Raw genomic sequence first — 72,089 nt, 5'->3', positions numbered from 1 at the left:
GTCCATATACAAAGAGTGAAAGTCACTCACCTTTATTGTTCGCTAAGCAAAACGACTTCCCCACACTCAGGAAATGATCACCAACACACTAAGCACCATTTTTCCACAACAAACAATTTATAAAACACCTTGAAAAGCAAGTAAACACATCAAAAAGATAGACAAAACAGAGCAGAAAATTATCCTACCAAAAATAGAGCGAAAAACATCGAAACAACCGAAAAACTTACCGATCTTGTAACTAAAGCTTCCTAGCATCTTTACACAACTTTTCCTCTCCTAAAAGTAATCAAGAAAAACTAAAATTAACTTCTAATCACGACTTAAACCGTCCAAATCAGCATCAACCAAAATCAATTCCCAGATTTTCGAAAAACACCAAAATCACACTTGTTTTTAATAAATTGATATCCGAACCATAATGAAATGAAAATCTGATTTAATATGATTTTAATCACTCCAAAAAAAGCTCAATTATGTCAATAAAACCTCAAAAATAAACTCATGTAAAATAGATCTTTAATTAACTCCAAAAAACCATTTTAAATCCACAAATCCTCTTTAGAAAAGATTGATAAATAAAAAACATCAATCACATAGATAATTAATCATTGAAGCAATATAAAGGAACAAGGGAGAATCATTACCTTGATGGAAAATATAAGAAAGGAAGGAATGATCATCAATGGTATTCACCAAAGAGGATTAAAGAAAAAAGCAAGATAAAATGAAGATGAACAATATTCTCTTTGAAAAGAGAATTAAGAAGAAAGAGATAGAAAATCAATAACAAAATAATTGAAAAACAATGAAAAAGGTTTTATCCATGTGAGAAAGCTTGATATAATTTTGAGACAAAAGAGGTACAATAGAAAATTGTGAAAAAGGAAACAAATGGTTCACAAAACCAAAATGAAAATTATAAAAGATTAGAAATGAATCTAGATAGGATTTTTTGAAATGGAAGAATTAAGATACAATTAATTTAGACGAGAAAACACTAATCATAAACCTTGGCAAAATATGCTTCATAGATTTTTGATTTTGTGATCTTTACATTTTTTTCACTAAAATCAAAACTTTAAAATTTTTCAATTTAGTTACCTATTAAAATTAAATTATTAAGTTCTAAAAATATAAATTAATAATTTTAAACCAATTAAACCACTTTCAAAATTATTTATTACCTAAAAAATACAAAATTATTATTTTACCGAAAATTCAAATATTAACCCGACTACCGAACCAAATCTATCGGACTCGATTTTGAGATGTTATAGATCATAAGGCAAGGTTAATGTCATTTTCATGACTTAAAATGGTAGGATTTAATATGGATCATTGGATTTAAGTTGATTTTCCAGGTTAAATATGAGCCTTTGAATGAAAAATTACAAGATCGTAATTTTAGAAATTTCAAAGGGCAAAGTTTATAAATACTAACTTATTGGTTTATTTTGTTTTACTATTGGATGAATATTTTGACATGTGGTAAGAAGATGAACATAGATTTTAAGGGCAAAATGCTCATTTGGCAGTAAAATGAGGTTTTTCAATTTTTTTAATAAGATAACAAATGGCCATAATTAAAGAACTCGAAATCTCATGAAATTTGAAGTTCTTCATTTCTCCTCCATTGCAGTGGGTTCTCTTGGTAAGGGAAAATATTTTCTTTTGATTTTTCAAGCCATTTTATTTTGGAATTTGGATGAAAGTGTAAAATAAAAAATTGATCTATATGAAATTCTCTATCATTTGGTACCATTTATTCGTGATTTTCATGCTTGAAACCTTGATTTATTAAATTTAATGGATGAAGGAGAGGTTAGGTTTTTATGTTCTAAGGCTTGATTATGATGAAGTTGTTGTTGTTGAATCATTTCCATGCTTGAAAGAAGATGAAAATAATTGAAAATGATTAAATTGATATTCAACCAAGTTAGGGTTTTTGTAGAAAATTTAAGTTAAATTAAATTTGATATGGGATTGATTGTAAATGCTTCAAAATGATTTTTGGAAGTTGAATTCATGCTTGAATCAAGCTGAAAACCATGCCCAAGTCATCATGTTAGATTCAACCAATGGGAAAATATTAGGAAAATTGTAAAAAAATTATATTAAGGATAGACATGATGAATTGAGAATTATATAAGCTTTAGAATATTGTTTGGACCAATTTTCAACAATGTAAAAGTTAGGGGGCCAAATAATATATTGTAGAAATAAGGAGTTTAAAGTGAAAATTGATTGGAAATTGATGTATCTTGTATGAATGAATTGTGGTGTGCTTGTATTTAAATTTAAATAGCCAGGGACCATTTTGAATATTATGAAAATATTACAGTTAATTTAAAAGAATTTATTTTGATGATTAAAATGTGAGATTGTAAATAGTTATGTAAATTGTTCCTTGATTTGAATATTTTGGGATTTAAAGTTGTCATTTGAAATATTATGATTGATATTAATCGTATGAAATGAAATTAGTATCAAATAAGTATTGAAAGAATTTTTGGAAATTATTATGCTAATGTGCACCTATGTTAGTAAGATTACTAACATGCACTTCAAATGTATATGTTTTGTAAATGATGTAAATGTAGACTGTGATCGAAACCGAGATTGAATCCAGTTAAAAGCTAAGGAAAAAGTTCGAGAATAAAGTGTATCGATAAGAAAGGTTTATTTGCGAAGCATACCTAGTGAGTACATTCTTACCTATATTATAATATATGATATAAGGAAGACCTGCGATGAGCTAACCTTAAATGTTTTCAAAATAATATGATTTCAATAAATTATGATATTTTCATAATGTTTTCTAAATGATATTTGAATGATTTCGGGTATGAATTGCTCAATGCACTATTATATGATAGTTTCACATAATTATCGATATTGATATTTTTGATACATGGTTCATATATGATTTTGATAAAAAAAGTGCATTGTATATACATTGAGATTGTCTGGTATACTTGACATGTCATATAGATGGAGTATTAACAGCTACATTAGGTGCATAACACGATTTATTTTGGTACTTCTGTACAAAGTTGCACTGAGTAAATAGTCGATGCGATTTTGGGCTATTGTACTTATGAGAATAGAATACATGATGCGAATGACTTTGGCATTATGATATTCCTGTGTTCTACAGTAACTTTACATCTTTTTGGCAATAAAAGTGCAATATGTTTATACTAGTTTGACTTGTGTACCCTTGCATTCTCATTTAGTTTACATTGGGCTATGATTTAAATGAATGTGAAAAGTGCAAGTTTTATTGATTTGATTGAAAGTAAATATTTCATTGAATAATCTAATATAAAATAAAGTTCCTTATATCCGAACTATTAGTTTTTAAGTTGTTGATAACCGTCATTTTGCTATCAAAATAATTCATGGCTTCTTAATAAATAAAAAAAGAAAATGTAGTATATAGAAGCATGGTCGATCCACAGGGATTGTGGTGTTTCTGATTTAATAAAACTCTTTCTTGATTTTAGAAAAAGATAGAATTCCAGATGAAGTTGAAAAGATATATTAAAATAAAAAAAATAATAATATAATAATAAATATTAATAGTAATAAATATAAAAGGGTGATTTTTTTTAAGTTGTGGTTAAAATAAAAAATAAGAATTAAATAAAAGAAAAAAATAATTAAATAAACAAATTAAAGAGATTAAGATAAAGAGAAACTTATTGTGAAAGCAGCCTCAGACTTCAGCTTCGCCTCAAATTCCTCGGATCATCGAAACAAATTTTTACTTCAAGATTCACGTAAGCTTACACGAACAATTCTTCGCTGCCAACTCGGATTGTGTCGTTTCAACAACAACTGATTCTGATCTCAGTTTCCTCTTAGCAAACAATTTTGCTAAGTGTGTTCTTGGGAAGTTGAATATGCTTCAATAAGCAATTCCTTCTTCAAACATTAACCATAACAATACCCGGACCAATGTCGAAATAGTTTTGATTTGAAAAGTAAGCTTCAGAAAACAGAGAGAAAATCCGAAGCGATTTAAGTACCTTACAATTCTCAAGTTTGGAATTGAGCCTTCGCTTTAGTCTTCAGCTTGAAAGAAAATTAGCTAAGCATAACCAAAGTCATACTTAGCATAATAGAAAAATATGCGAAAAATAGAGAGAAAGCTATAGAGGAAAAGAATATTTTATTCTCAAATGAGAGAGATATGTTTCTATGCTCACCCTTAGAGGGTATTTATAGCCTTCAAAATCCTAAAAACAAGCTAAAACATCTTAAATCCTAATTAAAACACTTAAAACTATTTAAAATAAAATACCTAAAAAATAATATAATATTCTATATCCTAATTAAAATACTAAAACCAATTTAAACTAAAATACAAAGATAAAGATAAAGATAAAATATAAAAATAATATCCTAAAACTTAATTAAAATACTAAAAAATCTATTTAAACTAAAATCCAAAGATAAAATATAATGTTTAAAATATTATCCTAAATTTGAGTTTAATCCAAATCCGAATTCCAGCCAGCTTTGATTCCGAAAATAAAAAATCTGCAGAATTGTGTTCTTTTTGTGCAATTTCCATAATCTTATGTTCTGTACAGAAAATGAATTAAAATGAGCAAATAAGCCATAAAATAAATTATTAAAGAGTAATTTAAAAGTAAAATATTAACTAAATTAAGCACTTATCAAATTCCCCCTCACTTATTCAATGCTTGTCCTCAAGCATTCTTCAATTAACATATCAAAATCATAAGTTGTCATCTTCAATTTCAATTTATTCCTCAAACTTCCAATCGAATTAAGTCATGACATTTGTCGAATTCAAGTTACAATCAAGCAAAGACATAACCAAGAAAATTTAAAGTAGGCAAGTTATGTCAATTAATTGCCAACTTCAATGAAACATGACTCAATACCTCACAAAGATTCACACATATCCGCTCAAAGTGTTTGGGGTAAATGGAACCGCTCAAACCAAAACTAACCAAATTATTACCATAGGCTTGGAATCCAATCAAGTCTCCACCACGAAAAATGAACATAATGCAATAATCAAGGGGTCTTTAAACAAGGTGTAACGGGGCTTAGGTTAGGGTAGGGAAAGGTCGAAAAGAAAGATTTAAAATATCGAAACAAGAGATCAAAATAATTAAGAACAATCCACGAATTAACATGAAGAGAAATGAAGAACAAAACAAGAAAAAAGAATATATGAAAGATAATTGAAGCGATCGATTTTTTTTCTTCCATTTCTTTCGAACAAAGGGTTTTTTTTTGTTGTTCGATACAGTGAACAACTTGTTTTTTTGAAACATTGAATTTGTTTTCTAGAACAACAATGATACAAGATCTCAAGTCTCGGTAAGGGTGTGAAAAGAGAGGAAAAAAAGGCTTCAGGTTTAATTATGAGGTGTAAAAACAAAGGGAAATAGGCTCAAATGTGGTTCACTAGTGGATATATAAATGGATAGGTTTTTTTTGGGAAAAGTGGGTTTATCCTAGGTGCCCCTATCACATTAAAACATTACATTCAACATGTAGTCTCGATATGCATTGTGATTGCAAGTTCTAGAATATCCTAATTAGTTCGGCACACACAAGTCAAACAATGAGCAAGAAAGAAAATGTATGCTCGTTAGGCTCAAATCTCACAAGAAAAGTTTATATGCATCGAGTCAAGTTCATCTCTATTGACAAAAGCATGAAATATCAATACTCAACAAAAAATTCACTAGATATATCAATCACCAATCATGCAAATTAAATTCGATAAAAAAACATGGTCATAATCCAAAAGGAAGCAAGAGTATAAAGCGAAATTCAAGACTAGCAACCAACGATTACAATATATCAACATCAGAATAACTCAATTTTAAACGATTAAACAAGTCAAGAAAAATTTGACACGTGCTTATCCTTCCCCCCTCACTTATTCTATTTTGTCCCAAAACGTATATCAAATTTAAAAACAAAGAGAGGAAAAAAAAAAGAATACTCCCCAATCAAGTGGCGATCACGGCCACGTCGAGACGAGCTGTTGTAGAGTAGACTGTCCGATGATGCACTGTTCTGTTCGAACTTTTCTGCACAGTTCGAACCAAATCTGTTTTTTTTCTGCACTGCAGTGTTTGAATATGCTGTGTATTTTTCTACACTGATCGAACCAAATCAGTTTTTTCTGCACTGTTCTGTTCGAATTTTTCTGCATAGTTTGAACCAAGTCAATTTTTCTGTACTATTTTTTTGTTAAATATTCGATCGAAATTCAGATCTGTTCAGAAAAAATAAAATTAATCAAAATAAAATAAAATAAAGTTCGCTAAAAAAAATTAAACGAAAATAAAAAAACAAAAATATAACGAAATGGGTTGCCTCCCATCAAGCGCTTTTGTTTAACGTCGTTAGCTCGACGACCTGATTTTTCAAAGCGTGGGTTCCTCTAAATTTATTTCTTCGATTAGACCAAACGGAGCATTTTCATAATATGGCTTCAATCTTTGACCATTAACTTTAAATCGTACTCCTGAGTTATCTTCAATTTCAACAGCACCGTGAGGAAATACTTGAGTAACTGTAAACGGTCCGAGCCATTTTGATTTGAGTTTTCCTGCAAAAAGTTTAAATTTGGAGTTAAATAATAAAACCTTTTGACAGACAAAAAAAGTTTTAAAAGAAATTCTACTATCGTGAAATTCTTTTGTTTTTTCTTTAAATATCCGAGCATTATCATAGGCATTTCTTTGGATTTCCTCAAGTTCTTGAATGTGTAATTTCTGAGCTTTACCAATTGTATCCATGTCCATGTTACATTGTTTAACGGCCCAATAAGCCCGATGTTCTAACTCGACCAGTAAATGGCATGGTTTACCGAAAACAAGCCGGTATGGTGACATCCCAATGAGACCTTTATAAGCAGTTCGATATGCCCAAAGTGCATCGGTTAATTTTAAATTCCAATCCTTTCGGCCCGGTTTAACAATTTTCTCAAGAATTGTTTAAATTTCTCGATTTGATACTTCTGCCTGTCCATTTGTTTATGGATGGTAAGCGGTAGTAGTTCTTTGAGTTACTCCAAATTTCTTCATTAGCGACTTGATTACTCGGTTGATGAAATGTGTTCCTCTGTCGCTTATTATAGCTCGTGGCGTGCCAAACCTGGAAAAAATATTTTTCAAAAAATTAACTGTAGTTTTAGCATCATTATTCCGAGTGGCTTTAGCTTCCACCCATTTAGAAACATAATCCACAACTAAAATAATATAAGTGTTTTCAAATGACAAAGTAAAAGGACCCATATAGTCGATTCCCCAAACATAAAAATTTTCACAAACTTGTATAGAATTAAGCGGCATTTCATTCCTACAGCTTAAATTACATGTACGTTGACATATTTCACAAGTTTTACAAAATAGATAAGAATCCCGAAAGATGTTAGGTCAATAGAAACCGTATTCAAGAATTTTATGAGCTGTACGTTTTGCCCCAAAATGACCACCGCAAGAGTAAGAATGACAAAATTATAAAATTGAGTTTACCTCACTTTCGGCAATACATCGTCGAATTACCTGATTCGAGCAGTGCTTCCATAGATAAGGATCGTCCCAAATATAGTATCGGGATTCTCGCTTAATTCGATTGATTTCAGCTCTCGTCAAATCTAATGGTAACTTACCTGTGGCCAAATAATTAACCATGTCTGCAAACCATGGAGTTATGATTTGTGCCACCATCAGTTGTTCTTCAGGAAATTCTTCTCTAAGTGGTGGTTCGGATGTGGAAAGGGGAATTTGACTCAAGTGATCTACTACCAGATTTTCGCATCCCTTTTTGTCTTTAATTTCCAAGTTAAATTTCTGTAAAAGCAGGATCCACCGGATAAGCCTTGGTTTTTCTTCCTTTTTGCTCATCAAATACTTTATAGCTGCATGATCAGAAAAAATAGTAATTTTAGTACCAAGCAAATATGATACAAATTTTTCTAAAGCAAAAATTATAGCAAAAAGTTCTTTTTCCGTTGTCGAATAATTTTTCTGAGCTGACTCCAAAGTTTGGGACGCGTAGCCTATGACATGTGGCTTTTTCCCTATTTTTTGGCCGAGAATGACTCCAACGCTAGTGTCCGATGCGCCACACATAAGTTCAAAGGGATGATTCCAATCTAGTGGCTGAACAATTGGAGTTGAAATAAGCTTTTCCTTTAATGAATCGAAAGACTCTTTGCATTTTGAATTAAAGTCAAAGTCTTGATCCTTTTGAAGTAGATTGCATAAAGGTTGTGCTATCTTCGAAAAGTCCTTAATAAACCTGTGATAAAATCTTGCATGGCCAAGAAAAAGAACTTATTTCCCTCACAGTTGTGGGGTAAGAAAGTGAGCGTATAACATTTTTTTTAGCTTTATCAATCGCAATCCCTTTTAAGGAAACAATATGACCTAAAATTAACCCTTTATCAACCATAAAATGACATTTTTCATAATTCAAAACAAGGTTATATTCTAAGCATCTTTAAAGAACATTAGTTAAATTATCAAGACATTCATTAAAAGAGTTACCATAAACCGTGAAGTCATCCATAAAGACTCTGATGCCCTTCTCCACATAGTCGGAAAATATACTTACCTGCATCTTTAGAAGGTGGCTGGTGCGTTACAAAGACCAAAGGGCATTTGTCTATATACAAATGTACCGAATGGACAAGTAAAAGTCATTTTTTCTTGATCCTCTGGCGCCATTGGGATTTGGAAAAAATATGAAAAACCATCAAGACAACAATAATGAGTTTTCTCTGCTAATCTTTCAATCATTTGATCTGTAAAAGGAATAGGAAAATGATCTTTTCGAGTAACAGAGTTCAACTTCCTGTAATCAATACAAACTCGCCATCCATTTTTAACTCTTGTTGGCACTAACTCCCCTTCTTGATTTTCGACCACTGTGACTCCCATTTTCTTGGGAACCACATGAATCGAACTTACCTAATTACTATCCGAAATTGAATAGATTACGTTAACGTCAAGGAGTTTTTGAATTTCTTTCTTTACTACTTCCATCATCAGTGGATTTAATCGACGTTATCCTTCACGTGATGGCTTTCCTCCTTCTTCGACTTTGATCTTATCCATTCAAGTCGAGGGACTTAATCCTTTAATGTCGGCAATGGTCCATCCTATGGCTTCTTTGTGAGAGCGCAATATCTCTACCAAAGGTTCCTCTTCTCATTTGGATAATTTACTTGAGATGATCACTGGTAAAGTTTCATTTTCGCCCAAAAAGACATATTTTAAATGCTCCGGTAATTGCTTCAATTCTACCTCAGGTGCCTACAAAACAGAAGGTAAAATTTTAGTTTTAGAGGAATATAAAGATAAATCAGAATTGATTGAATTAATATTTTTAATCTCCCTTTCTTAATCTTCGTGGAAAAGTTCAGGATATTAAAAAAGATCATAAGAAAAATTAGATCCTTTTCTAGTTATTTCCAAATCCCCTCCATTGGAATCCTCGAGAAACGTACCAAATTTCCTCACTCGATCCAGTTTTCCCCTGATTATTTTTGGGTTGAATGAATCATATTTCTTTGTTCAAGTGCTAGTATGATTTGATTTTCGTTTTGGTGAATTGGATTAGATCTGGTTTCTGGGATTTGAATTTGGGTTTTTTCTTTCCTTTTTGAATTATTTTCAATTATTTTTAGGTCTACACGTTATTTCCTTTATTGGGGTTTTATTGTTCTTTCTCTCGAGTTGTGATCTCAATTTAGTTATTTTTAATCTTCAGTTCTGTAGTTACTTGGTTCAAATTTTCGTGCCTTTTGCTGCTTAATTTCAGAGGATAATATTTGACTCTGCGTAGTTTAATTATTTGTCTTGTACTCTAGAATAATCCAAGTGAAGTTCATGCTAATACACTACTGGTAATTGATGGTTATCAAGGGCTTTCCTTTTATCTTCATTCTTCACCTTTAAGGCACTACTGGATCTATATTTTGCTATATTGCTCTGGGTAGGAGTTACTAGATCATTTTTTTTCCATTGTCCTATACCTCTAGTATCTTATATCATTATTTATATTTCAAATTGAGTATATCTGTTATAAATATTTATAAACTGTTTTTGCTTTTTGGGTGTTGCATTTTCGGGTCTGAGGATTTTCAGAAAGGTTTCTTCTTTGGATCTTCTTTTTCATAGTCCCCCATAGCTTCGATTATAGATGATTACTTGAGGTCATGTCATTCTTTTAGATCCCATAGGGCGTATAGGGGGAGGGCTCAACGGAGTGGTGTCAAGGAGACTAGACTTAGAGTTTGTTCGTTAAATGTAGGCACATTAAATGCTAGGCTGCTGGAGCTGACCGACGTACTTAGTAATAGGAAAATAGATTTTGCATGTATTCAGGAGACTAGGTGGAAAGGGGCTCGCGCCAGAGAGTGTAATGGGTACAAGTTGTGGTATTCAGGAGTAGATAACGCTAGAAATGGGGTGGGTATCTTGGTATCCTCTAGTCTCAAGGAAAATGTTGTTGAAGTTTGTAGATACCGGGATAGGATCATGATGATTAAGGTTATTATAGAAGCGGAAGTGGTGAATGTCCTTTCAGTGTACGCTCCACACGTTGGCCTAGGGGAGGGGGAGAAACGTTGCTTCTGGGATCAGTTAGATATTGTACTTAGGAGCATCCCGGAGGACCAAAGAGTTTTCATAGGGGGAGACTTCAATGGCCATATAGGTAGTGCAATCGACGGGTATGACGGTGTTCATGGGGGTTTCGGTTATGGTAACAGGAATGATGAGGGGCGTACGTTGCTTGATTTTGCTACTGCTCACGACTTGGTGATCACTAACTCCTTATTTAATAAAAGAGATGCGAACTTGATTACGTTTCACAGCGGGGGACATTGTACCCAAATCGACTACATCTTGGTTAGAAATCGGGAACGATGGGCTTGCATTGACTGTAAGGTGTTCCCTGAAGAGGCATGTGCTTCACAACACAAATTGTTGGTTTTGGTGTTCCGCGTACCCAACGGGCGGAGCACGCATAGGAGGGCTAAACTGGGTAAACCTAGGATCCTCTGGAAGAACTTACATGGAGCGACAACTGATGACTTTAGGAGTAAGCTTTTGTCTAATACAGGTTTTGAAACTACAAACTCAAATAACGCAGATATGTTATGGAAAAATATGGCAAACTCCATCAGAGAGGTGGGCAAAAAAACCCTTGGGTTGTCGACGGGGAAGGCCAAGGAACATAAAGAATCGTGGTGGTGGAACGACGAAGTCCAAACTAAGGTGAAGACAAAACAAACTTGCTTCAAGGAGTTTCTTCAATGCAATGACGACGAAGAAAGGTCGGGAGCTAAACAAAAATACCAGGAGGCAAAGCGGGAAGCCAAGAAAACGGTAGCTAAAGCAAAGGATAAGGCATATGAGGAAATGTACAAGAGATTAGACACTAAGGAAGGACAAAATGGCATCTTCAGACTTGCAAAATCTAGGGAGACTAGGAAAAAAGATCTAGGTAACATTAGGTTTATTAAGGACAACAATGGTGTTCTTTTAACGAAAGAACAGGATATTAAGAGGGTTTGGGGTAGTTACTTCTTTGGCTTATTTAATGACGGTGCCTCTCCATGTAGAGATAATATCGTTGTTGGGTCAGCCGACCATCATACTACGGCCAATGACTGCCCTACAAGTAGGATTGGGTTTGAGGAAGTCAAAATGACTCTTAGAAAGATGGGAAGGGAGAAAGCTGTCGGTCCTGATCAAATTCCTATCACTGTGTGGTTAGCCCTAGGAGATGAGGGAGTTAAGTGGTTGACCAACATCTTTAATATTATTTTAGAGACTGCCAAGATGCCAGAGGAGTGGAGAGAGTCTACGGTGATACCAATTTATAAAAATAAAGGAGATCCCCAACGTTGTGGTAACTACAGAGGTATTAAACTACTCAACCATACCATGAAGCTATGGGAAATGGTGATAGAGGCTAGGTTGAGACAAGTCACTAGGGTTTCGGAAAACCAATTTGGCTTTATGCCAAACAGGTCTACCACGGAGGCGATTCATCTACTTCGACGGCTTATGGAGAAATATAGGGAAAAGTCTAGAGATCTTCACATGGCGTTCATTGACCTTGAGAAGGCTTATGATAGCGTTCCTCGCGATACGATCTGGAAGACTTTGGAAACGAGACGGATACCAACTGCTTATATCCGGACGATTCGTGATATGTACTGTAGATCTACTACTTACGTCAGGACTACAGTTGGCGACACCGAGGCATTCCCGGTGGAAATCGGACTCCACCAGGGGTCGGCTCTTAGCCCTTACATCTTCGCCTTGATTATGGACGACATCTATTGTGCGACACCAGACGGTGTACCTTGGTGTATGCTTTTCGCTGACGACATTGTCTTAGTGGCTGAAACAAAATCTGAGTTGAATAGAAGACTGGCTACCTGGAAGACTGCTTTGGAAGAAAAAGGTTTAAGGATCAATATTGAAAAGACAGAGTATTTATGTTCAAACTTCAGTGGGAACCAAAATGATGAAAATGTAGAAGTATGCATAGAAGGACAAGTTCTTCCCTCAAAGGATTGTTTCAAGTACTTAGGGTCTATGATACATAAAGATGGGGGTGTAGATGATAACGTTACACACCGTATAAAGGCGGGATGGCTAAAGTGGAGGGCTGCTACTGGAGTTTTGTGTGACAAGAAGGTGCCTCTAAAACTTAAGGGAAAAATTTATAGAATGGCAATAAGACCAGCGCTGTTGTATGGATCAGAATGTTGGGCACCCAAGAAGGATCACGTAAGGAGGATAGAGGCCGCAGAAATGAGAATGCTTCGATGGACATGTGGTAGGACTCTGTGGGATATGACGACAAACTCTGCTATTAGGATGTCCTTAGGGGTGATGTATGTTTCCGAAAAAATGAGGGAGGGAAGACTACGGTGGTTTGGGCACGTCCTTAGGCGACTACCGTCGGATGCGGTCAGGAGAGTAGAGTCGATTACAGTCGACGGTGCCAGAAGGAAAGGACGACCAAGGTGGAAGTGGGATGACTGCTTGAGATATGATTTGAGGGATTTAGGCCTTACCGAAGACATGACCTATGATAGGAAATTATGGAGGCTTAAGACTAGGGTAGTCGAGTAGTGTGGGTCACATCTATAGGGTGTATCATCTTTGTCTTCTTTTAAATGCATTTGTAGTTATTTCCTTGACTTTTACTTTTTATACTTTTCTGTTATTAGTATTTATGAAAGATTAGAACTGGGCTTGCTATCGTTGTCTCATGTGTATCATTCTCATCATGTTTCCTCTGTTAATTTTAGCCGGGTCTTAGGTTTCTGTCTATATGCAGAGACTCTTTCGCAGGGGTTATTTTGCAGGGATTACTCCCCATTACAGAAGCTCATATGATATTAATGACTGCATATGAATACTGTTTAGCTATGTATTTATGTAATTATTTATACATGCATTGCATTTTATCTATATTTTTAATTTTCTGACTGCCGGAGGTCTTTCACGGAAGCTATTCTCAACCTGGCGTTGGGGGCAGCCTACTACCCTACCTCCCCCTTACCCCATACATATGGGAATTGGGTTTTGTTGTTGTTGTTGTTGTTGTAATTAAATGATCTATAATATCAACAAAATTAATTCTTTCAACATGATCATGGCTTTTCATTGCTTTGTAAACATCAAATTCATCGATCTCACCATCAAATTCCATTGCACGTTTAATTTTGAAATTACCTATTTTGCAAGGTATGGCGAATATACCTTGATCCTTCATCTTTGGCGGGAGTTTTCGTTGAAAAATTGTAGAAACATGTTATCCAAAATTTACTTTTTCGTGTCCCATTAATTTCCTCTTTGTAATGCAAAGTTATTTTAGAAATCGAGCATACCTTGGTACTTGTCGAATTACTTCAAGAAGAGGTATGTTGACTTGAACTTTTTGGAAAGCCTCTAAGATCTCCCTTTCTTCAGCTCTTTTATCATGCTTCATAAACCTTGATGGGAAGGGTGGTAGCGTGATTTCATGAGACGAAAGAGAAGAATGTGAGTCAAACGTACCTTGTATTTATAGAGGTGGCGTTTCCTCTTGTTCTTCCTGATGTGCGTCTTTTTCTGCTGGAACTTTGGGTGAGATAACTTTTCCACTTTTGAGTGTGATGGCACTAATATTCTCTCTCGGATTTAACTCTGTTTGAGAAGGTAGGTTTCCTTGTGATTCCAATTTTCCCATAGTTTGAGCTAGTCGGCTTACTTGATTATCTAACTCTTGAAGATGTGTTTCGGTTCGGTTTTGGACTTTTTCTTGGGATGCAATGAACTTTTCTTGTGAAATTGCTAACATTCCTATGAGTTCCTCCAATGATGAGTTTTGCGTTTGTTGTTGAAGAGAGGCCTTTCTGATAAGTTGGTCTCTGATTTGTCGCATAGTTAAAGTTTGGGTGGTCTCGCCATCCTGGATTGTAAGTATTGATGTATGGGTTGTATTGTCTTTGTGGAGGACCTGGAAAGTTCCCTACTACATTGATTTCTACATTGCCTCTTTCTTGTATCTGTAGGCAGCAACCCGTCAGGTGGTCTAGCTTTGTGCATATCCCACATGCTCTTGTTGCTCCAGATTTTCCTGCAACAAGTCAATTAACTACTTCAGTTAATTTATCTAACTTATTTTCAAGGGAAAATGTACTTATCTCGTGAACCCGTCGGCTGGGTTCACTCGAAAACTGTTGAGAGTTGGCTGCCATGGTTGAAATCAATTCCCTTGTTGTTGTTGGGGTCATGTTAACTAATGCTCCTCCACTGGCGGCATCCACCATTTTCATCTCCATTGGTAAAAGATCTTCATAAAAGTATTGAAGTAACGTTTGCTCACTTAATCCGTGTTGCGAACAACGTGCGCAAAACTTTTTAAATCACGCCCAATAGTCATAAAGACTTTCTTCACTCTTTTGCTGAATGGAAAGAATGCTCCTTCGTAATTTGCTTGCTTTAGCCGCTGGAAAGAACCTGTCAAGAAAAATTCAATTCATGTTAGCCCATGAATTAACTAAATTTGGAGGTAAATAAAATAACCAATCTTTAGCCAAGTCAGATAAAGAGAAAGGGAAAGCTCTCAATTTAGTTTGATCCTCGGTAACTCCCTGTGGTTTCATGCTAGTGCAAACCATGTGGAATTCTAACAAGTGTTTGTACATATCTTCAGTTGGAAAGCCGTGGAAAGTGGGAAGAAGATGAATGAGTCTTGTCTTTAATTGAAACGGAGTCCCGCCACTAGGAAAATTAATGCATAATGGCGTTTGAGTGACAGGAGTTGTGGCTAGCTCTCGGATCGTTTGTTCTTCTTCTGCCATCGGGATGTTGTATGCGTCTGCTTCAGAGTCTATCCCTGGAATTGATTCTGCTTCTGAACTTTGCTCTTGTTCTTCTTTTCTTTTTCTCTTTTCACGAAGCGTTTGTGCGTGGATTCTTCGTGCTCGTGCTTCGATCTCTGGATCTAGATCTACTAATTCACCTGAGTTACTTCTGGTCATAAATAAAAAACTAGAAAAATAATTCAGTACTTGCCGTTAGTCCCCGGCAATGGCACCAATTTGATAACCGTCATTTTGCTATCAAAATAATTACTGTCTTCTTAATAAATAAAAAGGAAAATGTAGTATAGAGAAGCAGGGTCGATCCACAGGGACTGTGGTGTTTCTGATTTAATAAAAATCTTTCTTGATTTTAGAAAAAGATAGAATTCCAGATGAAGTTAAAAAGATATATTAAAATAAAATAAAAAAAAGAAAACTAATATAATAATAAATATTAATAGTAATAAATATAAAAGGGTGATTTTTTTAAAGTTGTGGTTAAAATAAAAAATAATAATTAAATAACAGAAAAAATAATAATTAAATAAACAAATTAAAGAGATTAAGTTAAAGAGAAACTTATTGTGAAAGCAGCCTCAGACTTCAGCTTCGCCTCAAATTCCTCGGATCATCGAAACAAATTTTTACTTCAAGATTCACGTAAGCTTACAAGAACAATTCTTCGCTGCCAACTCGGATTGTGTCGTTTCAACAATAACTGATTCCGATCTTAGTTTCCTCTTAGCAAACAATTTTGCTAAGTGTGTTATCGGAAAGTTGAATACGCTTCAATAAGCAAATCCTTCTTCAAACATTAACCATAACAATATCCGGACCAATGTCGAAATAGTTTTGATTTGTAAAGTAAGCTTCAGAAAACAGAGAGAAAATCCGAATCGATTTAAGTACCTTACAATTCTCACGTTTGGAATTGAGCCTTCGCTTTAGTCTTCGGCTTGAAAGAAAATTAGCTAAGCATAACCAAAGTCATACTTAGCATAATAGAAAAGTATGCAAAAAATAGAGAAAAAGCTAGAGAGAAAAAGAATATTTTATTCTCAAATGAGAGAGATATGTTTCTATGCTCACCCTTAGAGGGTATTCATAACCTTCAAAATCCTAAAAACAAGCTAAAACATCTTAAATCCTAATTAAAACACTTAAAACAATTTAAACTAAAATACCTAAAAAATAATATAATATTCTAAATCCTAATTAAAATAATAAAACCTATTTAAACTAAAATACAAAGATAAATATAAAATATAAACATAATATCCTAAAACTTAATTAAAATACTAAAAATCTATTTAAACTAAAATACAAAGATAAAATATAATATTTAAAATATTATCCTAAATTTAAGTTTAACCCAAATCCGAATTCCAGCCAGCTTTGATTCCGAAAATAAAAAATCTGCAAAATTGTGTCCTTTTTGTGCAATTTCCATAATCTTATGTCCTGTACAGAAAATGAATTAAAATGAACACATAAGCCACAAAAATCAATGATTAAAGAGTAATTTAAAATTAAAATATTAACTAAATTAAGCACTTATCAGTTGTATTATACGAAAGTGACTTTAATAAGTCTATTTTGTATGTTCATATATTACTATATGATATTTACCGTATTATGGTTTATATGGTATTTATATATTAATATGTTTTCCTTTTTTATATGAAAATGCCTCACTAAGTATATAGTTTGCTTGTGATGGTTTCACGTATAGGTAAAGGATATCGAGTGGAGTAAGGAGCTTAGTTTGACATCATCTACTGAAGAATGTCTCCCATAATCAATATCCCATCGTTTATATGTTTTTTATTTTTCTAGTAGGCATGTATACTTATGTGTTTATCATACTCTGATATAAATATGTTTATAATTGATATGTAGTATTATATATATATGAATATATACTGACTTATAATGGATAGTACCTATAATTACTGTTTATAAAGAATGTTTTACTAGTTTTAGATAAATAGATTTTATTGGCTATTAAGATAAATTTTATTATAAAAAGTTTTTTGAAATACTTGTTATATGATATAATAGTGAACTATTATGTTGATTTCTTAAATAATTTTTATTTGAATCTTAAAATAGTATTTTTTTATTCTACACGATTAAATAGTTTTTTGTTATACTTGTTAAATTTGACGATTTTAAAGAATTTTTTTACTGATTTAGAATAAGGACTGTTCTGGTAAGTTTATAAGGCATCTCTGACTTGTATTAGGAGATGAATATGGGAAGGGGATTTTACATTTGTTGGTCCCAAAGCTATAGGTTTAGCTGGTTCTTTACCTAAAATGAGTTTGTTTTGAGTCAATAAATGTATACATGCAACTAGGATTTCATGATTACTTATACAATGCTCTTGTATGATATGATGCTCATCCTTACTATTTTATATTGATTGTATTTGTATTAGATTTGCATATGAGAGTGAACCAAGTTTTGAGATAGTTCCTATTGAAGGTCCAACAGATCGAGTTTGTAGTAAGTTTAATGTGATTATCTTCTGAAAAGTTTGAAGTGATTTTAGGTATGATTATTTATTTATCATTCTATTATGGATTCTCACTTAAAGTGGCTAGTTTTGAAAGAACTAGAAGGTTCCAATATCATAGTAGCTGATGAAAGATCAAATCCTTTGTTTAGTATGATCTTGGCAGTAACTGCTAAGAATCTACAAGGATGTTAAGCTTATCTAGCATGTATAGTGGATATTCATACCTCAAAGGATAAAGTTGGAAAGTATTCCCACTGTTTGTGAGTATCCAGATGTGTTTCTAGATAAATCACTTAGTTTAGTAACAAATAGAAAAGTAGCATTTAGAGTCAAAGTTTTACCAAGTAAAGTATCAATATCTATGGTTTCATAGAGAATGACTCTTACTAGTCTTAGGGAGAAAAAAAACAATTACAAGAGCTATTACATCGGGGTTCATAAGATCAAGTGTATAGTCTTAGGGAGCCTCAATATTATCTATAAAAATGAGGGATGTACCATCTTTTTGGATTAAAAAGTGTCAAGAAAGTTCTAAAATATTGAAGAAGATATTGATAAAAACTATTGTGTTAGTACAACCCAAATCGGGAAAAGATTAAACGAGTTGTAAATGATGTACTAAGTTAGAAGACATTCTCTACTTTAAGAGCCTTGAATGTGTAATTTTCTATGAGAAATGATGATGTATTGATTGTCAAATTAAGTTAAAACCTACCTTGTTAGATAGAACCAAATACCTTTAGTCAAAATATGAAAAATGTTTGTCAAGAGTAGAACAAACTAAGAAAGGGCAAACTGTAGAATTTCAAGTTAATATTGGTGGATGCCTATTTTATCAAGAGAGAGTTGTATTCTAGATCACGATGAATTAATGTAAGAGCTTTATACAGAGTCACAATGTAGTCATTTTGACTATGCATATGAGAGGAAATAAGATGTATCAAGACTTAAAGAGTAATACTGGTTGATTGACATGAAAAGAGCTAGAGTTGAATTGGTTTCTAAGTGTTTAACCCACCACTAGGTCAAATTAGAACATCAAGTGCCTTCAGGATTGTTACAGCCAATTTCTAATCCTCGATGAAAGTGAGAAATTTTATAATGATTTTGTATCGGGTATACCATAAAAAACCAAGTAAAAGGGATTTGATCAAGTAATTGTGGATAGATTAACTAAATTAACACATTTTATTCCAGTTTGAATTTATTATTCTATGGATAAGTGTATTGAGTCATATTTTTAGAGATATTTTTAACTTAATGGGATACTAGTATCGATTGTGTGTGATAGAGATCCGAGGATTACTACAAGATTTTCGATGTCTTTACATAAAGCTTTGTGAAATCAATTTACAATTTAGCACTGCATCCTAAAATGGATGGACAATCTGAGTAAACCATTTACATTTTGGAAGATATTCTTAGGGTATGTGTGATTGATTTCAACAAAATCATGGGAAAAATATTTGTCTTTAATTGAGGTTGTTTATTGCAATAATTATAAGTAAGTATTAAGATGGCTCCTTATGAAAGACTATATGGAAGGAAGTTTCGAACTCCTTTAAATTGGTTTGAGCTTAAGAATAATGATATTATCATTCCCGATCATATTAAAGAGGTCGCATATAAAATGAAGATTATTCAGGATAATTTTAAGATTGCAACCAATCTACAAAAGTCTTATTCAGACCTGAAAAGGAAAGAGATTGAATACCAAGTTGGTGATAAAGTATTTCTTAAAGTATCAATATGGAAAAAGGTATCGTGATTTAGATGAAAAGGGAAACTAAGCCCAAGATTTATTTGTCTGTATGACATCATGAAAAGAGTTGATCTGGTAGCTTACTAGTAACGTCACCTCCAGAAATGAATGATTAATAATGTGTTTCATGTGTCAATAATTTTAATGTATCATTCAAATCCTTCTCATATCATCACATCGGAGGAGATTGAAATTCAACTGGATTTGACATATGAGTAAGAACCGATAAAAATATTAGAGTATAGAGTCAAGGAATTGAGGAACAAGAGAATAGCTCTTGTTAAAGTTCTTTGAAGAAATCACAAAGTTGAGGAAGTTGCATGGGAAATAGTGGAAGACATGAGAAAGTATTATTCTCATCTTTTTGGATCAGGTACGTACTGAAAATTTAATGACAATTTTTCTTAAGGGGAGAGAACTGCAATACCCAAAAAGTTTGGCAAATGACCAAAGTATAAACTTAGGAAAAGTTTAAGGACTAAATTGTAATTTTCAAAAATTATATATTTTAGCCTCGTAAGTGAATAGTTTACCCAATATGAAATTTTCGTGTCACTTAGATATTTGGTATGGAGTTTGTATTAAAAACCATAAAGCGTTAAAGTTTGAGAAAAATTTAGATAATTGGATCGAATCATATATTTGAGATATTTTGAAAGATCATAAGGAAATGTTAATAATTTCATTTTATGCCTTAAAATGGTAGGATTTAATATCGATCATTGGATTTAAGTTGATTTTCTAAGTTAAATATGAACTGTTGAATGAAAAATGGTAAGATCATAATTTTGGAAATTTCCAAGGGAAAAGTTCATAGGTACTAACTTATTGGTTTATTTTTGGCTCTTGGATAAATATTTTTGACAAGTGGGAAGATGGCGAACATGAGATTTTAAGGATAAAATAGTCATATGGCATTAAAGAATTAGAAATATCATGAAATTTCAAGACTTTTGTTCATTTTCTACTCTTTTTTCGTGGGTTATCTACGTAAGGGAAAATATTTTATTTTGACTTTTTAAACCAATCTATTAGGAATTTGGATGAAAACATGAAATATAAAATCGATCTACATGAAATTCTTTATCATTTGGTAACATTTTTTCATTCTTTTCATCCCTGAAACCCAATTTTTTTTTTAAATTGGATGGATGAAGGGGAGGTTAGGTCTAAGGATGGATTATGATGAAGTTGATGTTGAATCATTTCCATGCGTGAAAAATGATGAAATCAACTGGAAATAGTTCAATTAATATTCGACCAAGTTAGGGTTTTTGTAGAAAATTTAAGTTTAATTGAATTTGATATGGAATTGATTGTAAATGTTTGGAAATGATGTTTGGAAGTTGGATTCATGCTTGAATCAAGTTGAAAACCATGCCCAGGTTATCATGTCAAATTCGGCCTAAGTGCAGAAAAATTAGGAAAAATTGTAAAATATTATATTAAGGCTAGACATGATGAATGAATGATTATATAAGAATTAGATTTTTTTGGACCAATTTGGAACTATGTAAATTTTAGGGGACCAAATCACATATAGTAGAAATAATGAATTTGAAGTGAAAATTGATGTATCTTGTTTGAATAAATTGTGGTATGCTTGAATTTAGAGTTTAATGGAAAGGGAACATTTTGAATATTATGAAAATATTAGGTTGGATTCTAAAAAAATCATTTTGATGATTAAATTGTGAGATTAGAAATAGTTATGTGAATTATTCCTTGATTTGGAAATTGAGGGATTTTGTAACACCAATTTCTTGTTTTCGTCCCCGTACACGAGTCGTGGATGTCACATAACTTTTAAAATATTTCCATGCTTAAAAATCAGTAAAAATTTTGTTTATTTAAATAAAACAATTTAATCTTATAATATTTAAAACATATATTTTCTACTAATATGTAAAATAGCTTTTAAGTCCATCACGTAATAGTTTAAGTTCAAATATAATATAAAGCTACAACCATTTATCAAATACCATACGAGAGAATGAAAATATAACTAATACATGCCAACTGGTAATATCAAATTAAACATCTAGAGATGTCATATTATTATTGATGAGGTAACCCTTGACAGTTGATATAAGCTACAATCCTTACTTCGATCCTACGCTATTACCTATGCGTGAAACAATCACACGCTAAGTATTCACGTAGTGAGGCATAATAAAGTAAGGCATTTAAAAACATAGGTGTATCGATAAAGATCAAATACAATTGAAACCATATAATATATAAACACTCAAAACTGACTTGATAAGCCAAGTTTCCGTCAAGTAACCTCCAAAATATTATTTTCATGTACATAACATACTATCAATCGATGTATTTTAAAAAATCCATTCACAACCCAATGTATGAAAAATGAGAATGCAAGGTAACCAATAAGCACCTATGTGCTACAATAACGCATAGGTACTGTGGTACACAACAACACTATAATAACCATTTTCGGAGTAGTAATGTCATACAACTACCATCCTTGCACACATGTTGTCATAATACAACAAATGTACTACTATAAAAATGAAATAATGTATTAGCAAAATTGATCGATGACCATCACACACCAAGTATGCCAATTACATACATAGTGCTACAATACAGAAAGTACTACTACATTACCGCCTTATTTATGGTATTACAATTGCACCTATTACTATCAATGTACATACAATAGACTTTAAAATCCAAATCGCAAGTTGAAAATTTATTTCAACCCATTAATAAATGATAAATTATGTGAAACACATCCATTCATTTTAGGGCAGTTCAAACCATAAAATCATTAAGAAACTCATTTTCATAAACTTTATGAAAATATCTATATATCAAAATATATTCAAAACATATTTAATAAAAACACTCGAGGTTGACTCATCTCAAGTCATCCTTATATCATATAAGTACATAATAAATTCACTCCTTGGTGTGCCTCAATATTATGCCTTACTATCGATATTCGATTATTCTTGTACTTTTCCATTGCCTTTTGCATTACTCGTATCACGAGTTTGATCACGATCTACAAAATCATCCAAACAAAGCATATACAAATATAAAATACATGTTAGTACTCCTACTAACATTTATAAAAAATAATAATACTTAAAAATACTATTATTTTTGAATTATTATAAAATTCATCTTAACTTTTCCTTTTTACTCATAATGGGCCCTTGTCATTAGTTCTTAAATTCAAAGCCCAAGTAAGCCCAATAAATTTCCAGCATTTAATTGTCATCCTAATACGTCAACAATACCATAATTATCAATTAAGCCATTAATTGTCCTAATATTTACTATTTAGTACTTAAACTTTGCCAAATTTCCAAATCGACTAATTTTCACTTTCCAACTTCAATTTCAGCCCTCAAATAGTAATTTCCAGCAATGTAAAAAAACTATTTAATAATTACACAATCAACCCATAACTTTTAAAATTGCCAAATATGTCTCTTAACTTTTGAAAAATTTAAAAATGACCCAAAAAATTTTCTAAGTCTTGTAAACCTTCCAAATATCATTTCTAAGCCATATGAAAATTTTCACAAATTTTCTCCAATATTTCATTCAAGGCCGAATGCTTTAGGGGTGTACATCTTATGAATTTCACTTCGATTCGATCATGAAATCAACCTCTATTCACCATTTTAAGACCTCTACAATCAAACCCCTTACTTAATTTCATGAAATCACATATTTATCCTAAGATTAGGGTTTGGTCGAACCTACCAATAACTTATGTAGGCACATATAGTTGATTTTAATCACTAATCATGTTTGGAAATGATTCTACAACCTCAAAAACATCTAAATCCAACATCATTTCTTTAAACCCTAAAATGAACATAAACCCTATTATTTGAGATCTTTGAACACAACCCAAAATATCATGCAATAATGGTACCGAATGATAGCATTCTTTTTGAATAGAACCATTTTCTATTCACGTCTTAATCCAAAATCCGAAAGAAAGTGCTCAAAAAATGAAAAATAGAGTTTCTATTACGTTGGTTGGGACCTCACGGCTGTGCATATGATTTTGGCTAAGTTTACATGAAATGTTTAAGTCATTTCATGTTAATTTAATCTTAATTTAAGCTTCAATTAATAAAATATTCATTTAATGTGAAATGTCCATCTTACTCTTAATGAAACTTGATATTTAGCTTAATACCAAACCAGATAACCCTTATCATCTTTCAAAAGTCAAAGATGAACAAATTATTTTAGCATTTTCAACTTTGTCGATGGCATATTCCAAAAATTTCAATCTTGCCATTTTTCATCAACGGTCCAAATTAAACATGACATTAATTTCTCAAATCCAATGGTCCATATTACTTTCCATCATTTTAACATGGGAAAATAATATTTTTAAACTTGACTTAATAACCTTCATTTTTTTCTAAATTTTTTATTCGATCCGATTTACCTAAATTTCACCAGACTTTAACACTTTATAGTTTTTAAGATAAATTCTGGATCCAAAATCCGATTTCCAAAAAAACTCACACTTAAGGTGAACTATTTATTTACAGGGTCAGATTACCTAATTTTTTTGAAAATTACTTTTTTTAGTCATTTATTTTTTCTTACTTTATAATTTTGTCACTAAATTTTAAAAATTTACATTGGTTACTAACAAAAATTTGGGGTATTACAATTCCCGCCCTCTTAAGAAAAAATCGACCTCAAATTTTAGTACGTACATTATGTGAAAAGGTGCAGATATTGTATTTTGATGTCCTCATCTCTTTCTCAGGTAGCTTTCTCGACTTTGTGATTATGCCAAAGGACTTTGACCAACGAGATTATTTTGTTACGTAGTTATTTGACTCCTCAAGCCAAATATCTCTATTGGTTATTCTTCATAAGTCAATTTTGGTTGAATATCTATTTTCTACCAGGTGATAATATGTGAAGGATCTGATCAATACTTCATGAGCATTGACACATGAAAAACATTATAGACCTTGTCCAATTCTTGGGGCAATGCTAGCTAATAAGCCACTGGTTCAACTCTCTTTAAAATCTCATAAGTTCTAATAAGTCTCAGACTCAGCTTTCCTTTGCATCCAAACAACAATATTTTCTTCCAAGGAGATACCTTGAGAAATACCTTATCACCTCTTGTTATTCAATCTTTTTTCTTTTCAAGTTTGTATAAGATTTCTATCGATGAGAAGGTATCTTCAGATTATCCTGAATAATATTCACTTTAGCTTCTAATTCTTTCATCAAGTCAGGGCCAACTAGATCTCAATCTTTTTGCTCGAACCAATTTAATGGTGTTCAACACTTTCTCCCATTTAAGGCTTTATACAGAGCCATCTTGATGCTCGATTAATAGCTGTTATTATAAGCAAATTCTGCTAAAGGAAAATACCTTTCCCATGATCCCTTGAATTTAATCACACACGCTCTTAGCATATTTTCCAATATCTGAATAGTCTACTCTTATTGACCATAATATGCGAATGAAAAGTGGTGTTGAAGTTCAGTCGGGTACCCAAGGCCTCGTGCAAGGAATTCTAAAATCTCGAAGAAAACCTTGGATCTCTATAAGATATTATCGATGCAGGCACTCCATGAAGCCAAACTATCTCCTTTATGTATAACTTAACATATTTATTCATCTAGTAATATGTCTAAACTAGAATAAAGTGAGTTGTCTTGGTCAATCTGTCAACAATCACCCATATTGAGTATTTCTTGTTGGGTGTCAAAGGTAGTCCTGCAACAAAATCCATGGTGACTCGTTCCCATTTCCATTCAAGAATCAAGATCGGTTGTAATAATCCAGAAGACACTTGATGTTCAACTTTCACCTCTTGACACGTCATGCACTTTGCCATAAATTTCGTGGTAGCTCTTTTCACATCAGGCCACCAAGAAAAGATTTGAAGTTGTAATTTAAACTATTAGGATTGATATTGATCGTATGAAAAAGATTTAGTATCAAATAAATATTGAAAGAACTTTTAGAAATTTTTATGCTAATATGCGCCTATGTTAGTAAGATTACTAACATGTATTTCAAAATGTATACATTTTGTAAATGATGTACATGTAGACCGTGACCTAAACCAAGATCAAAGTGAATTAAAAGATAAGAAAAAAGTTTGAGAATAAAGCTATCGATCATAAAGGTTTGCTAGTGAGGCATACAAAGTGGGCGCATTCTTACATATATTATTTTATATGATAAAAGGAAGGCTTGTCATGAGCCAACATTGGATGTTTGCAAAGTATATGATTTGACTACATTATGATATTTTCATAATGTTCTTCTAAATGGTATGTGAATATTTTTGGATATGAACTATCCAATGGACTGTTATATGATATTTTGACATAACTATCAATATTGATATTTTTTTATACATGGTTGATATATGATTTTAATTAAAATTCCTTTTGAATGTATATTGAGATTGTCTAGTATAGTTGGCATAACATAGAGGTATAGTATTAGCAACTACATTATGTGCACAACATGATTTTTTTATTGCTTATGTATGCAATTGCACTGTGTACATATTCGATGTTGTTTTGGATATTTTACCTTTAAGAATGGAATACATGATGTGTCTGGCTTAGGCATTATGATATTATCGATTAGTGGTACAGTGATGTTGTGTTCTATATGATATGTACATTTGTCTAGCACTAAAAGTGTAATATGTGTATACTCGTCTAACTCGTGTACCTTGCAGTATAATTTACTATACATTGGACTATGATTTAAATGAATGTGAAAAGTGAAAGTTTGATTGATTTGATTGAAAGTAAATTTTTCATCGAATACTCTGATCTAAAATAAAGTGCCTTATATATGAACTATTAATTTTTAAATTATATTATACGAAAGTGACTTTAATAAGTCTATTTTATATGCACATATATTACTATATGATATTTATCGTATTATGATTTATATGGTATTTATATATTAATATGTTTTACTTTATATATGAAAATGTTTCACTAAGTGTATACTTAATGCGTGATGGTTTCACACATAGGTAAAGGATATCAAGTGGAATAAGGAGCTTAGTTTGGTATCATTTACTAAAATCCATCTGCCAGAATTAGTATGACATATTTTAGTTTTTTATTTATTTTTAGTGGGCTTGTATACTTATATGGTTATGACACTGATAGAAATATGTTTAAAACTTATTTGTAGCATTATATAAATATACCAACTTATAACGAATAATACCTTTAATTACTAGTTATAAAGAATAGTTTAGTGGTTAATATACTAGAAAAATATATTTTAATGGCTATTAAAATAAATTTTATTTTAAGGAGTTTTTAGGCTGTTTCACATGTTATATGGTATAGTATTGAATTGTTATGTTGCTGCCTTAAAATAAATTTGATTTGAATGTTAAAATAGTAAGTTTTGATTCTACATGATTAAAGAATTTTTTGTTATACTTATTAAATTTGATGATTTAAAGAAACAAAATTTTACTGAATTTAGAATAAGAAATGCTTTGATATGTTATATCTTTGATTCATATTCGACAGATACATAAAGGAGATGTTACAACAACCTTCTTTTTAGGAGCCATAAAAGAGAAGTTTTGATGAAAATTAAGGGTCACAAATCGAAGGAAATAAAACAAAAATACTTGTTTTTATGCTTTGTGGGAAACGACTGAAGAAGATGAAATGTGAAGGGTAAAAGGTAAAGTGGAGTACATAGGGTTGGTGGTCGGTTTAAATGTAGGTAGAATTTGAAAAGAGGATAAAGATAATATCTTATCTTTTCTTTTAAATGGACGAGTGGATAAGTATAGAATGAACAACTAGGATGGTTTGGATAAATAGTAGATGACAGCTCACAAATACCTTTTTACGTTCAAGGAATTACCGCTTAGTTAGCATTCCTTTGAGCATCTGATATCACATCAACTATTCAAAACAACCATAATTGTTATGCAAAAAAATTCTATAATTTTTTGATATAGCAGATAATGTCACATCATTCTCTGTATAGAAAAAATTAAAAGAAATTATGTTGAGTCAATCGATCAGATGAATTAGCCAAGAGGGGGTGAAATGGCAATTTAAATTTTGGTGGAAGCTTTGACATAAAATAGAAATAATTTGCACATCGATTTAGAGTGGTTCGACTTTCTCAACCAAAGTCTATGTCAACTACCTTAACTATCCACACTAAGGATTTTCCACAAATTCATTAATTTGACTTTCTTTTGAGGACAAAGAGTAACCTTACAACTCCTTCAAGAATTATACCCCAAATTCTTGAGAGACTCTCTTCTCAAATAGAAAATTACAAACTTGCAAACTTAGAAGAAAAACCTCATAAGGTAAGATGTTTGAACAATTCTAGAACAAATAATGAACACTAAAAAATGAATACAATTAAGCACAAATTGTGTTCTTGAAAGAAAAATGAATATTGAATGGATGTTGGCTTGAATTGCTCAAACTTGTTGTTTAAGGATTTCTCTTTTGTTTTTCGAGCTTCTCTTGTTTATCAAGGGCTTCAAGAGATTGTTTAAATACACATTGAATGAATTCTGAACGTTGGGAAACATATTGGAGTCAATAGAGTCGTTGTGGTGTGAAATCCACTTGAAAATTATGCTGGGAGCATTTGGGTATCGATACTCCTGCATAGGGGTATCGATACTACCTGTATAAAATTAAAATATTTCGACTGTTGCAAACCAACGGTATCGATACTGTCCAGAGAGTATCGATACTACTATATGCAGTAGTATCGATACCGTCTAGTGAGTATCGATACTACCATGTAAAGTAGTATCGATACCTAACATGGTATCAGTACCCATTTTGAATTATGTTAAAAGTTGGAGTATAAAACAAAGAGGTAGTATCGGTACCATGACCATGGTATCGGTACTACTATATGTAAGGGTATCGATATTGTGTAGGGTATCGGTACTCATTTGGTATTCGATGTTTGGGGGTATCGATACTGTTAAAGGCAATATCAGTACTACCCTATTGAAATCTCAATTTTGACTTGATTATGATTCGAAATACTTTGTAAAAGTTATTTCAAAAATATTTTAAATGTAAATCTCAATTTTTCATTTTGTAAGGAGTAAAACTTGATATTTGAATATTTCGAGTAATATGTGTAATATTCGAATAATTTAATCGAATATAATATTAAAATCGAATATAAAATCCTAAAATTAATTAAAACTTTATTTGTTATATTGAAATATCAAAATGTTTTCAACAATCTCCCCCTTTTTGATATAACAAAACCTTTTAGAAATTTTAAGATTTTCTTTTGAAAAATCATTTTGAAAAATTACTCCCCCTTACTATAAGACTTTTTCCCCTTTTTGTTAAATCAAAAAGACTTTATATTTTAAACAAGATAACCTATTTTTATATATTTAGCTGCTAAGATCAAGCCAAGAGAAATGTTAGTCAACAATAATCAATATTCATATTCAATATGCAATTGGGATTGGGATTGGTAATAAGATTTCTAATATGAAACATGCATAAGTGCAATACTAAATTAAACATATCAATTAATTAAGTCCAAAAATACTAATCATTCAAAATCAAACAATAAAAACATTAAAACATAAATAACCAAATGCAGAAAATAAAAAAATGTTAAGACAATGTCTAGGTTCAAAACATAGATCAACTAAAAGAAAACTAGCAAGAGTGGTCAATCATCCATAGGAGGATCGGGAGGAGATAGATGTTCTCGTATAAAAGCCACATCTCGTGTAAGCGGATCGACCCTAGCATTGAGTTCGTTGAAGCGAGCTCGAGTTTCCCTTTGTTTCTCTAAATGTTAAGGCGTGAGTTGGGATTCTAAGGATACAAACCTCAAGTTGAATATCTCCATAAATGACTGAAAATATGAAGGCATCGCACTCTTTTTTCTAGCTGGCTCATCATCGGGTTGTATTATGGGATCGTTGACATCCCGTAATAGATCTTCAGAATCTGGAGCCAGAGCCGGAGCAGCTCGCGATGAACTAGCACCGCGATTTTTCTTCATTGAGCGAACCCAATTTTCTTTTTCTCCTGTCCATCCCGATTTACGAAGAGATTTGAGATTGATTTCGGTGCCTAAGGGGATGGCTATATCGAGATCTACCTTAAGATCGACTTTGATGAACATGTTGCTAAGTAGACAACCATAACTAAGGTTTCGACTCGTTTGGAAGGTATTTTGTTTACGGTTTCTACTAGTTCCCCAAAGAGAATTTGAGGGAGATTTATCTTCTTTTTGCTTTGGATGCAATGGATCCACTATATGTCAATAGCTCTAAATGAGGAGTATTTTCCTCCGGATGGTCTAAACCACTAAGAGATCATTAGATGAAGGAAACGCTATTGATAGTCTAAAACACTAGTGCTCTTATTGACTTGATATGGAGAAGGCACTAAATCTCTCTCATTATCTACCCCTTGCTTATCTAATCCAAAGGTTGCAACTATGTAATCCGAGTCTATGGTAATGTATTGGCCCAAGAGATAGGACCGAATACTTTCAGTGTCAGTTTAGGACTCGTTTTGTAGGCAAACGACATTGGAGTAGAATATGCATACTAGTTGTTGAAAGACAACTGCTTTACTTTAAAAAGATTATCGAATTTCCACACTTTGAGGGTATGGAGATATTTAAAGTTAATCTCTACCATAGCTTGTAAAGATGGGATACGCTTTTCTCTAATATTGTATGACTCAAAATGGTTAATGTACCTATTGTAGAGACCCCAACGGTTAGGTTCGTTAAAGCATGAATTGAGAATAGTCATTTTGGGTTCATTTGGATTGGGATTTGGAGATGGAATACGAGGTGGGTTTTATGGTTGCTTTAATCACCTAGATGAGGACCTAGGATGACGTTTATGAGACATGGACATGGTTTAAATCGAAATAAGATGGAAAACCTGCAATTTAAAAACATATGTATGCAACAATTATTCCCAAAACTAAATATGAGTCCTCAAATTCAAGGTTCTCTAACACTAGTGTCCAATGGGCAAAATGAAAAACTATTTTGAAAACGAAGTTTGAAAAATGATAATAAGTATAGTTTTCATGAAAACAATGTAATTAAATCAAAAACATCAATTAAATCACAAACAAATTTTTTTATTTTCGAAATTTCTAAAAAATTTTAAAAAAATTGTGTTTTTGATGAAATTAGTTGTAGATTCTAGTGTAAAACTATAATCTACGAAATGTCCATTCACGATTTTGATCTAAAACTAGTCCTAGATTCAAAAAATCAATAATACAGTGTTTTAGAAAAATTTACCTTGTAAAATTGGATTTGAGAGGGATGTGTTGTTGATTGCACGAAATTAATGATCTTGGAAGGATTTATAGTTGAAAAGCAGTTGAATTCTTGCTTGTAGATGTTGGATTTGAGAAATATAATGATTGGGTAGAGAAGAGGAAGTGAACAACGAGAGTGTTTATAATTTAGGGATTTTGGTAAAATGAGGTATTTTTAGGGATTTATAGCCTAAACCCGATGAGTAGTATCGGTACTCCTCGAGGAGTATTAATACTTCAAGGCATATTTCGAGTAGGTATTGATACCTATTCAATTAGTATCGGTATTGTATGATCAATATCGATACTCATTCAAGCAGTATTGATACTATGCTAGTAGTATCGATACCTAGCAAGAGTAGTATCGGTATTGGGTGACCAATATCGATACCAAATGCACAAAATGGTCAAAATATGTTCTTAAACAATTTGCATGCAAAATAAATCAACTATAGTGGTATTGGCAGCTCACATTACGAAAATTAATTATGTTCTATCAATCAAATCACACTTAAACCTAATTTGAACATATTTTTAATTTTCACTAAAGATCATAAACTCCCCCTAACTATTAGCATATAAGGCATTTAGAAATATCATTTTTAGAAGCATTTTTCCTTAATCATTAAAAGTGTTGAAAATATTTTAAACACTAAATCAAGGTAAGTTGGTTAAACCTAATTCTCTCCTAAGTGTCCAAAAGATTTCTTTATCCAAAGGTTTTGTAAAAATGTGTGCTAATTGATGCAAAGTATCTAAATATTCTAGAACTACATGTTCCTTTGTGACATGATCTCTAATGAAATAATGTCTAATTTCTATGTGCTTAGTTCTAGATTGTTGGATGAGATTTTTAGTGAGACAAATAGAACTAGTATTGTCACACTTGATAGGAATGGTACTTACTTCAAATCCATAGTCTAAAAGTTGTTTCATCCATAAAACTTGTGTGCAAAAACTATCGACTAAAATATATTCCGCTTCAGTTGTAGATATTGCAACAATATTTTACTTCTTTGAAAACCAAGAAATCAACATATCTAAAGATTCTCTTAATGGCTTGTAGATGTGATTCCTTAGGACATGATTGAAATCAACAATATCAGAGGTGTTTTTCCTATCTATTTTGAATCCTCCATAATCCAGATCTGAGAGGGCATGCAAGATAAAGCTAGAGTCTCTAGCATACCAAAGTCCTATAATAAGAGTGTCCTTAAGGTATCTAAAGATTCTCTTATTGGCTTGTAGATGTGATTCCTTAGGACATGATTGAAATCTAGCACATAAGCAAACACTAAACATAATGTCGGGTCTACTTGCAGTTAGATAAAGCAAAGAGCCAATCATAAACCTATATTGTTTAACATCTACACATTTACCTTCTTCATCTTTGTCAAGCTTTGTAGATGGGATCATAGGAGTGGCTTGGGGTTTCACATTCTCCAATCCAAACTTTTTGAGCATATCTTGAACTTACTTTGCTTGATTGATGAAGATACTATCTTTCCTTTGCTTGAATTGGAGCCCCAATAAAAATGAAAGCTCCCCATCATGCTCATCTCAAATTCACCTTGCATTAGCTTTGAAAATTCTTGGCAAAGAGCATCATTAGTAGAACCAAATATTATATAATCAACATAAATTTGAACTACTAAGAAATCTTTACCTTTTCGTTTTAGAAATGATTTAGTGTCAACCTTCCCTTTTCAAAAACCTTTTTCAATTAAAAAAATTGACAATCTTTCATACCAAGCTCTAGGAGCATGTTTTAAACCATATAATGCTTTTGTCAATTTAAAAACATGATTAGGAAATTTTGAATCTTTAAAACCAGGAGGTTGGTCCACATACATTTCTTCTTTTATAAAACCGTATAAAAATGCACTTTTAACATCTATTTGATATAATTTAAATTCATTGAAACATGCAAATGCCAACAACATTCTAATTGCTTCCATCCTAGCTACGAGAGCATATGTTTCATCAAAATCTATTCCTTCTTCTTGAGTATACCCTTGAGCAACAAGTCTAGCCTTGTTTCTTACTATGTAACCACTTTCATCTAACTTATTCCTAAACATCCATTTAGTACCTATAGTAGACTTATTACTTGGCCTTTCAAATAATGTACATACTTTACTTCTCTCAAATTGATTTAAGTCTTCTTGCATAGCCATAATCCAATTTTCATTGGTTCATGCTTATTTAACATTTTCAGGCTCTCTGAATGAGATAAATGCAACATAATTACAAATATTCCTAAGAGAAGATCGAGTAGATACCCCTTTGGATGAATCACCTAATATCTCACCATCTTTGACATAGTTGTACTCTCTTGGGTATATGACTTCCCTTTCTTCAATGGTTAGATTCTTGAAGCCATCTTGAGTTTCCTAATCCTTCACTTTTTCCTTTGAAGATGATTCTCTCACATCATTAGCATTTAATATACCTACATCATCATCAACAAAAGAATCCTTCCTCGAAAGGGGATTATCATCGAAAACAACATGGATAGACTCTTCTAGCACTAAAAATCTTTTATTAAATACATGATAAGCTTTAGAATTTAAGGAATAACACAGAAAAATTATTTTATCACTTTTAGCATAGAATTTGCCAAGATTGTCTTTACTGTTGTTTAAAACAAAACATTTACATCCAAAAGGATGAAAATAACCAATTTTAGGCTTTTTATTTTTTAAAATTTCATATGAAGTTTTCTTTAAAATAGGCCTAATCATCACTCGGTTAATTACATAAAAAACAGCATTTGTGGCTTCCGCAAAAAAATATTTTGGCAAATTGTTTTCTCAAAGCATGGTTCTAGCCATTTCCTCTAAAGTTCTATTTTTCCTCTCAACAACTCCATTTTGTTGAGGGGTTCTAGGTGCTGAAACAGTTATGGCTAATTCCATTTGAATTACAAAAATTAATAAATCTACGATTTTCAAACTCAGTACCATGATCACTCCTAACACTTGAAATGGAGTAACCTTTTTCATTTCTGATTATTTTTGAAAAAGTGATAAAATTTTCTATTGCTTCATCTTTAGTACTTAAGAATAGAACCCAAGTAAATCAAGAATAGTCATCAACCAATACAAAAGCCTATTGTTTTCCACCCAAGCTAGTTGTTCTAATTGGCCCAAAAAGATCTATGTGGATCAATTGTAATACTCTACTAGTTGATACATCATTAATGGATTTAAAGTAAGCTCTCTTATCCTTTCCTTTTGTACATGAATCATAAATTTTATCATTATCAAATTTTATTTTTGGCAAACCTCTTACAAAATTGCCTTGATAAAGTCTTTGCAAAACACTCATGCTTGTATGTCCTAGTCTTCTATGTCATAACCAACTATCATGCTCATCTTTGGCAACTAGGCATAAATTAGTCATATTGATAGAATCTAAATGCACCATGTATATGTTTCATATTCTATGACCAATAAGCATAATCCTATTAGATGCAATGTCGACAACTTTACAACTGCTAGATTCAAACAAGACATTGTATCCTCTATCACGCAATTGACTAATACATAATAGATTATGCTTTAACCCTTTCACAAATAAAACATTTTCTATACGTATGGAAGAGGTATTACCTATAGTACCTAAACCTTCAATGTAACCTTTTAAGTTATCACCAAAGGTTACTACTCCTTCATTTTTGTCGTTAAGCTTTGTAAACCGGCTCTTGTCTCCGGTCATATGTCTTGAGTATTCACTATCAAGGTACCATGAATTTGAGTTTGAATTTCGTTCCTTGAAGGAATGCTCCTTTTCCTACAAACATAGATTACTTTTTTATTTTTGGTACCCAAATTCTTTTAGGTCCATATTCATTAGTCCCTAAAAGCCTAGTCCCCTTGGGTATCCATTTGCTTAGGATATCCTTATCATTAGTAGCATTGAGTCATTCAGGAACCCATATACTCATAATGATCTTAGCATTCGAGGTTCTTTGGGGACCTCTATGATTGTAAGATTTAAAATTCTTTCTAATATAGTTGGATTTTGAACTTTCTCCTTTTTCAAAATGTTTTGATCCAACTCTATCGAAAGAAGCTTTAAGATCATCAATTTTCTTTTGATGATCATCATTAACTCTAGAAAGTAAGTTTTGCAAATAAGAATTTTTCTTTTCAAAATCTTCTATTTTGATTTGCAATTCATTAATCTTACTTTCGAGTTCATTGTTGGTCTTGGATATGAGATCTTTTTCATTTTTCAATTTTGAAGTATATTTCTTGTATTTTGAAAATAAATTCTCATAATCCGAGGCCAACTCGTACTATTCGTCTAATAACTCATAAAAAGAATAATCTTCTAAATTGAATGAGTTAGAGATTACCTGAGAATCCTCCTAAGTGGCCATTAAGAACAATTTTACTATTTCTTGTTCCTCTTCATCGGATGATTCATCATCGCTCCAAGTAGCACGTGTGCTTTATGCTTATTCTTTGAAAGACCATTCTTCAATTGTGGGCAATTGTATTTAACATGCCCAGACTTTTTGCACTCATAGGAAATGATTGGGTTCTTCTCCTTGGCCTCATTTTTGAAGCCTTCATTACGTTGAAATTTTCTTCCTCTATTTGGCTTCATTAATTTTCTGAGCCTTTTGGCAAGCAATGTCATTTCTTCATCCTCGTCATCATCAGTGTCACTCTCATTTTTTGTGGATTTGAGAGCAACACCAACGTTCTTCTTTTTCCCCATCTCCTTCTTTGCATCGTCATTCTTCTCGTGATCTACCTCATCTTGAATCATCATTTCGTGAGTGAGGAGAGAACCAATGAGCTTATCGAGAGTTAAAGACTTTAGGTCTTTAGCTTTGATAATTGAAGTCTTCTTTGAATTCTAAGCTTTTGGAAGAGAATAAATTATCTTCCTCACAAGCTTCTCATTAGGGATTATTTCTCTAAATCCCTTGACGCCATTGATAATTACAAAAAATTTATCCGTCATAGCTCTGATATCTTCATCTGGTTTCATCCTGAAATTTTCATAGCTATGATTAAGAAGACTAATTTTAGTTTCTTTTAGCTTGTCAGTTCCTTCATGTGTGACTTGAAGCTTGTCCCATATCTCCTTGGCGGTTGAACAAGATGATATTCTCCCGTATTCATCTGGTCCAAGTGCACAAAATAGAATATGGATTGCTTTTGAATTGAGTTGGCATTGTCTCGTCTCTTCAACACTCGACAAATCCATGTCTTTGGATGGTGTAGAGTAACCTTTCATCATTATGTTCCATCCTCCTATGTCACTTGCTTGAATGAAGAACTTCATCTTATTCTTCCAATAGGTGTAGTTAGATCTATAAAAGAAATAGGCTTGTTGATGGGATGAGAATCAAGAACAAAGTCGAAGTTTGATGTAGAGGATATGATTGACTTAGATAACGATTGAACTCTTCCTGGATCTTCTCAATAGGTGGTGAAACCTTTAAATTAGTCTAGTTCTGATACCAATTATTGATTCAATCGATTAGATGAATTAGCCAAGAGGGGGTGAATTGGCAATTAAAATTTTGGTGAAAGCTTTGATAGAAAATAGAAATAATTTACACAGCGATTTAAAGTGGTTAGACTTTCTCAACCAAAGTCTACGTCCACTATCTTAGCTATCCACACTAAGGATTTTCCACAAATTCTCTAATTTGTCTTTCTTTTGAGGACAAAGAGTAACCTTACAACTCCTTGAAGAATTATACCCCAAATTATTGAGAAACTCTCTTCTCAAAGAGAAAATTAAATCAATGGCATGTTGATTGTTAATTGCTTTAGCACATCAATTAATACCTTCAACAATTGGTCCTTCTTGGTATTCTTGAATCATTACAGAAATCGGGTGAAGGTCTCAACTGTTGATTTAGCATTGGGGTGGCATTTTAGGTGATAATGTTTTCGATATTACTAATGGTAATGTCCCATAATTAATGCTCTATCTTTCATGTTTTATTGTGATATTATTAGTAGATGTCTCAACATCCACTTCCAACCTTTTGCCTTTAACATTTTGCCCAGGACTCTTGTTAACTTCCTAAAAATGCTACTTTTAAGGCCTTTTCACTTAAGTTATTATTTGTTTAAAATTTTATTTTAGGCATTTTAAGATCATGTAGTTGCATATAGTTGCATTTGTGGTGGTAGTGCTATTTTATTTCTTAATGATGATGCTTGAGGGAAAGGTGCAGTTTGTCTATGATGCGCAGGAATAGAAAGCAAAAAGGATTCGTCGGGAAGTAATGCCACGACATCACATGATGCTGAAGAAGATTGAAATGCCTTGGAAATTATGGCACAGAAAATGACAAAAAGATACAGTTGTATGAGGACAGCTGGCACTGCACGTGGAATGATTGTTGTAGCCACCTTCTAGAGAACTAACGCCACCTGGAGAATTAAGTTCATGATTATGGTGTGATTCTAGGGGTATGAGGGGTATTTCACGCCTAGCAACCTAATCATTACCCCTATATTCTTTTATTATAATGACACCTAAAGGGAGAGATGAGAGAAGAGAGACGTGAAGAGGAACACGCATAGAGTAGAAAAAAAAAATCAGATTTATATTTCATTTTCCTTTTTTTTCCTTGGCTTTTCCTCCATTGATTAAGCTCCAAGGAGTGACGAACTAGGTGCCGAGAGGAGCTAGCGAGCTAAGGTGATTCGTGGTGGCCTAGGAGACCTCCTGTGGCGTGTCGAAGGATTCTTCTCACTTCCCTTTTTACTACTATTTTTTGATTTATTTGTGGGTTGTTGGAACGAGTATTTGCATGACTTTGTGTTTGGATATTTCGAACCCCACCATGAACTAACTTATTTGGTGGTGGTTAGTTTAATGGATGTTTAGACTTTATTTTGATGATATATTTGAGTTTATTTTGGTTCTTTATTTGCTTTACTTATGAATGCTTTATCATCTAGGCTTGTAAGAGGCATGAAAATGTCCATTTCTTAGATGATGTTTAGGTATTCGGGAGAAACCTAAGCTAGAAATACTTGTAAGTATTCGAGAGAACCGCACGATAAGATCCTTATAAGCAATGGGTTATAGTATTTCCAAGGGGCTTTGAACTGGTCTAGGGATATTACAACCTAATCCCTTAGATCTCGGGAGAGACTAGGATAGGATTTTAACGACTAAAAAGTGTGTTTTTATCAATAGGGTAGGATGGCTAACATCGTTGAGTGAGAGCAGATGCCTTGGCATCCTATTCTGTTAGGTTCCTTTGAGAACATTTTAGGAAAGCCCTATCCAGTAAGTAAAGACTAGATAACTTAGATATACCTGATAAATAAGTTTAGCATCCTTAGATCAATCCCTACCATTAATTCGATTTGAAGCTTGTCACGTGAGGATTATCTTCTTTTCATTTTATTTACTGTTATTTACCATCTTTCATTGCCTTGACATTACATCATTTTCAACACTAAACATCTTATCTTGCCATTACATTTCAATCTGCTACACCATCAGACCATTCATCTACATCCACCTTAATACACATTTTCATTTACCGTGACATTTGTATATATAAAGACTAACTATACATAGATAGATTAGTACTTAGCTTTGGTTAGACTTTCGTAATTTCACCCAATCCCTGTGGAGACGATACTCACTCATCACTGTATTACTTGAGCGATTGTGTATACTTGCACATTATTTGCGTATATTTTATAGTACTCACAACACACAACAAGTTTTTGGCGCCGTTGCCGGGGATTGGCAGCCTGAAGTTATTTTGTTTTGCCAGAGCATTTTATTTTGTTTTGCATTTTTATTTGTGTATAGTTTACTTTATATTTTTGTTTTATTTTTCAGGTTTATCTAGTGTATGCCTAGAAGAAATTCTGAAGAGCCTTTAGAACCGATAGAACCTGAGATTGAAAGACTCTTTAGATAAAAGAGATGAGCACAACGCGCTAGAGGAAATATGTATCAGATTGGAAACCAATGCATTGGTCAGGATGACGGAAATCAGAATGTCGCGGCATTAGGTAATGTTGAACCAGCTAGTAAGCCGCGTGTTATTCGTGATCACTTAAATTCGATGCTGGATGATCTGAATCTTGGGATTGTGGCACTCGACATTCAGGCTGCACATTTTGAGCTGAAACCAGTCATGTTCAACATGTTGAATTCCATTGGGCAGTTTGGGAGTATGCCAAATGAAGATGCCAGGCAGCACATTCATAATTTTCTAGAAGTTTATGATTTTTTTCGCTAAGAGGGAGTACATGAGGATTTTCTGAAGTTAAAGTTGTTCCCGTATTCATTGCGTGACCGAGCAAGGGCTTGGTTGAGTGTTGTACTAGCCGGTTCGATGGAATCGTGGTCTGATCTTTGTAAGAGTTTCTTATTGAGGTACAACCCACCGAACATGAATACGCAGCTAAGGAATGACATATCATCTTTTCACCAGGGCGACGACGAATCCATGTACGAGTGTTGGGATTGTTACAAGAGTTTGCTTCGAAAGTGTTCAAATCATGGTTTTCACGATTGGACTCAAGTAGTCATGTTCTATAATGGAGTCAATGCACCCACGAGGATGTTATTGGATGCCTCGGCAAATGGGACATTGCTGGATAAATCACCTACTGAGGTGTTTGCTATCTTGGACAGAATTGCTAATAACGATTATTAGTTTCCTTCTTCAAGACTTGGGAGTGGGAGGAGAGCACCTGGAGCATTTGAGTTAGGTACCAAGGATTCGATGTCTGCTTAACTATCACCAATATGCTGAAAAACTTACAACGTTCTACTAAGGAGAAGGAAGTGAAAGCAACTAGGTTGGCATGTCTGTTATGCCAAGGCAATCATCATGAGAACGAATGCCCAAGCAATCATTAGTCCATCAACTTTGTAGACAATTATAATCGAGGCAACAACAATCCTTACTCTAACATTTATAATGCTGGATGGCGTCAGCACCCCAATTTCTCATGGGGAAATCAATGAGCCCACAATGCTAATTACTCTATTCGGCTGCAGACTCACAATGAGCCTCAAGGTTACCAGAATACTATGCCATGGCATAATGTTAACAAAGGAGCTTCAACTTCAACAAACATGAGTTCCTTGAAAGCTACAATTCAAGAGTTTATATCTACTACAAAGGCAATACTGCAAGGCCATTCTACTTTAATTAAAAATCAAGGAGCTTTACTTCATAGTCAAGGCGCCTTACTTCAAAGCCATAACTCGTCTTTGAGAGCTTTGGAAGGTCAAGTTGGTCAGATTGCTATGGCATTGCAAGAGCGTCAACAAGGGCGATTGCCAAGTGATACTGAAGTCACTAACGGGCCTGGAAAAGAGAATTGCAATATGTTAACTCTTACAAGTGGAACACAAATCAATCAACAAGTCAAGGCTAGTGCGCCACAACATGATGACTCTACTCCCACTACTGAAAGTGGTGAAGCTCAATTGCATGATGATATCATTACTAAGAAGGACAAGGAGGAGGGTTCTACTGATGAATCAACTAAGGCACCAGATTTTGATGCCAAGGCAAAAGCAATTCCTACTACTGCATTTAAGGAAGAGAGACCTCCACTACCCTTCCCGCAAAGATTGAAGAAGAAAAATGATGAAGTTCAGTTCAAGAAGTTCGTGGACATTCTTGATCAGCTCCATATCAATGTACCACTCTTGGAAGCTATTGAACAGATGCCGATGTATGCCAAATTTCTGAAGGAAATCTGTACCAAGAAGAAAAAAGTAGAGACTGTTGTCACGGCAATAGAATTTTGTTCTTCATTGAGTAAGTTGTCGCAAAAACGAAATGATTCGGACAGTTTCATAATTCCTTGTTCTATTGGAGCTAATTTTATTGGAAAGGCACTATGTGATCTTGGCTCAAGTGTCAACATAATACCGAAATCGATATTCTTGAAGCTTGGCATAGGAGATGCAAGACCCACTTCGGTTAATTTACAACTTGCCGACAGATCCCATGTTAAACCTAAAGGGAGAGTCGAGGATGTTATAATACGGGTGGATAAGTTTGTGTTTCCAGTTGACTTCTAAATTTTGGACTGTGAAGTTGATGACAAGGCACCGATTATTCTGGAAAGACCTTTCCTAGCCACTGGACGTATATTGATAGACTGTGAAAGAGGTGAACCCACCATGAGAGTGGTCGATCAATGTGTGACTGTCAATGTGTTTCGAATGCTAAAATATATCGATGACACTGAAGAATGATAAGGTATTTCTGAATTGAAGTCAGTGATTGTAGAAGAGACTGAATATCTTTGCCAGAACAATTTCATTCAGCTAGCAGAAAATGATTATTTGGTGGATGATGAAAGCTTAGTGGAGTCCGACAACTTTTCAATTTTGGAGGAGCAATCTAGCTTACTACAAGCTAGATCATGTATGAATTTTGAACCTCTGAATTTTGATGAATTCATTCCTCCAAAGCATTCATTATTGCATGCACCTACTCTAGAGCTTAAGACTTTTCCAGGGCATCTTAAATATGTTTATTTAGGTAGTGATGAGACTTTACCAGTGATTATTTCCGCTAATCTTACTACTAATCAAGAGCAAAGTTTGTTAATTCTGTTGATGCAGCATAAGAAAGCAATTGGTTGGACTATGTCCGAGTTGAAGGGAATTAGTCCCACAATCTGCATGCACAATATTTTACTGGAAGATTGCCATGGCAATTCAATCGAACCAAAAAGAAGACTCAACCCTATTATAAAGGAAGTGGTGATGAAAGAAATTCTGAAATGGCTTGATGCTGGAGTGATTTACCTTATCTCCAATAGCTCATGGGTGAGCCCTGTTCAATGTGTTCCGAAGAAAGGAGGCATGACTGTGGTTACTATTGAGGATAATGAGCTATTACCCACTCGCACTATTACCGGATGGAGGATATGTATGGACTATAGAAAGCTCAATAAAGCTACGAAGAATGACCATTTTCCTCTACCTTTCATCGACCAAATATTAGATTGATTGGTCGACAAAGCATTCTATTGCTTTTTGGATGGGTACTCGGGGTACAATCAAATTGCCATCGCACCAGAGAACCAAGAAAAGACTACATTCACTTGTCCCTATGTCACTTTTGCTTTTAGGAGGATGCTTTTTGGACTCTATAATACCCCGACATCATTTCAGCGCTGTATGCAAGCTATATTCTCAGACATGGTTGAGGATTTTCTGGAGATCTTCATGGACGCTTTTCTGTTTGTGGGGATGATTTTGAACGATGCCTCGGCAATCTAGCAAAAGTTCTCAAAAGATGCGAAGAGGCTGAGTTGGTCTTAAATTGGGAGAAATGTCACTTCATGGTGACTGAAGGCATTGTATTAGCCCACAAAATTTCACACAAGGGTATTGAGGTGGATAAGGCGGAGATTGAAGTGATTGAATAGTTGCTACCACCAACTTCGGTCAAGGGGATAAGAAGTTTTCATGGACATGCTGGATTCTATAGAAGGTTTATCAAAGACTTCTCCAAGATTTCTAAGCCCTTGTGCACATTGCTTCAATAAAACCAACCTTTTGTGTTTGACGAGTTATGCCTCGACGCCCATTGTAGTTCCTCACAATTGGACATCACCATTTGAGCTGATGTGTGATGCAAGCGATTATGCCTTAGGAGCTTTTTTGGGGCAACGCCGAGGTAAAATCTTTCATGTTATTTATTATTCTAGCCGCACTTTAAATGAAGAACAATTGAACTACACCACCACTGAGAAAGAATTGCTTGCCGTGGTATTTTCTTTTGATAAATTTAGACCTTACCTAATAGGCACTAAAGTCATTGTTCACACTGATCATTCGGCTATAAAATATTTAGTGAACAAAAAGGATGCCAAGCCTAGACATATTAGGTGGATCTTACTTTTGCAAGAATTTGACTTAGATGTGGTAGATAGAAAAGGAAGTGAGAATCAAGTTGCTGATCACTTATCTAGGCTAGAGAACAATTCTGAATGCCACGACACTGTAGATATTAAAGAGGAATTTCCTGATGAGAAACTTTTATATGCCGCGGCAATTCCATGGTATGTTGACCTTGTTAATTTTCTTGTTAGTGGAATTCTGCCTTTTGATTTAGATAGTCAGGCTAAAAAGAAATTCAATCACAATGCAAGGCACTATTTTTGGGATGAGTCATATTTGTTCAAGCATTGTGTTGATCAGCTCATTAGACGATGTGTACCCGAAGAAGAGCAACGTGATATTTTGTACCATTATCATTCGGCCCCATGTGGAGGTAATTTTTGTGGAACAAGGACTGCTGCTAAGGTCCTGCAATCAGGCTTTTACTGGCCAACTCTGTTAAAAGATGCCCAAGCATTTTACAAAGCTTGTTATCGATGCCAACGGACTGGAAACATCTCCAAACGACATGAAATGCCGCTGCAAAATATCTTGGAGATAGAGTTGTTTAATGTATGGGGCATTGATTTCATGGGACCATTCTCATCTTTTGAAGGAAAATTATATATCTTGTTTGTTGTGGATTATGTGTCAAAGTGGGTGGAAGTAATAACAACATCAAGGAATGACTCCAAGACCGTACTCAAGTTTTTGCACAAGTATATTTTCACTCGATTTGGAGTACCCCGAGCTATTATAACTTATGAGGGAACCCATTTTGATAACAAATTGATTGACAAGGCACTAAAGAGATATGGAGTTCGACACAAGATTGCCACGTCATATCATCCGCAGACAAATGGCCAAGGAGAAATTTCTAATCGTGAGATCAAGCAGATTTTGGAGAAAGTGGTGAACCCAAGGTGTAAGGATTGGTCGCCAAAGTTGGATGAAGCACTTTGGGCGCACAGAACAGCATTCAAGACTCCTTTGGGGATGTCACCCTTCAAGCTAGTATATGGGAAAGCTTGTCATCTTTCAGTTGAACTTGAAAATAAGGCGTATTGAGCCATCAAGAGATTGAATTTTGATGCTCTACTAGCTGGGGAGTAGAGATTACTAGAACTTAATGAAATGGAAGAATTTAGAGCACAAGTATATGAGAATGCTCAGATATACAAGGAGAAAACCAAGAAGTGGCATGACTAGAAACTGATGCCACGGTATTTTCATGTGGGACAACAAGTCTTGCTTTACAACTCCAGACTCAAACTATTTCATGGGAAGCTCAAATATCGATGGTCAGGACCATTTGAGGTGAATTATGTCTACCCCCATGGAGCTGTTGACATCAAGAGAATAGACAATGGGACGATCTTCAAGGTCAATGGCCAGTGTCTGAAAGCCTACAATGGAGTTCCACCACCGCACAACAAGGATGTGTTACGTCTGCACGATGCTGAAGCGTGCTAAGACGAGAACCAAAATTCGATGCCATGGCATGGAATTTGTGTCTATGCATAAATAAAATTTAAAATTTAAGCTTTTGTTTCATTTTATTTTGTAATTAATTTTTGATATGATTTATAGGGACCACGGTGCTGTAAAAACATGCAGTAGTGGTTATCCAATTGGAGGAAATGACAGCGCATTAATGGGAGAGATATTTCTTTGATTTTATTTATTTTTAATTTACTTTAATTCTGACATTACTTTTCTCTCTACAGTTTTATGCCATCATCGTCATTTCTTTTGACAGTTTTTTTCCTTCCCCCATACACGCATAACCCCCACCCACTAATTTATCTCTTAACCGTCCTATCAACCCTTTTCCCTCTTAAATATTTAAATTTTTCTTCTCTTTCAACCTTAATATTTTCTTCTTAACTTTTACTTTTTATCTCTCATATTCTTCATTTTCTTTCCTTTTTTTCTCCATAGCCGAAACTCTACAAAGCTATTGAAAGTTATTTCCTTTTCCATTTTTTTCTTACTTCACAACTGTTGGAAATGGTACACACAAAACCGGCTGCACCCGAAGGTTCCAAGTTCCAACAGTTTGAGAACGAGGAGGCTAAGACTCGGTTTCAAAACTTCAAGAACCGAAAACTCTTCTTCGAGTTAGGTTTTATTTTTATCAAGGAGACTGATGGTGGTTTAGGACCCGATGTAATGGATATAGTTACGCCGTTCAAGTAGAAGAAATTCACACGCCATCTGGGTTCAGTGAATGCCTCGTTGGTTAAGGAATTTTACGTAAATATTTCAAAGACAAACCAACATGCCATTTTTGTGCGAGGTAAGCATATTCGTTTTACATCCACTGCGATTAATTGTTATTTCCACTTGCGGGATGTAGTGGATAGGCATGCCGCGTTCGAAAATGAAACTGATAGCCACACTTATGATGACATTCTTAAGGATTTATGCTTTGCAAACACTTAGTGGAATGGGCGTCAAACAAGTAGATACTTGGTCAAAAGAGAGCGTCTTCTGCCGCGTGCTAAATTATGGAATCACTTCCTTAAGCACAAACTCATGCCGACTTCTCACAATACAATGATATCACTTTCACGCTTACTGCTTTTACATTCGATAATGGTGTCCTATCCTATTGATGTTGGGCGTATTATTGTTCAGCAAGTTCATGAATGCTTAAGTAAAAAGGCAAGTGCTTTAGTGTTTCCTAACTTAATTACTGCCTTGTGTCGTAAAAAAAAGGTTGAGGAAAATGCTTTTGATGAAATCTTACCTGGATTATCGGGCATTAATAGGGTTAGACTTCCACTGCTATTAGGAATTGAAAGTCCCAAGTCTAAAGACTCTGTTCATGAGAAACCTGCAGGTACTACACAATCCGATGCCGAGGCAAGATTGCTTGCTCTCGAGGAAGAAGTGATGCAGATTCAGACTCACCTGTATACTTTGCACGGTGACATCCGTAACTTCTTTGGATATGTGAAGCATAGAGATGTTGTGGTGGAATCAAAGTTTCAAGAAATTACTCCCCACGGTCAACGAAATTTCCCTGGCATCCCAGACGAAATTCTACCGGCATTCAATGCTGAGGCATCTCCAGAGCCCAAACAAGGTGAAGACAATCCTCCAGTTGATGACCCAACACCTGATCTGCACCGATATGACACCCCTGAATATCCGCACACTGTCTCTGTAGAAGAAACACCTAGTCCTATCCCTACACCCGATCCTTCGCCTGCACCCCGTAGTGGTCGGCGTACCAAGACCACAGCTGGAAGTAAGAAGATTGTGCATCACTACTCTTCTTCTTCCGAGTCCAGCCCAATACCCCTTCGAAAGCGCACTAGGTGAGGAGCTGCTAGCACCTCCAAGGCCACGCCACCACACAATCATTGAGGTACCTCTTTTGCATTCATTTTCATTTAGTTGCATGGCATTTAGTTTATATTTAGTTTAGTTCTCCTTAAGCATTGAGGACAATGCTTCCCTTAAGTTTGGGGGAGGTAGTGTTCTTAGTAGGACATATGCATGATAGCATTAGCATAGTATTATGTCATGGCATCAGTAAATGGTAGGACATTTAGATAGAATGTTTTGTGGATACCCGATGATGATGATTTTGTTTGACTAGAATCTAAATGTAAATGAATGTTGAGAATGATAGAACTCACTCTAGGGCTTGATGCTTTGTGAAATTTTTTTTACACGATTTGTATGTTCTCTATACTTAGAAAATTTGGAAAAATTTTATAAAGGAACTCTAGTTAGTTTTGGCATTGAAATATGGTATTGTTCTTAAAACAAAAATAAAAAACAACTCCCTTATAAATGAAACTGTGAATAAATGCTTAGGCATACCTGTAGAGGGACACTCCTCTTTGCCGTGGCATTGCCTAGAATTTTATTTAATAAATGGCAGCCTTGTGCATATGAGTGAATGAAAGAAGTCACAGGATGACTCTACTTAACTAGCTTGGGGGTGAAAGGTATGCTCCCTTTCACCTAGAGTGTGGGAGAGTATGTGTGATGAGCTGACTCCCTTCGTAACAGCAAGTTTAAAAAAAATCAGAAAAGAAAATGGGAGTAAAGAAAATGTGCTTAATGAATAAGTAAATGCCTTGACAAAAAACTAGGGGACTTGATTAGAAATTGTCTAAGTTTGCTAAGTATAGATTGGATACAATCATGCACACACTCGACCACAAAGAATCTTGACCTAGGGAAAAGTACTTGATTTCTTGATATGTCTAGCATGTTGAAGCCTATTTTTCTAAGGGTTGAAATCCAATTTTTTCAAACTATTTTATTATTGAACATTGCCATGACATTCTGCTTGTGTAACTGTTATCTATTGCTTGAGGACAAGCAATAATTTAAGTTTGGGGGTGTGTTAACTTCCTAAAAAGGCTATTTTTAAGGTCTTTTTCACTTAAGTTATTGTTTGTTTAAAAGTTCATTTTAGGCATTTTAAGATCATGTAGTTGCATATAGTTGCATTTGTGGTAGTAGTGCTATTTTATTTCTTAATGATGCTGCTTGAGGGAAAGGTGCAGTTTGTCTATGATGTGCAGGAATAACAAGAAAAAAGGATTCGTTGGGAAGTAATGTCACGGCATCACACATTGCTGAAGTAGATTGAAATGCCTTGGCATTTCTGGCACAGAAAATGACAAAAAGATACAGTTGTATCAGGACAGCTGGCACTGCACGTGGAATGATTGTTGTAGCCACCTTCTAGAGGACTAACGCCACCTGGAGAATTAAGTTTATGCTTATGGTGTGACTCTAGGGGTATGAGGGGTATATCACACCTAACAACCTAATCATTACCCCTAGATCCTTTTATTATAATGATACCTAAAGGGAGAGAGGAGAGAAGAGAGACGTGAAGAGGCACACGCATAGAGCATAAAAAAAATCAGATTTTTATTTCCTTTCCCTTTTCTTTTTCCTTGGGTTTTCCTCCATTGATTAAGCTCCAAGGAGTGGCGAGCTAGGTGTCGAGAGGAGCTAGCGACCTAAGGTGATTCGTGGTGGCCGAGGAGACCTCCAGTGGCGCGTTGAAGGCTTCTTCTCACTTCCCCTTTTGCTACTATTTTTCGATTTATTTGTGGGTTGTTGGAACGAATATTTGCATGACTTTGTGTTTGGATATTTTGAACCCCACCATGAAATAAAATTATGAAATTCCTCAAAATAATTTTGAGAAAGAAATTGCTCTCAATTGCTTTCCAATCGAGTGAAATGAGTAGAGGCTGAGATAATTTTTTGTGGAAGCTAGGATTTGAATCATTCGTGAGAATGTGAACCGTTATTATATTACTGCTATTCAATGAGCCCAAGGTGAGAATCGTATCTCTTCCTCCTGATTTTGATTTTATTATACATAGATTATTGGTGAGACCTTCGAGTTTGTTTCTGCTATGCCATGGGGTGCACCGATGATCCCAACATTTGCATCTTCTTAATTATCTCAGTCAATGTTGTAACATCTGAGGCCATTCTATTGATAGCATCATCGTCCACTGTTGTACTATCGCGTCTTCCTAACATAATCCTTGTATTCGAGTACTAGTAGTAATTTTTTGATATTCTCCCCAAGATGTCATAGGATTTGCTTTGTGTCTTATCTAGCAATGCTCTATTAGTAGAAGCATAAACAACCATTCTTGTTTGCATGTTAAGTACATTGTAGGACATCTCCATTTCTATTTAACAGTAAATCCTTGAAACACTCCTAAGCTTTATAAAGATTTTCTTCATTCATTTCCTTAAATGATGTGAGATAATTCCTTAATTTAGCATTCATGTTGAAAATGTTGAAATGTTAGAAAAACTTTTGAGTGAGAGTATTCCACGATGTTATAGCACCAAGTGATAAAAAGTTAAGCCACGCTTTAGCCCTATCATGAAGAGAATAAGGAAACATCTTCAACTTCAAGGCTTCCTTAGGTACTCCTTGTTGAACAAAAGAAGGACACATTTTCCATAAAAGCTCTTAAGTGTATTATAGGGTCTTTGTTAAATGATCCACTATATTTCACTATGGACTACAACATCTGGAACATCACAGGATTTAGCACAAAGTGGGCAGCATGGATGGAATGTATCAGAATTTTAGGATTCAGACTGTCTAATGTTGGAACAACATACTCTCAGATTGGCATGTTGCATTCGTCAATGTTGTAGAATTTCGGTAGATTCGCTCCATTTCCAACTAATACATCCTCTTCACCTTGTTGCAATGGTGGTAAAGCACTATTTCCATTAAGATGAGCCATATTTGGTTAATTTTTTATTTGTTTGTCAATGGTGATTATGAAAGTTCTTCTAATTTCGGGATCAAAAAGTTCTAAGTTCTAATTGTCTTTTTGGGTTGTTTTATGTTGTGAGTATTATAAAAGTTTACGCAAATAATGTGCAAGTATACACAATCGCTCAAGTAATAAAGTGATAATTGAGTATCATCTCCACAGGGATTCGTTTGGAATTACAAAAGTTTAACCAAAGCTAAAGCACTGCTCTATCTAAGTATAGTTAGTGTTGATATGTACAATGTCACGACAATGGAAAGTGTATGTTGGTGGATATGGATTGATAATATGATGGTGTAGCAAATGGAAATATAGTGGCAAGAATAGATTTTAATGTTGAGAATGATGTAAGGTCAAGTCAATGAAAAATAGTAAAAACAAAAAATAATTGATAAGTTTGATAATCCTCACATGACAAGCTTCTACTGGAATGAATGGTAGGGATTGATTTAAGGATGCTAAACTTATCTCTCAGGCAGATTTAATCTATCTAAACTTTACTTGCTTGACAGGGTTTACAGAAAGTGCTCCCACTATCTCTAGTCAAATGAACCTAATAGAATAGAATGCCACGACATCTCCTCTCAATCTCAGCTATGGTAGCCTACAATATTGATAAAAACTACCCTTTTTAGTCGTTGAAATCCTATCTTAGTATCTCTCAAGTACTTAGGGATTAGGATATAGTAGGACTAGGCCAATGCAAAGCTTATGAAGATACTATAGCTCATTGCTTATGTGGATCTTTTCTTGTGTTTCTCTCGATTACTGCAAGTGTTTTTAGCTAAGTTTCTCTCGAACACCTAGCCTTCATCTAAGAAATGGATACTCTCATGCCTCTTACAAGCTTAGATTATCAAGCATTCATAAGAAAATCAAGCAAACACCAAAGATAAACATAAATCTAACATTAAAATAAAGTTAAACATCCATCAAAACAACCCCACCAAATAAGGTTAGTTCATGGTAGGGATCGAATCATCCATAGAACAAGCCATGAAATATTTGTTCCAAATAACCCAATAATAAATTAAAAATTACCATCAAAGGGAAGGGAGAAGAAGCCTTCGACGCGCGCCACTGGAGCTCTTCTCAACCACCAAGACTCACCTTATCTCACTAGCTCCTCTTGGACACCTAACTCGCCACTCCTAAGAGCTTATCAATGGAAGAACACCACTCAAGGAAGAAGAAATAGATACAGTGAAAAAGATAATAAAATATTACTGAAAATCTTCCTCATTTTTTCTCTCCCTTGGGAGGTGTAATATATAATTAAAATATCTAGGGGTAATGATGAGGTTGTTGCGCTCAAAATACCCATTATACCCCTAGAGTCACTCTTTATGCGTGAACCTTATCCTCTAGGTGGCAGTGGTCCCCCAACAGGTGGTTATAGCCATCATTCACGTGCTGTGACTATTTTCCTTGTACAAAAATATCTTTTGTCCTTTCTGCGCCAGAAATGCCAAGACACTTTAATCTACTTCAACAACATGTGATGTCACGACATTACCTCCCAGTGCAGTCTTTTACTTGTTATTTCCTATACACCACAAACAATATGCACATTTCTCTCATATAACATCCTTAAGAGATAAAATAGTAATACCACCACAAATGCAACTGTATGCAAGTACATGATTCTAAAATGACTACAACGAGCTTTTAAAAAATCAATAACTTAAATGAAAAAGGCCTTAAAATTAGCCTTTTTAGGAAGTTATCACACCCTAAACTTAATCTATTGCTTGTCCTCAAACAATGGATAGTAATTACATAAGCAAAATGTTATGCCAATTTTCAACAATAGAACAGTAAGACATAAATTGAATTTCAACCCTCAGAAAAATTGGCTTCAACATGCTAGACATATCAAGAATTCAAGTACTTTTCCCTAAGTCAAGATCCTTTGTGGTAGTGTATTTGTGTGATTGTATGAAATCTATACTTAGAAAATTTAAAGGATTTCTAATCAAGTCCCCTAGTCTTTGCCAAGGCATTTACTTATTCATTAAGCACATTTTTACTCCTTTTTTACTGAACTTTTCTTTTACAAATGCTGCTACGAAGGGAGTCAGCTCATATGTGTATGGCTACCATTAATTAAAGGGAGCATACCTTCCACCCCCAAGCTAGTTAAGTAGAGTCATCCCGTGACTACTTTCATTCACTTAGATGTGTGTGGCTGCCATTTATTAAAGGGAGTTCCGTGTAATGCCACGGCAAAGCGGAGTGTCCCTCTACACCTATGCCTATGCATTTATTCACAGTCTCAGATATAAAGGGGTTATTTTTTATTTATCTTTTAAGAACAATACTAAATTTTAATGTCAAAACTAACTAGGGTTCCTTTGTAAAATGTTTCTAAATTTCCTATGTATAGAGAACATACAAATCGTGTAAAATTAATTCACAAAGCACCAATCCCTAGAGTCGGTTATATAATTCTCAATAATCATTTATATTCAATTTCTAGCCTAACATGTTCATCGTCATCGGGTATCATCAAGACCTTTTATCTAGCTATCCTACCACTTACTGATGCCATGGTATAATGTTACGCTAATGCTATCATGCATATGCTCTACCGAGAACACTACCTCCCACAAACTTAAGGGAAACATTGTCATCAATGCTTAAAGAGAACTAAACAAAATAAAAACTATATGACATGCAATGAAATGCAAAATAAAAGAAAATGGATGCAAGTGGAGGTACCTCATGTTTTGCGTGGTGGTGTTTCTTTGGAGGTGCTGCCAGATCCTCGATTGGTGTGCTTTCACAGTGGCATAGTGATAGACTCTGAAGATGTAGAATATTAATGTGCTATATTGAATCATCCAGCCGAGGTTTTTGGTACGTTGGCCACTACGTTATGCAGGAGAAGGGTCAGGCATATGAACTGGAATGGGTGTTTTTTCAATAGGAATAACTGGTGAGTTAGGGGTCTGGGAACGTTGAGGGTTAGGAGTCGGTTCTTTAACTAGAGGATCGACGTCATCTTGCTCTGGATCGGAAGATGCCTTGGAATTGAATGTCATCATAATTTCACCTGAAAAGCCTGGAAAATTCTGTTGTATGGGGGAAAGATTTCTTGGAACATTGTTTCCAACACATCATATTTATGTTTGACATAACCAAAGAAATTACGAATATCACCGTATAAACCGTGTAAGTGAGTCTGAGTTTGCATCACACCTTCTTCGAGAGCAAGCATCCTTGCATCGGCATTAAATTGTGCATATGCAGACTTCTCATGAGCCAGATAAATCTCATCAAAAGCTTTCTCAGTTACCTTTTTCTTTCAACACAAAGCAGTAATCAAATTTGTAAAGACTGAAGCACTCACCTTTTTTCTTAAACACTAATGCACTTGTTGAACAATGATCCGGCCCACATCAATAGGACGGGTTACCATGATTGAATGTAAAAGAATTAAACGAGTAAGATATATCGTCGTATTGTAAGATGTAGGCATTAACTTGTGCTTAAGAAAATGGTTCCATAGTTTGGCACGTGGTTGTAGATGCTCACGGTTAACCGAATAGCAGTTGGTTTGGTGACAATTTCATGAGGTATTGCAAATCATATGTCCTCCAAAACTCCATCATAAGTGGCAATGTCAGCATCATTCTTTAACTTGGCATGTTGGTCCTCAACACCCTACAAATGAAAGTATCCATTAATCGTAGTTGGTGTAAACCAAATATACTTACCTCATACAAAAATGGAATGTTGGTTCGGTTTGCAGATGTTAGCATAAAACTCTTTCACCAGTGAGGCATTCACTGAACCAGAGTGGCTTCCAAACTTTTAACATTTCTGTGGAGCAACACATAGTTGTAAAAAGCGCGCCTGAGGCGCGCATGAGGTGCAAAAGCGATGAGGCTCACTGAACGGGGCTTTTTCAACAATGAAGCAAGGCACGTAGCCTAGGCACATCTAGGCGCAGTGAGGCGTAGCGAGACTCTGAGGTGCGAGGCTCAGTCGAGGAACAATTGACACGCGATGTGGGCTTAAAACCTTGTAATTACAACTGAACAATCGATGCTTCTTATCAATTCTTCAAGCGATCATCCCCACAGTCAAGATCGAACAACACCGATGATAAAGAAAATGAATGAGGCAAACGGGGGTTCTTCGATATAAATTAAGGGGGGGAAATTCTAAAAGAAGAAGAAGAAGAAGGGCTTGAGAATCTGAATTTTGTGGTTTTATGTAATCTTCCTTTTGGGCTGTGTTTCTCGTACAAAAAAACTGTGACACGAGCTGAACACGGAGAGGACTAGAGGCTTTTTATTTTCAAAAACTTTCACCCCAAGTGAAAAGACGAAGAAGAGACCCCTAGAAACGGTGATTCCTTAATACTTTTTAACTTTAATTTGAATTAATTAAAGTTTAAACACACAAATATTCCTCTAATTTTTTTACCATTTCTTTTACATTTTCTTCTTTCTACGCGTCTATCAATGTTGACTTTAGTTTGTTTTATTTATTTATTTAATCGTTCCTTTATAAAATTATTTATTCCTCTAGTATGTAAAATATAATCGAGCATTAAAACTGCGTTATAATTTAGTCTATGTGAAATATAATCGAGTGTTAAAGCGGCGTTATAATCCTCGTGATGTCATTGATCCAATCTATTTGGATGACATTGATGAAAGTAACGAATGGTTGCTTGGTATAATGGATGAGAATGAAGAAGAAAATGAAGATTATGTGTTTGATGATGACAATTTGATATGGAAGGATGTTGGTATAGCTTCCGGAGCTTATGAGCGTGACCATAATATTAGAAGAAAGAATATTGCTAGTTCAAGCTCGAAAGGAAAGGAAAAAGCTAGACCCTCCTTGTAGATGAAGATGATGAAGTTGTTATGCTAGGAGAGTGACACTGAAGAAGAAGACATTGGGGATTGTGAGACGGATGAGGAGGAAGATGATGACATACCACTTCACAATGATGATGAGGATGAGTTTGATGTTTGATGATTATTAGCAGTGACTCTATTTGATGTTTTGTTTATGCATGTTGGATGTTTTTGTTAAACTTAGTACTTGATTATGCTTGTTGATAGCTTTTATGACGGTGTAGGTTAGTATTTTGAGTTTGAGAATGAACTCTATTGAAGCCTAATATTGGGTATATATGATATTTGAGTTTGATTGCATTAATATATACATGTATTACAATTTTTTGAATATCCTCGCATTCGTGAATCTCACGCCTTTCATGCGCCTCGTGCCTCAAGGCTCCAGGACACTTTACGCCTCGATGCGCCTTGAGCCTTTGATAACTTTGGAACAACAATGTCTATCATGTCCGGTCCAAAACCACCGTCAACTTCATCTGTAAAAATGAACCCCAACTCAAAGAAAAGCTTCCTATTTTTAAAGTTTTGAAACCTTGCTTTGGCTTCATCATTCTCAAACCGCTGAAAAGTGGGAGCTTCAGCTTCGGTGGATCTTGTATGCACCATTTTTTTCCAATATTTGTGAAGAAAAAAAATGAAAAGGTGTGAGGTTTGAGTGCTTTAAAAACTTTAAGAATTTTGGCTATGGGAAAATAAAGGAATAAGAATAATAATAAATGTGGAAAGATAAAAAGAAAAGGTTAAAAATTAAATGAGTGATATGCATAAATATACATGTATTACAATTTTTTTGAATATCCTCGCATTCGTGAATCTCACGCCTTTCATGCGCCTCGTGCCTCAAGGCTCCAGGACACTTTACGCCTCGATGCGCCTTGACCTTGATAACTTTGGAACAACAATGTCATGTCCGGTCCAAAACCACCGTCACTCATCTGTAAAATGAACCCAACTCAAAGAAAAGCTTCCTATTTTTAAAGTTTTGAAACCTTGCTTTGGCTTCATCATTCTCAAACCGCTGAAAAGTGGGAGCTTCAGCTTCGGTGGATCTTGTATGCACCATTTTTTTCCAATATTGTGAAGAAAAAAATGAAAAGGTGTGAGGTTTGAGTGCTTTAAAACTTTAAGAATTTTGCTATGGGAAAATAAAGGAATAAGAATAATAATAAATGTGGAAAGATAAAAGGAAAAGGTTAAAAATTAAATGAGTGATAGGACGATTGAAAGAAATGAGTGGATGGGGAGTAAATGGGTAAGTGGGAAAAGAAAAAAGTAAACTGTAAAAGTAATGGTGATGTGACAAAACAGTGGAGAGAGAAAAGCTAAAATCAGAAATAAAATAAAAGAAAAAGAAATAAATAAAAAAGAATATTTTCCCCAATTTATTGATTTGTCCTTTCCTCCATTAGTAATCGCTCCTTGCACGGATGCAGTATTGTAGGACCCTACAAACCAAATCAAAATTATCTTCAAAATAAAATAAAAATAAAAATAAAAGTAAAGGAAAAATTAAAATTATTATTTATGAACAGTCAACGGAATTCAATGGCGTGGCATTGAAATTTGGTACTCAGCTGGGCACTCTTCAGCATCGTGCAAATACAACATTGTCTTGTTGTACAATGGTGAAACTCCATTATAAGCTTTCAAATACCGTCCATTGACTTTGAAAATTATCTCATCCTCTATATTCTTAATGTTAACGACTCCATGGGGATAAACATAATGCACCTCAAATGGACCTAACCATCGGGATTTAAGTTTTCCAAGAAAAAGTTTGAGTATGGAGTTATAAAGCAATACTTGTTGGCCAATATGAAAATGTCGTGGCATCAGTTTTTTATCGTGCCACTTCTTGGTTTTCTCCTTGTATATTCGAGCATTCTCATATACTTGTGCTCTAAACTCTTCCATTTCATTAAGTTTTAGTAATATATGCTCCCCAGCTAGTTGAGCATCAAAATTCAATTGCTTAATTGCACAGTAAGCCTTATGTTCAAGTTCAATGGAGAGATGAAAAGTCTTCCCATACACCGCTTGAATGGTGACATTCCTAAAGGAGTCTTAAATGTTGTTCTATATTCCCAAAGTTCTTCATCTAACTTTGGCGACTAATTCTTCCGCCTTGGGTTCACCATTTTTTTTAAAATCTGCTTGATCTCTCGATTGGATATCTCTACTTGGCCATTTGTCTGCAGATGATATGTCGTGGCAATCTTATGTCGAACTCCATATCTCCTTAATGCCTTGGCAATCACCTTCATATCGAAGTGAGTTCATTCATCACTAATGATAGCACAAGGTACTCCAAACCGAGTTAAAATATACTTGTACAAAAACTTGAATACGGTTTTAGAGACATTCCTTGATGTTTCTATTGCTTCCACCCACTTTGATACATAATCCATAGCAAGCAAGATATATAGATATCCTCCAGAAGATGGGAATTGTTCCATGAAATCGATGTCTCAAACATCAAACAACTATATTTCTAAAATATTTTGTAGTGGCATTTCGTGTCGTCTGGATATGTTTCCAGTCCTTTGGCATCAATCACAAGATTTGTAAAATGCCTGAGCATCTCTAAACAGAGTTTGTCAGTAAAAGCATGATTGTAGGACCTTAGCAGCAGTCCTTGCTCCTCCAAAATGGCCTCCACTTGGGGTTGAATGACAATGGTATAGAATGTCGCGCTGTTCTTCTTCAGGTACCACATCGTCTAATGAGTTGATCATCACAATGCTTAAACTAATATGGCTCGTCCCAAAACTAATATCTTGCATCGTGCTTGAACTTCTTTTTACCCTGACTATTCAAGTCAAAAGGCAATATTCCACTAACAAGAAAATTAACAAGGTCAACATACTACGGGATTGTTGTGGCATATAAAACTTTCTCATCAGGAAATTTCTCTTGAATATCTACAGTTTCAAGGCATTCAGAATTGTTCTCTAGCCTGGATAAATGATCAGCAACTTGATTTTTCAGTTTCTTTACTATATACCACCTCTAAGTCGAATTATTACAAAAGTAAGATCCACCTAATAAGTCTAGGCCTTGCATCCTTTTTGTTCACTAAGTATTTTATAGTCGAGTGATCAGTGTGAACAATCACATTAGTGCCTACTAGGTATGGTCTAAATTTATCAAAAGCAAATACTATGACAAGTAATTCTTTCTCAGTGGTGGTGTAGTTCAATTGTGCATCATTCAATGTACGGTTAGAGTAATATATAACATGAAAATATTTAACTCGACATTACCCCAAAATAGCTCCTACGACATAATCGCTTATATCACACATCAGCCAAATGGTGATGTTCAATCGGGAGGAACTACAATAGGTGCCGAGATTAATCGTTGTTTCATCTCAGTAAATGCGCCGAGGCATAACTCGTCAAACACAAAGGGTTGGTTTTGTTGAAGCAATGTGTACAAGGGCTTAGAAATCTTATAGAAATCTTTGATGAATCTTCTATAGAATCCAGCATGTCGAAGAAAACTCCTTATGCCCTTGACTGAAGTTGGTGGTGGTAATTTTTCAATTACTTCAATCTTCGATTTATCAACTTCAATACCCTTGTGATATATTTTGTGGCCTAACACAATGCCTTCAGTCACAATGAAGTGACATTTTTCCCAATTCAAGACCAAATCAGCCTCCTCGCATATTTTGAGAACTTTTACCAAATTGCCAAGGTATCGTTCAAAGTCATCTCCAGAAACAGAAAAATCGTCAATGAATATCTCCAGAAAATTCTCAACCATGTATGGAAGTATGGATTCTATATAGCGTTGAAATGTTATCAGGGCATTACAGAGTCCAAAAGGCATCCTCCTAATGGTAAAAGTTCCATAGGGACAAGTAAATGTAGTTTTTTCTTGGTCCTCTAGTGTGATGACAATTTGATTGTACCCTGATTACCCATCCAAAAAGAAATAGAATGCTTTGCCGACCAATCAATCCAACATTTGGTCGATGAAAGATAGAGGAAAATGGTTCTTCTTTGTAGATTTGTTGAGTTTTCGATAATCCATGAATATCCTCCATCTGGTAATAGTGCTAGTGGGTAATAACTCATTATCCTCATTGGTAACCACCGTCGTGCCTTATTTCTTTGGAACACATTGTATAGTGCTCACCTATGAGCTATTTGATATAGGGTAAATCACTCTAGCATCAAGCCATTTCAGAATTTCTTTCATTACCACCTTCTTGATAACAGGGTTGAGTCTTCTTTTTGGTTATATTGAATTATCGTGGAAATCTTCGAGCATTATCTTGTGCATGAAAATTGTAGGACTAATTCCTTTCAAGTCAGCCATAGTCTAACCAATCGTTTTTTATGCTGCATCAAAACATTTAACAAACTTTGCTATTGGTTAGCAGTAAGGTTAGTGGAAATAATCACTGGTAAAGTTTTATCGCTACCCAAGTAAACATATTTAAGATGTCCTGGCAAAGTCTTAAGCTCTAGAGTAGATGCATGCAATAATGATGGCTTAGGAGGAATAAATTCATCAAAATTCAAAGGTTCAAAAATTCATACATGATCTAACTTGTAGTAAGCTAGATTGCTCCTCCAAAATTGACATATTGTCGTACTCCACTAAGCTTTCATCATCCACCCAATATTTCTTTTCTGTCAGCTGAATGAAATTGTTCTGGAAAAACTGTTCAGCCTATTCTTCAATTATTGAGTTCAATTCAGAAATGCCTTGGCACTCTTCAGTGTCATCGGCATACTCGAGAGTTCAAAACACATTGACAGACACGTACTGATCAGTCACTCTCATGGTGAGTTCACCTTTTTTATACTCTATCAAAATACGTCCAGTGGCTATGGAAGGTCTTCCCAGAATGATGGATGCCTTGGCATCAACTTTGTAATCCAGAATTAAGAAGTCGACTAGAAACACAAACTTATCCACCCTTACTATGACATCCTCGAATCTCCCTTCAGGTTTAACATGGGATATGTCGGTAAGTTGTAAAATAATCGAGGTGGGTCTTGCATCTCCTATGCCAACCATCAAGAATATAGATTTCGACATTAAGTTTACACTTGAATCAAGATCACCTAGTACCTTTCCAACGAAATTAGCTCTAATAGAACAAGGAATAATGAAGTTGTTCGGATCATTTTGCTTTGGCGATAACTTACTCAATGAAGAAAAAAATTTTGTTGTCATGGTAATTGTCTCGTAGGTCTCTACTTTCCTCTTATTGGTACAGATTTCCTTGAGAAATTTGGCATACGTTGGCATCTTCTCAATAGCTTCCAAGAGAGGTACATTAATATGGAACTGATCAAGAATGTCCACAAACTTCTTGAACTAAACTTCATCATTATGCTTCTTCAATTTTTGCGGAAAGGGTTGTGGGGGTCTAGTTTCCTTAATTTCAAGAATAGGAATTGCTTTTACCTTGGCATCAGAATCTGTGCCTTAGTAGAACCCTCCTCCTTGTCCTTCTTAGTAATAATATCATCATGTAATTCAGCTTCACCATTGTCAGTAGTGGGAGTAGAGTCATCATGTTGTTCCCCACTAACCTTGATTTATTGATTGATTTGTGTTCCACTCTTAAGAGTTAACGTATTACAATGCTCCTTTCCATGCGTTTTAGTGACTTCAATATCACTTGGAAAACGTCCTTACTGACGCTCTTGCAATACGTAGCAATCTGACCAACTTGACCTTCCAAAGCTCTCAGAGATGAGCTATTGCTTTAAAGTAAGGCGCCTTGACTATAAATTAAAGCTCCTTGATTCTTAATTGAAGTAGAATGGTCTTGCAGCATTGTCTTCTTAGTATATATAAATTCTTGAATTGTAGCTTCCAATGAACTCATACTCGCTAAAGATAAAGCTCCTTTGTTGGTATTATGCCATGGCATAGCATTTTGGTAACCTTGAGGCTCATTGTGATTCTGCTGCTGAGTGGGCTGACTAGTATTGTGGGCTCATTGATTTCCCCATGAAAATTTGGGATACTGACGCCATCTAGCATTATAAGTGTTTGAGTAAGGATTATTATTGCCTCAATTGAATTACCTACAAAGTTGATGGACTCGTGATTGGTCAGGCATTCACTCTCGTGATGATTGCCTTAGCATAACAGACATTCCAAGCTAGATGCTTTCACTTCCTTCACATCAATGGAAAGATGTAAATTTTCAGCATATTATTGATAGCTGAGATTTAAGCGGACACTGAATCCTTGATATCTAACTCAAATGCTCCAGGTGTTTTCCTCTTATTCCCAAGCCTTGAGGAAGGAAATTGATAATCATTATTAGTAATTCTGTCCAAGATAGAAAACGCCTAAGTAGGTGATTTATCCATCAATATCCCATTTGCCGAGGCATCCAATATCATTCTCGTTGTTGCATTGACTCCATTAATAAACATAACTACTTGATTCCAATCGTGAAAACCATGATTTGAACACTTTCGAAGAAAACTCTTGTAACGATCCCAACACTCATACATAGATTCGTCGTCACCCTGGCGAAAGGATGTTATGTCATTCCTTAGCTGGGTATTCATGTTCGGTGGCTTGTACCGCAATAAGAAACTCTTGGAAAAATCGGCCCATGACTCCATCAAATCGGATAGAACACCACTCAACCAAGCCCTTGCTTGGTCTCGCAATGAATACAAAAATAACTTTAATTTCAGAACATCCTCATGCACTACTTCTTGGCGGAAAGAATCACAAACTTCCAGAAAATTACGAATATGATGCCTGACATCTTCAGTTGGCATACCCCGAAAATGTCCTATAGAATTTAACATATTGAACATGACTGGTTTAAGCTCGAAAATGTGCAGCTTGAATTTCGGGTGCAAAAATTCCAGGATTCAAGTCATCCAGCATCGGATTTAAATGATCACGAATAACACGAGGCCTATCAACAGGTTCAGCATTTTGTAATGCCTCAGCATTCGGAACTCTGTCATCCTGACCAATTCCTTGGTTTCCAATTTGATACATATTTCCTCGAGCATGTTGAGCACGTCTGCTTTGTCTAAAGAGTCTTTCAATCTCAAGTTCTATTGGTTCCAATGGCTCTTCAGAATGTCTTCTAGGCATACACTAAATAAACCTGAAAAATAATAAAACAAAATATCAAGTAAACTATACACAAATAAAAATGCAAAAATAAAATGCTCTGGCAAAACTAATTAATTTCAGGCTGTCAATCCCAGTAACGGCACTAAAAACTTGTTGCGTGTTGCGAGTACTATAAAATTATACGCAAATAATGTGCAAGTATACACAGTCACTCAAGTAATAAAGTGATGAGTGAGTATCGTCTCCACAGGGATTCACTACAGCAAAATTGTTCTTTAGCGGCATTTTTTAGTCCTATGGCGGTGTTTGTAAGCACCGCTAAAAGCACTCGACTGATAGCAAAAACGTTGCAAGAAGCATTTGCCATACCAGCGCCGCTAAAGTTTGCGGCGTTTGTGAAAAAAAAATGCCGCAATAGGTCGAGATCTATAGCGGAATTTTTTGGAACAAACGCCGCAAAAGGTCGACTATATAGCGGCGTTTTTGGAACAAACGCAGCAAAAGGTCGGATCTATGATGGCGTTTTTGGAACAAACGCCGTAATAGGTCGAGATCTATAGCGGTGTTTTTTTAGAAAACGCCGCAAAAGGTAGGATATATAGCGGCATTTTTGGAACAAACGCCGCTATTTAACGCTCTTGTTCTAAAATTAATTTATATTTTGCATATTTTATTTCTTCTCTATTTCACCTAAATTTAATATCATGTAACTTTATCTAATTAACATCAACCATAAATTTAGACAACAAAATAAATTAAAATTTATAAACATTAAAATTAAATGTAATGTAGTTTGACATTGTTCTCTAGAATTTAGTCTAGGTACTTTCACTTTCAATTAAAAAAATATTATTCGTTAGAATTTAGTCTTCATTACTCCCTCATATGAGTCTTCCCACTGCTTGTCACGCCATAAGCAAATATGGTGTCTGTGAACAAAATTTAACACTGTAAGGCAAAAGAACAAATTTTGAGACAATACAAATTAAACGCCATAACTTTCGATATCAACCCACAATTTCTGATGCAAAACTGTGAGTAATATTCAGAGAAGGCAAGGTAGCTTCTTGCCTGAAACAATAGTTACCAAGGAAGCATATGATACCTCAGTAACAATTCGTTCCAGAAATCTAAGCTGAGTTTTCCTAGATTAAAATGGCCTTCCTACAAAGTGATTATGATGTGCAGTAACAGCCTTGTCCGATTCAACTTCTCATGGATAAATACATCACGCATTCATAAATCCATCAGCCCATTTTGGATGAAAGTAGCCAAACTATTTAATCTCAAAGTATCCTTAACAATAATCTCAATTGAAAAGGAGAAAACCTGGCAGCTGGCAGAGTTCCCATGAGCTGGTCAAATGGCTTAAATGGTTCTCCCATGAAAAATGTTATTTCCAAGTCAGTCAGATCCTTAAGATCTGAATCAAATGGCACATAATGATATGGATAAAACCTAAAACAAAGTCAAGACCAAACTTTAAACTAAATAAAAAGGGAGAAAAACACGTAAGACATCTAGCATGTATTAAACTACTGCTATGTCACATCAAGAAAATCTCATGTCATCACATCTTGCAACATATACATGGATGTATATGCTATAGAAGCCCAGTTTAACCTACCAAGCAGAAGTATCAGATAGCATAAATCAAAAAGATATAAAAGGGCAAGCATTAGAGGGAATAGGACTCCACTAGCATAAATATATGCTCATATTAGCATTTAATCATAATTCTTATTCCATTTAGTTTATCAAAATGAAAAATATCCAGAAAAAAAACAACTATAACATTTTCATCTCCAGTTCACATCAAACTAACCATTGCCAAGAGCAAACACCTTGGTAGTAATAGCGGCATACCCAACATAAACCTTCAACATACTTTAAAACCTGCAAGAAATTGAGGCTGCTATTACACATCTACAGGATAACATTATTCTATACATGTGATATTGTAGCAAGAAATTTCATAAATAGAATGTTTAAACTTACGACATCTCTTTTAATTTCTTCAATCTCCCCTTCGTTTGATACATTAAATTTCTTAGCTTAATATCTTTCTTTGTATCCTGGTTCCCTAATTTCTGCCTAACTTCTAATTGAGAAAGAAATTAAAAATAACAATGCTCCCTAATCTCGAGCAACAAATTACATTCTCCCAGGATAAATGAATATGTATATATAAACATATAAAGACTCACAATGTCAGCATGTACTTTATCTATTTTATTTTATTAAACATCACAGAATATATTCAACCGATTACTTAAAGTTAGTTGTTTAATACTGGTTTAGTGCCCTTCAGTAAACAAGCTCTTGGTAACAATACTAGCCATTTAATCATGTGAATGGCTTTGAAGAGGAAAAATAAACCAAATCCTCTCGACATAGTAAATCTTGAAATTGTCAATGATCTAGGGACAGAGTATTGATTTTATCCACATATAATATACAATGCAGACTAGCCCACCCAAAAATAAAGAAAAAGGAAAGACGGGATAGGCTATAAAATAGATCTTTCTTGGACTGGAGATAGAATTCATTCCTTCTCTTCATTAGATGAGCAACAATTTTGAGGATAAACAGGAAAAATGGAAATCATTATTCTCCTTAAATCCACCAATAATACATGACAAATAATAGTAGGTTCTCCACTCCAACTGTTTTTACAGGGGTAATAAAAACTCTAGTTGACGATTTGATATTTTATGGATAATTTTTCATTTGTCATCTTATAGTGATCTATTAAATACTTGGTAGATGCATAGGAAAATGGAAAAATTACCTCGCCCGCATCAGTAAGATAACCACCTATATAAGCAAATTCCTTTCTATATACTTGCATTTGGATATTTATAGCACCCTGAAATAGCAGGATATTCATATTTTTTTTATAAGATCCCAGCTTGAGCTTGTAAAGAATGGTGGTTTTACAAGCAGCACCAAGCCCAACCATCAATATACACATCTCCTTGGCAAAAAGCCGCCTGAATAGCTTTGCGAAAGATAGTCGGCCGCCCCATTCTTCAAGTCTGCCAAAACACCAAATTTCAAAATCATTAATTTAATTTGAAAATGAAAAACAAATTGTATTATTCAAGATCAAAGCAGATCCAACAGCCGGACCAAAACAGGCCAGAATTCACCATATCAACACATAAAAATCTAAATCAAATCTGTAACGAACATAAATTCAATTTGAGAAATACAAATCTGTGGAAACCAACGAAACTCACGAGGATTCAAATATTTAGATCAGATTAACACCACACGAAGAATTCAAAATTCAAAAGATTTGACACAATTTCGGAAAAAAATTGAAGTCAAATCTTATTAAAAAAAAAGGAGAGGAAGATGTAGATCAAGAGAAAAAGGAGAACCAGTCAATTAGAAAAAGAGAAGCCCTAGCAATAACAAGAAACAATACCACTGAAAGAACTGGTCGATTTTCCTCCAAAGTTTAAACTGGACATATCGAAGCCACGTGAAATCAAATAAACTAAGAACGAAATTAGGGTCACAAAATGATTTAAAAAGAGTGCAAGAAAATGAAAGGCAGAAACCTAAAATTTTTAGAGTAAAAAATGAAAAAAGGGTTAAGGGGTGTGGGATTTAAAAATTGTAAAATTAAGGCGTTTGTAAACACAAATGCCACTAAAGTACGAGTCTTTAGCGGCATTTGTATAAAAACGCCACTAAAGTACTAGTCTGTAGCGTCGCTTGTTCTAAAACGCCACTAAAGTACGAATCAATAGCGGCGTTTTTTAAACAAACGTCGCTATAGTACTAGTCTTTAACGAGATTTGTTTAAGAAGGCCACTAAAGGATATAATTTAGCGGCGTTTGTATAAAAACATCACTAAAGTATGAGTCTGTAGCGGTGTTTGTTCTAAAAACGCCACTAAAGTACGAATCTATAGCGACATTTGTATAAAAATGCCACTAAAGTACAGTCTTTAGCGGCGTTTGTTCTAAAAACGCCGCTAAAAATGCCGCTATAAACCCATTTTGCTGTAGTTTTCTTAAAATTAAAAAAGTTTAACCAAAGTTAAGCACTACTCTATCTAAGTATAGTTAGTGTTGATATGTAAAATGTCACGGCAATGGAAAGTGTATGTTGGTGGATATGGATTGATAGTATGATGGTGTAGCAAATGGAAATGTAGGGGCAAGAATAGATTTTAATGTCGACAATGATGTAATGTCAAGGCATGAACAATAGTAAAAACAACAAATATTTAAAAATGTTTGATAATCCTCACACGACAAGCTTCCACTAAATGAATGGTAGGAATTGATTTAAGGATGCTAAACTTATCTCTCAATCAGATTTAATCTATCTAAACTTTACTTGCTCGACAGGGTTTGCTGAAAGTGCTCCCACTATCTCTAGTCAAAGGAACCTAACATAATAGAATGCCACGACATCTCCTCTAAATCTCAGCTATGGCAGCCTACAGTATTAATAAAACCAACACTTTTTAGCAGTTGAAATCCTATTTTAGTCTCTCTCGAGTACTAAGTGTTAGGATATAATATCACTAGGCTGGTTCAAAGCTGATGAAGATACTATATCCCATTGCTTATGTGGATCTTTTCTTGTGTTTCTCTCGAAAACTACAAGTATTTTTAGCTAAGTTTCTCTCAAAAGCAAAGCAATCAAACACCAAAGATAAACATAAATCTACCATTAAAATAAAGTTAAACATGCATCAAAACAACCACACCAAATAAGGTTAGTTCATGGTGGGGTTCGAATCATCCATAGAACAAGCCATGAAATATTCATTCCAAACAACCCAATAATAAATGGAAAATAGAATAAAAGGGAAGGGAGAAGAAGCCTTCGACGCGCACCACTGGAGATCTCCTCAAATACAAAGGCTTGGCTTAGCTCACTAGCTCCTCTCGGATGCCTAGCTCGCCACTCCTTAGAGCTTATCAATGGAGTAACACCCTCAAGGAAGAAGAAAGAGATACAGTGAAAAAGATAAGAAAATATTACTGAAAATCTTCCTCCTTTTTTCTCTCCCTTGTGAGGTGTAATATATAATAAAAATATCTAGGGGTAATGATGAGGTTGTTGCGCTCAAAGTACCCATAATACCCCTAGAGTCACTTCTTGTGCGCGAAACGTATCCTCTAGGTGGCAGTGGTCCCCAGCAGGCGGTTACAACCATCATTCACGTGTTGTGCCAGCTGTCCTTGTATATAAATATCTTTTTGTCCTTTTTTGCACCAAAAATGCCAAGGCATTTCAATATGCTTCAGCAACATGTGATGTCATGGCATTATCTCCCAATGAAACCTTTTACTTGCTATTTCCAACACACCACAAACAATCTGCACCTTTATCTCATACATCATTGTTAAGAGTTAAAATAGCAATATCACCACAAATACAACTATATGCAACTGCATGATCCTAAAATGACTAAAATAAGCTTTTTAACAAAAATAACTTAAGTGAAAAAGGCCTTAAAAGTAGCCTTTTTAGGAAGTTATCATGGGTCATGCACTAGAAACACTATGCTAACAAACTACCTACAAACTAAAAATAAACAAAGTTAATGATAATAAAAAAAAAAGGAAAACAACTCTAATGCAATGTTATCGATCCCCAGCAACTACGCCAAAAAGTTGATGCTACGATTAATGCTACAACATATGCAATTGCAGGAGTCGATTATCAAGTAGTAATGTGGATGCACTTTATGCATCAAGTATTGTATCCACATGAAGAGAATGTTACACCAAAATTGTTACAATGTAACATTCCACTCCTGTAGTTGTCTCTGAATACGTGTTAGAGAGTCACATAAACTTATTAAAGCATTCTTTATTCTGAAACCAGTAAAAGTTTTTTTTTTAAATCATCAAATTTAACAACTATAACAAAAAACTACTTAATCGTGTATAATTGAAATATAATTTTTTAATATCCAAATCAAAACCATTTTAGGTAAAAAAAAACATAGCAGTTCAATAGTATATCATATAACAAGTAAAATTGCCTAAAACTGCTTAAAATAAAATTTATTTCGATAATAATAAAAAACTAATTCACTGATTATTAACTAGAAAATCCATATTTATAACTAATATAATTAACAATTTCTTATTTAAAAAGCATACATATTATTTATTAAAAACTATTTTATAATATAATCATATTAAAACACTATAGACTATTAATATACTTATACATACAAACTAGAAAATAAAAAATAATAGTAGGATGTCATTACTAATACCAGTAGGTAATATTGGATAAGTGATGCCAAGCTAAGCTCCTTACTCCAATCGACTTCCTTTACATACATGTGAAAATCATCACACGCTAAATATACACTTGGTAAGGCATTTTATAAGTTTAAATTAATTATGCCAAAACATATGTATATAGTTAAATATAAATCATAATATGAATATGAAGTAATAACATATAATATAAAAATCGACTTTCTAAACCATTTCCTCATATTATAACATGTAAATCAAAAGTTCAAATATAAATCATTTTATGCCAAACCAAAAATATTCGATGAAATATTTACTTTCAACAAATCAATCCAAACTACACATTTTCAGTTTCATTCAAATCATATGTCCAATGTATATAAAATGAAAAAGCATGGTACATGAGTTAGATGAGTGAGTTAGATGAGTGTGCGCAATATGTTGTTATACTACTAGTAAATAAATTGCTATCAAACATATGCATAGGTATTGTAGAACACAATGTAACTCCATAGACCTGACCTAGGGGTTACGACTAAATCTAGGTGGCCACATGTTGTGTATAAATTCCTTTTCATAATTAAAATGTACATAAAATCTATTTCAGCAAATAAAAACTCATATAAGGATATGATATGAAAATAACTATAAAAAAATGTCCATACGGTAAACATATAGAGTTACAAATGTTGAAAAACAAAATACCGATAATATAGTTATGTAAAGACAGTAGTAAAATACGTGTCACCAAAATATAACAAAAGAGGCATGTAGAAATATATAGTGAATCAAAAGGGAGAACGATTGATCCTCCTAATGACAAGTCTGATAGCATATTGTTGGATAGTATCCAAAAAGTAAAAAATTTAGTAAGCTAAAAAGCTCACTGTGCTCCTTACGGCATATTAAAACGTTCAGATAAATATTTCAGTAAAAGTTAATTTATAAAACATGATTTTAAAACATGGTTAATACCCCATCTGAACACCGAAATGTGTAGGTTTCCCAAAAGTATACAACCAACAGTACAGCTGATAAGGACCTTATAGTGATAGCATAAGGACTACGGTAAGGACTTACCCTGTGCAAAAAGCATAGAAGCCTGTGGTAAGGTCTTACAAGTCATAGACTAAACTGGAGATACTTTCTCCAATCATACCCCAAATGATAGTAAATAGGCATACATTTGAGTGAAAATGATAATTTAATTTAAAACGTGAAATCATGACATATTCCAAAATCATATACACAAAATACAATAACCATAGATCATATAAAAATATATGGTAAATCAGGTGTCAGAATTTGATGCATACTGTAAAATAAATATCTTGAAGTTAAAAATTTAAAATATCGTCAAAAATCCATAACAAATCAGATAAATAGTTCAAAATAGTAATTTATCATGTTCAAGGTAACACTAGATCATACGAATCAGAAAACTAGTTCACAATCCTAGTATAATAAATAATATACCATAAATAAACAATTTATAGAAACTTACGAGTATCACTCGGATAACGTGTATCGAGTTGGTCTATTGGACAGGAAACGTCAGAACTAGTCGACCCTCGGTCAAGGGAATCATGAGTAACTTCATCAAAATATAATCCTAGGTTAACTCAATATTCAAATTCTAAATAAATAAGCAAAAATGTTAAAAATACTAATTATTTTTTGTATAACAGGCTCAATTTGGGGCTTTCGGATAAAAAATTGACAAAATAAACTGCAAAATTGGACTCAGGATGTTAAAACTTATAAAGTGGGAGGTTTTCAAAAATGTAAACATCGGTTAACGATCAAATTCAATGTCAGTCAAAGGCCAACGGCGACGATCAATAGTTAACAACAAGCAACAGTCAACTCAGCTCCGGTTCAGTTGCACTAGTTTGGGTTTGGCCTTGTTTGGAATTTTAGACAGGTTCAGATTCAAGCCAGGCAATTTATAGGTTGGATAGGTAGGTTAACGAGTCGGATGGGTCGGCGGGCCAGGTTGACCTGATTCTAGAAGTTTCTCCAAGCGATGAACAAGCCTCATGTGGAATGGTGGCACATATGGCAGGTGCGGTGTTTCTGGTGGCTGAAAAAATATGAAAAAAATTCCTAAACTTAATTTGAAGGGTTTAGAATTGCTTACCAAGATCGATTCATAGTGGTGAATAGGGGATAACTCGATAAATACTCATCAAAAACTTACTAACACTCACTCATCTACACGTCGATAACGGAGGCTACTAAACTGGTATCGGTGGACTCAAAACGATGCAAGGATCACAATGGTATGGGTGGTGAAGAAAAAAAAAGCTATGGTTAGCAACAAAACAGAGTTTAAATGTTACTTGGAGAAGAAAACACATAAATGAAGGAGAGAGAAAAATAAAAAGTGTAGAGTTTCTAAATGATGAGTGTCCAGCTTTTTGGGATGATTTAAACCAGCATTTCAGGAGAATGGAAATATCATGCCATTGGACCTTGGGCTCTTATTGCTTCTAAATTTGAATATGAGTTTAAACAAAATTTCATTTTAGTCATTAAAATTAACCAAAAATAAAAGTTGATCCCAAAATAAATTTAGGAAAAAGTTTTAGCCCCTAAATTGAGGTGTGAAGACTCTACCCTAAAAGAAATTTCTTCCTCAAAATTTACCATGTTGAACAAGTGCAAAAACTGATCCTTCATCTACTTTAATATCTCACAAGTAGCTTCTGTGGGACTACGATTACTCCACTAAACTTTAATCATCAAAATTCCCCTATTCTAAAGAACTATATCATCCCAGACTAAAATCTGAACATGTTCCTCCTCATAAGAAAAATTAGGCCTAAAATCTATATCCTTAACCTAATTGATGTGACTCAGATCTTGACAGTACTGTTTGAGAATAGAAACATGGAAAACATCATGAATACTGCTAAGTTGGGGAGGCAAATCAAGCTGATAAGCCACATGTCTGACTCTCTTCAGAATACGATCCAATCCAATAAATCTCGGACTCAACTTACAATTTCTTCCAAATCTCAATACCTTCTTCCATGGAGATACCTTCATAAATACATGATCCCCAACCTCAATCTCAATATCCTTCCTCCTTTGACCAGCACATGATTTATGTCTATCAAATGCCTCTATCAAACAATCATGAATCAATCTGATAGTATCTTTTGTCTTCTGTAATAACTCTGCACGTGATGTCCTCTTATCATGCAAATACCTCTATAAAGATCCTCATACGGTGCCATGCAGATGCTAGCCTGGTAGTTGTTATTGTAAGTGAACTCGAATAATGGTAGGAAATCATCCCAACAACCGCGAAGTCAATCACAAAACCCTACAGCATATCCTCCAGAAATTGTATCACTCTTTTAAATTGAACATTAATTTGAGGATGAAAATTTTACTGAAGTTTATACGGGTATAAAGAGCCTTGTACAGAGCCTTCCAGAATATAGAAGTGAATCTCGGGTCTCGATGAGAAATGGTAGACAGCAGAACAACATGAAGTCTAACGATCTTAGAGATATACAACCTAGCCAGCTTGTTCAAAGAATAATTAAATCACACTGGAATAAAGTGAGCTGACTTAGTGAGTCGATCGATAATCATCCAGAAAGAATCCTTTCTAAAAGGAGTCAAAAGTAATCCAGTAAAAAAATCTATCGTAATGCACTCCCATTTCCAATCTGGAATGATAGTGGGTTGTAACAGACAAGACGGGTATTGATGCTCTACCTTGACCTACTGACAAGTTAGGCACCTTGCCACATAATCAAAAATTTCCTTCTTCATACAAACCTAATAGTAACGCTCCTTGAGATTCTTGTACATCTTCTCCCCAACAGGATGTATAGCATAGGGACTACTATGGGCCTCCTGAAGAATAGTTTGCCTCAACTCACTATCCTTAGGCACACAATAACAACCATGGAAAATATAATACCATCCTGATCAAAACTATAATCTGAGATCGATCCCTTCTCAACCTGCTCAATAAAGAAAAGTAATGAGCTACCTAGGAGTTGTTTAGCCTAATCTCCTCGACTATGGTCGGCTAAACCTACAACTCTATCAACAAGACACTCAGATCATATACCGCCTTACGATTCAAGGCATCAAGTACCACATTGGTTCTTTCTGGATGATACTCGATCTCACAATCATAGTTTATCAGAAGCTCCAACCAGCATCGCTGCATCAAATTTAGTTCTGAGTAAGCGAATACTTAAGACTCTTATGGTCAGTAAAGATATAACACTTATCCCCATAGAGATAATGTATAAATATCTTCAGAGAATAAACCACAACAACTAACTTGAGAAGGTAAGGTAGTAGCGCTCATATGACTTCAACTAACGGGATGCATAAGCTACAACCTTCATATCTTGCATCAAAACACATCATAGTCTAGAGTGAGAAGCATCAATGTAAACTAAAAAATCCTTCCTAGACTGAGGTTGAATCAACATTGAGGCTTCAGTCAGAACAGTCTTCAGTTTCTAAAAACTAGATTAATGACCTACAGACTACACAAATGGAATGTCTTTCCTCAACAACTTCATCAGAGGAGCTGTAATGATGGAAAAACCTTCCGCAAAACGAAAGTAGTAGCCTGCTAATCCTAAGAAACTATGGATCTCCAAGACATACTTGGGTTGCTTCCAGCTTAGAATAGTTTACACTTTGCTCTGATCCACCTGAATACCCTCAT

This window comes from Hibiscus syriacus, unplaced genomic scaffold, assembly GCF_006381635.1.
Source record: "Hibiscus syriacus cultivar Baekdansim isolate YM2019G1 unplaced genomic scaffold, ASM638163v2 tig00111330_pilon, whole genome shotgun sequence".
NCBI lineage: Eukaryota > Viridiplantae > Streptophyta > Magnoliopsida > Malvales > Malvaceae > Hibiscus > Hibiscus syriacus.
Note: the sequence above shows the minus strand (reverse complement) of the source record.